Raw genomic sequence first — 72,089 nt, 5'->3', positions numbered from 1 at the left:
TTTGCTCCTGGGAGTCGCCAGGGTCGCACGCTCTCCCTGCCCACCTGGGGGACCGGCAGCTTCCCTTGTGCCCCTTCCTGGGGAGCGCAGCAGTGCTTGGACTCTGGAGGGAGCCGCACGCGGCTCCAAAGCCACGGGTTGCTGATCCCTGGTCTAGTGTTTTCCCTGAAGCATTTGATAGGCCACTGTGAGATACAGGAAGCTAGACTAGATGGGCCTTTGACCCGATTCAGCAGGGCTCTTCTTATGTTCTAACAGAATGGGGAGGGGGAATGCAGCCATCAGCCACCCCTATCCAGGTAGCATCAGGGCAACCCCTGGGCTGACAACTAGGGATGAGACTGGTGTTAAAATACCATACTGAGAATTCCATTAGGCAGAGGTATCTGCACAATGGCATACCTGGGGCTGCAGACTTGGGAGCTATAGCCACCAGGCAGGATTGTCGTGAATATGAGGCCTTGAGGGAAAGTGCTCTTAAAGGAGGCGGAATTGCTTTTTTTGGAGGCTGAATGCCAGATGCTGGCAGCCCATGTGAGATGGAACCATAAGAGGCCTGCTGTAAGGTACATTGACAATGGAGGCAACGGAGAAAGATCCACAACTAAGGTTGGGGCCACTTGTTAACTGGAACATAGTGATACTGCATCACTTCAGCTGGATAAGCACATTTTTTCTCATGGGTCCACTCTGCTACAGTGCCACTTGGGCATTGTAAAGGGGTTTTCCCCACAATTTGTATTGTTGACCGCTGTTCCTGCTCACATGCAGGGACACTTCTCCCTTGTCTGCTTTGGCTGTGAGCGTCCCCCTCAAGGCTTCTAGACAAGTGCAACCCGTTCTACCTCCCTCCTCTCGGGAGAAGCTGGTGCATGTTGGATAAATATTATAGAGTGGACTCCACCTTCAAGGGAAACAATATTTAGCAGTGGCAGAATAGTAGTGCTACCTTCCTTATAGCTATGATGAATTATCTCCCAGGGGAGCTGGAGAGTCCTTCCTGATCCCCAGAGGAAATCAAGTCATAAGAACAGTTCAACTGGATCAGGCCATAGGCCCATCTAGTCCAGCTTCCTATATCTCACAGCGGCCCACCAAATGCCCCAGGGAGCACACCAGATAACAAGAGACCTGTATCCTGGTGCCCTCCCTTGCATCTGACACAGCCCATTTCTAAAATCAGGAGGTTGTACATACACATCATGGCTTGTAACCTGTAATGGATTTTTCCTCCAGAAACTTGTCCAATCCTCTTTTAAAGGCATCTAGGTCAGATGCAGTCACCGCATCCTGTGGCAAGGAGTTCCACAGACCAACCACACGCTGAATAAAGAAATATTTTATGTCTGTTCTCCCAACACTCATTTTTAGTGGATGTCCCCTGGTTCTGGTGTTATGTGAGAGTGTAAAGAGCATCTCTCTATCCACTTTATCCTTCCCAAGCATAACTTTGTATGTCTCAATCATGCCCCCCCCTCAGGCGCCTCTTTTCTAGGCTGAAGAGGCCCAAATGTCGTAGCCTTTCCTCATAAGGAAGGTGCCCCAGTCCAGTAATCATCTTAGTTGCTCTCTTTTGCACCTTTTCCATTTCCACTATGTCCTCTTTGAGATGTGGCAACCAGAACTGGATGCAATACTCCAGGTGTGGCCTTACCATTGATTTGTACAACAGCATTATAATATTAGCCGTTTTGTTCTCAATACCTTTTCTAATGATCCCAAGCATAGAATTGGCCTTCATTGCTGCCGCACATTGGGTCGACACTTTCATTGACCTGTCCACCATCACACCAAGATCTCTCTCCTGATCTGCCACAGACAGCTCAGAACCCATTTGCCTATATGTGAAGTTTTGATTTTTTGCCCCAATGTGCATGACTTTAGGCTTACTTACATTGAAGCGCATCTGCCATTTTGCTGCCCATAAGAACATAAGAACAGCCCCACTGGATCAGACCATAGGCCCATCTAGTCCAGCTTCCTGTATCTCACAGCGGCCCACCAAATGCCCCAGGGAGCACACCAGATAACAAGAGACCTCATCCTGGTGCCCTCCCTTGCATCTGGCATTCTGACATAACCCATTCTGCCAGTTTGGAGAGTTCCTTCTGGATTTCCTCACAATCACTTCTGGTCTTCACCACTCATGCATCTGCTTGGTGTCATCTGCAAAATTGGAAAACATTGGTGTCATCTGCAAACTTAGCCACCTCACTGCTCAACCCTGTCACCAGGTCATTTATGAAGAGGTTTAAAAGCACCCATTCCAGGACAGATCCTTGGGGCAACAGATCCAAGTCAGGTGTGCTCTGCATCCCTACCTCTCTTGCCCTGTACTTTCTAGTTTGATAGTATGGCCAAACTGTCCAAGGCCTGGTTTTTTCCCCATTTAAACACACAAATAACTGGTAAGATTAAAATAGGCTTTATTAACCATGGTTTTAAGGCCAGCAAAATGCCCAAGAAGTGAGTACAGGGTAAAAAAATTTCCCTGTACTTATTTTCCAAACTTATCTCTTGCATTCTAACATCGGAATTTAAGTCCCATATCTGGAGAAAGATGGAGTCAAGTATGCAACCCCTTATTTCCCTGCAATCCCAATTTTTCAAAGGACAAAATAACTTGGTGGTTCACAGAAAAAACAGTTGAGGGACCATAACCTTGTTTTCCAACTAGATATAATAAAATCTTCTCCAACAGTATACTGTATGCTAGAAACAAAACTAAATCAGAAAGTACAAATAAGTCTACATTAGAAAAGTATATCCCCATGACAAGCATCTCGGAGTATTTCTGGACCTCGTCCTTCAACAGGAATACAATACAATCCAGAACAGGCTGACACTGAAACAGGTCTTCTGATCAGGAGAACCTTGTTTAGATTTAATGTTGTTTGCCTGCAACTAATGTAGCTCTTAAGAGAGATTCCTGGCATTCATGGTCTGGTAATAGTACAGTATACAGAACATAAATACATCTGCATATTGTTCTGCCAGATTCCCAGTCCAAGCTCCTCCTGGAGAATTATGCCCACTTTTAGCTAATTAGCTCCCCTTCTTTCCTCAAAAGTGACCCTGGTTCTGCCTTGCAGTACTGCTGGACCCCACCACCAGGGTAGCTCACCTGTCTGTAACCTACAGAGGTCTTGCTTCCTGCCAGCAGCCTCCTGCCACTACAGCAGCCCCTTGGTCCTCAGCAGGTCTTGGACACAGCAGCCAAACATCAATCTTAGTGTCTCCAGTAGTTTCTGCTCCAGCAGCTTCCAAAGTTCATTCACACATCAGTTCATTAGCCATCAATTCTCCAGTCTGTCCTTCCTCAAGTTTTCCTCCTTCTGCTACCCACACCAAACTCTCCCTTCAGCAGGCGCTTTTATGCCTGAGGGCCCTATTGCCTTCAAGTGGCTGCAACTGTACAGCACACTCTGCTGGATGCCCAGGCCTTACCCTTAAAGGGGCCACTGCTGATACCACATCTACCTCCTCACCAGATCTTCTGCGATTCCAATTCACGTGTTGATTGTAGTCAGCCCCAAAGCTCTAGGTAACCTCTTCATAATTTCATAAAGATATCTAAGAGCACAGGAGAAGATGGAACCCTGCAGGATGCCATAGATAAACAGCCAAAGCATTAAGCAGGAGTCCCCCTGGATTACCTTCTTGAATCTATCATCCAGAATGAACTAGTACTCCTAGTCACATTCCAGTTTGGATTATCACTGGAGGATACCATGGTTGATGGTGTTTAAGACCACAGAGAGATCCAGCAGAACCGCCACCCAGTCTAGTTCCCAGCATAGATAATCTCCTAAGGCTGGATTTCTCAACATTTATCCCCTGCCATACCACTTCACATTGTCCACTAGTTGGAAGTACCATCAGAAGTCATTGGTAATGATGTCATTGCCAGTTACTTCCAGATTGGGAAGCCAGATGCAACATGACAAACACCAGTAAGAGGCTCAGGGCAAATGGGAGGGCTCTCTAGAGCAAGTATAAAGTGCCCAGTGGAGCTGAGCCTCCTATCTACTACAATGTGCTACTTGTCACATAGCATTGTTGGTCTTGCTGCCAGATGATGGGGGTCCTGTGAGTACCACCAGACACCACCATGAATGAGAAGCGCTGCCTAAAGACATCTAAGTTGCTCCAGTTTTCTCCTCGAACCAGAAGAGATTGCATTGGGAAATTCTACCAGTAATTTCTCCTTTTGAATCAATTATATCTAATGAAGAAAAGGAGAAGACAGGAATGCTGTGGGGGGAAAAAAAATCTTAGGATAAATATGCTTAAATTGTACAATTTTTGCATACAGCATTCTTCAAAAATATAACTGTAATAGTAAAAGATATCAGTTGGGGAAATGTATTACATTTGTCCTGCTCTTCCTCTGAGGAGCTCATGGTAGTGTGTGGGTCATCCCATTTTATCTTCCCAATAGCCCTGAGAGATCAGACTGAGACTGATCTGAGGCCACCCAGTGAACTTCATCATAGGAACCTGCCTTATAATGAGTCAAGACCATTGACAATATTGACCTAGATGACCAACACAGGCTGATGTTTTTGGACAGGAATTTTTTCTGAGCCTACTTGGAGATGTCAAAACCTGAGGCCGTTTGTATGCAAAGCATGCCCTCTACCACTGAGCCCAGCTGTTTTTCCCAGTTGTGACTCAGTGGGGAATTGAACCTGAGCCTTCTTACTCCAAACTGAGCATTTCAACACTTCAGCATTCTTAACTTCCACATTGAACAGGAAGACCCAAGTCTAAACAATTGTTCTGATGTTCTTTCAAAAATAAATTTTAAAATGTCAACTAGTTTACTGTGTAGTGTAGCTCATTCTATCAAATATGTACTACTCCAGTGTTGCAAAGGACGTTTCATGCTGACTTAATTGGCCATTAGAGAATTCACTTATAGTAGAACTAGCAGCTTGGTGTAAACTAATTGGAAGCCACATAGACCTGGTATACTACTTGCCTTGGTTACAATGTACTTTCTGTCAGCCTCCATAAAAGGCTGTTGGAGAACATTTTTAGCCCCAGTTTTTTGCTTTCAAATATCATGCTTCATGATGGTACTGAACACAAAATATACTGTTTAAGATTTTATGAATAATGAAAGTCTCAAAAATCAAAAGTAGCTGGGTCTTCGTATTTTGCACAGGTTTAGTAAAAGGTGTTCTTATGTTTGGGCTGAGCTTGCTAAGGATAATATTGCAGCATAATAGATGCTAAAACTATAGTCACATCCCTATCACAACCATATCAACCAAAAATTGAAGACAAAAGGAATCTTCCCACCCAAATCAAAGTGTTTGAAATAATGAATACATGCTATATGCTAATGTTATATTTGAATGAATTTTTTTATATGAAGGCAGAATGGGGACAATGGCTTAGGAAGGGTGGAACAGGGGTGGGGAGACAGCAGGAGGGAGTAGATCTGGCTGCAATGGCATGCACAGGATTCTGTCCTCTCTTTTTCAAAGCTTTCTGCCCCTTTCTTCTTGTTGCACTTGCCCCAGTTAAAGAGCTGGCTCAAGTCCGAGGAGATCCATTGCAGAGTGGAAGGGGTAAGTGAAAATCCCCTTCCAAAGACTTTTATCTTCCTGGTGATTGCAATTAATTACCATTTTACAGCCCAATCCTGTTTTCCAGTGGCTCCGCCAGGTGCAAAGATGCCAAAATGGCTACTGCTGCATCCAGAGCACCACTGAGGCTGCCAGAGGTCTTCTCAGGAGCTAAAGGAGGAGGCCCAGAAATTTCCTGGGATCTTATATTTTCCTATCTCACCTGTCCACTTGGGATGTTGGGAAGCATGCTTGGGATGCTGGGCTGCTGCTGCTTCTGAAAGCCATATGTACTGGGCTGAGGAATGCATACATGACTCTCCTTAAGATTTCTGCCCAATGTTGCATATATGCAACAGGTACCAAATGTGGCCTGGGCAAAAATGGGTTAACACAGTGTCAGTTCTGGGAGGAAACAGGTTTGCTACAGTAGCTCTTTGGTGTGTGGAACTGCTTGCCATGAAGGAATGCTTTGGAGCTCAGGGACATAGCTGCGAACTACAGCTGCTGCAGAAGTATATTTTGGTGCAAACAGGACACTTTCCTTTCTAATATGAGCCTAAATACGATGATGCTAATTTTCTGCAATGTTTTTCTATATTTAAAAGATTTTAGAGATACTTAGGAGTGCGTTTGGTTTTTCATATTACTGTATCTAGTTGTTGACCCTGCATGGACAGGTAGACTTGTGCTCTGCTTTGGGAAGCCCAGCAGACCTGGGTTCCAAAGACTCTTCTGGCTGTCACCAACACCCCCAGCCTTGATTTGCCCCCACTACACCCCTGTTCTACCCACCCATGTCACCACTCTCCCCCACTCTGTTTCACCCCCTCCCTTTGGGAAGGGGCCCCAAAGAAACTTTGTACCCCCTGATAAAATTCTTCTTGGACACCCTTGTTTCTGCATGGGGCAGATTTGTCCTTTGTTTTTATGTGGAAGATAACACTATTGGTTGTTGAGAGAGTAAAGGTGAGGCAAGGCCATGAAAGCCACTTATGCTAACAAACCAAATGTTTACTTATGCTAATAGTGCTTAGCATGTTCACAAACAAATTATTAGCTTAAGGCAGTTAAACAGATTATTAATTTGTGTTTTTCTGAAGAAATCTGAAGCTTCAGGCAGACAGCTTTTGCTGAAGTTGCAGGAGTCAAGTTTTGCTAAAATTGACAAATTGCCTGGCAAAGAGAGAACTCAGAACAATGCTTGTATTTAGGGGGGAAATTCCATTTTTAGCTCACTGCCTGTTTGCTTCTATGTGAAAACTAAACTGAACAGATGAATACCCTTGGAAAAAAGGGATTTTTGGATTTTCAAAACATTTAAGCTTCCTTAAACCAGAAAAAACAGTTTTAAAACATTGTATTTTCAGAAGGACAGTGTTATGAATACTGAGAGAGTTATTTACACCAGAGCATCACAGAAGTGCCAGATATCCTTTAATGCTTAATAGTTATTGCTTAAAATGTAATTAACACATATATAAGGGCATAGTGGCTTCAGAAGTGAATTTTAGCTGTTAGAATGGTTTGATTAGAGCATAAATACACAGAATAGTAGAAGCCATTAAATTAAAAAGCCACAAATGTGATTCAGAATGCAGCCTTAGCAGAAAAGCTATTCCCGGTCAAAAATCAAAAGGGTCTGACAGGGAGACTCTGGAATGTGGTATAAAGTTACTCCTCAAAGATAAGACTCTTGTCTTGGGCAAAAGCATTCCTAACCCTTTATTTCTGTGGACTCAAAGTCCTGCTGGATACTTTTAATGTGAACAAGGGAGTAAGCATCCCAGAGAAACAGCAAGAAAAAGTAACTTCTCAGACAGTTTGGTTACAATATGCGAGCAGAGGCAGGGATTTGCAACATTAAAGCAAGGGAAAAGTTATCTGCTGGCACCAAGAAGTAGGAAAATTGAAAAGTTGTACACAGGTTTGAAACATTTAATGGGGAAGTCTTAGTATGTGCAACTTTTTATCTTGTTTGGCAGATGGAAATAGAATTTTCTAATACAAACACCTGCAGAGACAGCTAGACAGGAACAAGATAATAAAGTTTTCTATGGGGAAGTTCCCTGATTGAGCCAAAACATCATGAACAGCCTCTGTCTGAGCTAAAGCTGACAGAAGGGGCTGGATTTAGTTAAAATGAATGAAAAAGGTCTCTTAAAATCCTTTTTACAATAAGAGGTTGGGTTTCCTGTATTAAATAAATATAATTACACCACTATACATCACTAAACATCACTTAAGGTACACATATGGGATCACAACTAGAGAGGACTTGGTTTAGACAATGCTGGCACAGAGCCCCATGGTGTCTGGAAGAAGGAATGTTAGAGATAACACTGGTGGCTCTTGCCAAGGTCAAAGATAAGCACAAGACATACCAAAAAGCCAGTTCTGTCATAAATGAGTAAACAGTGCCACCTAGTGGTTGTTGGAATCTTTAAAATATATATGTCTCAATGTACATTTTTGCCTTTTTTGGAACCTGTAACTTGAAACCAACCAATCAAATGCTTGTAAAGTTATCTCTAGCTAATCCTGAGAAAGCCCCATCTCTAATGTCAGACCCCAGCCAATGAGAAGTGTAAGACTCCTCAAAGGAGCCAGAATAGAATATAAGTGAGAGGCTCAGACTGGAGAATTGCTCTCTTCGCTTTGGACAAGGAGTCCCCGAGAAGCCTGTTGCTGGCAACGAAATAAAGCTTGCAGACGATCACCACTCTTGCCTACTGAGTTTGCTTTTGAACTTTGCTTTTGACCTTGCAACAAAGGCTGTTTGGCCCATACAGCATGCACAGTGTTAACCTAGAATAAGATATTACACTGGCTTATTGCCTTGCAATGAAGTATCTACTATTTCTCATACTACAGCATGTTGCAAGGGGACGGGAAGAGGGATAGGAGATATATGGAGCAGTCTCACTTTGAGGCATGATGGTACTCCCTCAGATACTTACTGTGTGGAATGTTTTGTCCTTGCATCCTGTGTTGGAGTTCCTGTGAGATGTTTTTGAATGCCAGGGCAAAGTTCCTGTAAGGGTTGTTGTTAGACAAATATTGTCGGACAAATATTAGCAATCTAATACTGGCTGTTCCTACTTCAACTATTTTGTCTAAATTCTCTATTTGCTGTTGCCTTGTGCTACACCTGTTGCCAGTTTACCTTGTCTGCATGACATACGACCAGAATGATAGTCCCATACAATGTCTCTATAACCATCTGTATAATAGTTTCCCTTTCAGAGGTTTACATGCTTTGTCTGGGTTTAGTGTTGTGCAGGCATTATATTTTGACTCTCCACTGAAATAAAAAACTTTTTAAATATATACCACGCTGTGTATCTCTAACTCAGGGGTCGGCAACCTTAAACATTCAAAGAGCCATTTGAACCCGTTTTCCGGAGAAAAGAAAACCTCGGGAGCCACAAAACCCTTTTGCCATCTAAAATGAAGATAACACTGCATATATAGTTTTTTTTACCTTTATGCTATGTATAAAAAAACTATAGTGTGTTGCATTTTTGAAATGAATGAACTGCTACAGAGAAAACAATATGTAACATTTTAATGTTACAAGATCACCATAATCTTAAATTTAGAATTACATATAAAAAACAAAAGAGCTAAAATAAAATACATTTAAATTAAATACTAATTTATTTTCCCAGGGCCTGCCCTAGCCAATTTGGTGCTATAGGCAAGACTTGGGCTGGTGCCCTCCCTAGCAGAAAATCCTGACCAACAGTAAATAGTCATCTTTGTGTCTTTTCCACAGTAATGTAAAAGAGGTACAATGAAATACAAAATCTAATGACTAGTATTTTTCAATACAATAAAGAGATTTATAGTTATTACTCCCCCTTCTATGTCCCAATTTATAATGCACTCCCCTCTTGTATATGCAACTTTTATAATGCGCTCCCCTCTTACAGGTCCCATTTTTATAATGTAGCCCCTTCTTGTAGCTCCCTTGTAGGTGCTGGGGCACCTTCCTTATGAAGAAAGGCTACGTTTGGACTTCTTCAGCCTAGAAAAGAGGCGCCTGAGGGGGGACATGATTGAGACATACAAAATTATGCAGGGGATGGACAGAGTGGATAGAGAGATGCTCTTTACACTCTCACATAACACCAGAACCAGGGGACATCCTCTGCCTGTCTCCTCAGAAGTCAGTCCCAGTAGAGTCAACGGGGCTTCCTCGCAGGGAAGTGTGGACAGGAGTGCAGCTTGAGAGCGGCTCCTCTCCCTGTCTACTCAGAAGTCAGCCCCAGTAGAGTCAACGGAGCTTCCTCCCAGGGAAGTGTGGACAGGAGTGCAGCTCACCTCGCTCCTTCCTGCCCATTGCCTCAGCAGCGCTGCCTCTCCCACGCTTCTCCGACCAGCCTTGCCTCTTCCGTTCAGCCCCCTGCCCGCTGCAGGGCGAAGGAAGGAAGAGCACAGGGAAGAGGTGCCCGGCTGCCCCCCACACCTGCTCGCAGTGGGGCGCCTGCAGGCGCCTGCTTGCAGTGGGGCGCGGAGAGCAGGTCCAGGAGAGCACCGCTGCCACTCCCTGCCTGCTGAGGAAGGAGCTGTTGTGCGCGCGGGGGGCGCTTTGCAGGGAAGGAGCTTGCAGGGAATGAGCTGCATCTTTGCAGGGAGGAGCAGTGCCCTGGCCCGCACTCACTAGCAGCCAGCGTCCGCAGCACATCGCGCCGGAGTGAGGCGCCCTCGGGGCTGGGCTGGCTGGGCGGCGGCCAAGGGGAAGGTGCCCCACTTCCAGCCCCCACTGGGGAGCCGCATCAGAGGACTGAAAGAGCCGCATGCGGCTCCAAAAACACAGGTTGCTGACCCCAGCTCTAACTGAATATTATATTTAAAAAAGAAACACAGTAATTTGCTTTATTTGCTACTTCAGATGTATTCAGGATTCTGAAATATAAGGGGAAATAAATGACCATGTTATTGTTACTGAAGAATTTTGAGTGCAACGCTGAAACCATATTGCCATGCTGCTTGAAGATTGCAATTTAAGTTAGTATCTTTGTCATGCCCCCTATTGGGATTTTTATTCTTTCAATATTATTTGATACAAATGAACAAGAAATTGTCACCTTTAGACCATATCAATACAAATACATAAAAACCAATGTCCTGACTGATTCATCAACACCCAGCCCAAACCCCTGGACATAGAAACATGAAACTCAGGGAGTATATTTCTTCCATGACATAAGGACTCACAAAGAAGGGATTTTTAGAAATTCGACCCCTAAGGGAGTGAAAAGGGGTAAAATATGTTTTCAGGGGTTCCTCAATATCTCTTAGGCCCAACGAGATATTGACTTGATTTTTGCTTACAAGGGTTACGCATACAAATGCTTAAAAACTTAATTCAGGATTTCACTCTAATCAACCCCTAAAGGGGTAAATCTAAATTCAGGGGTGAATTATAGAACCCTTACTTTTAGGTAAAAGCTTATTATTGACTTTTTCTCTGTGCTACTGCCTGAGAGAGGCCTGTGTCCTACATGACATTTGAGGCCAGGCTGGCCCTTTTAATTTAAGCGTTTCTGCCCAATGTTGCATATACGCAACAGGGGCCAAATGTGTAAACCTGTGGACTGGGCAAAAATGGGTTAACTATTTTTAAGTTGGTATGGCAAGGGATAGTAACAGAAAGTCATCTTAGTGTTTACTCTGAACAGTAAAATGAAGTGCATTTCTGGCTCAATGTGAAGTTCTGCTATCCCAAGATTTTGACAAGCCTTTTTCCTGAGAACTCATGTTATTGCCAACCCTTGCTCTACTTATCCCTGTGTTCCAGTGAGAGGAGAGTTAGGAAGGGACACTGGCTCAAGAGTTGTGTGATGCAGTCTTGCTTCCCTCACAGGAGGCATTGCTCTGCTTATCCCTGTGTTTCAGTAAAAGAAGAGTTGGGAAAGGGCACTGGCTCAAGAGTTGTGTGGCATAGTCTAGCTTTCCTTACAGGGGACATTTTCTCTTGACTGTAGTTGTTGTAAGTAACAGCTGAGGATCCCTCAATTTAAGTCGGTGTGGCAGTTGGGTATTTAAACCAATAGGGAGATGGTGCATCACACAATTGTGCCCATTACAGGAGATGTAGCCTGCCTGATCCAGTCCTTTTCCTATCTCATGTATGACACTCAGCTAATGGCTAGGAAAGTTCTTGAGCTCATTGTTAGGCAGGTAGTGGACAACTAGGAAGAGTTCTTCATCTTGTCCCATGACAGCCAGGGGGACAACTACACCAGCTCTGATGAGTACCTTGCTTACATGTCCCAACCCTTTACTTATGGTGGTTTATGCAGGCTAGTTGCAGCTGGGCAACAGTTTGAGTTCATCTTTGAGGTTTACTGCAATGGTGAGCTCTGTGAGGGTCTTGGTGCTGAAGGTCAGCCTGTGAGAAGGCTATGCTTTACACAGGGCCTTTCTAGGGGCCATTAGATGCATCTCTGCCATGTGAACCTGAAGAAGTGTCCATCACACCACCCCTCCCTCAGCCCAGCTGCGCCTCACACCTCTCACAGCTATCACCTCTTCCTGTCCCCAAGATGGCTCTTGGCAAACATTGTGCCAACATTGCACCAGATATACCGATGCTAAAAGGAGGAAGCAACTTTAGGATGTGGCAAGAAAATATGCACAGAGTAATTCTGTGTTGCACCATGCTGCAGTGGCCAAGTATCAACAAAATTGCTCAGGTCCACAGAGCGGCAGAGTCAATTTGAGCTCAGCAATTCTGACATGAGGTAGTTGTGCTAAATTTCAATTGTTCATTGCAATCAAAGGGAAGTTTATTAGAGTAAAAATTGATTTAAAGTAGTTAAATATCATAGCGAAGCACAGGTGTCATGCTAGTATTCGCATAGAAGCTAATCTCCTTTTTAGACACTGGTTTATTTTATTATTTGTTCAAAACATTTTTGCCTTTTCTCCTTCAATGGGAGTTTATCAAAGTGGTGAACAACCAACTTTAAAAATACAAAAGCTAGTAAAATACAAAATTGATACAGCAGTCCCACAACAAAAATTAACAAATACAGCAGCCTAAAAACATAAGCCAGAGCACAATCCAGAGCTAAAGCAAGGCCCAAATGCTAAAGTAAATAAGCTTTCAACTGCCTTGATAATAATGGCAGAGATGGAGGTAGTCTGATTTCTACCTGCAAGGAGTTCCACATTGGGAGTGTCACCACAGAAAGTCCTCTCTCATGATGCTGCCAGGTGACCTTCTGGTGATGTCAGCACTCAAGGAGAGCACATCTGCTAACCTTGAGAGGTGGGCTGTTGCATATGGGAGGGCGTGGTTCTTAGCTGTTTGCTCTGTAAACAGTAAACAGGAGCTCAGATTCTATTGTAGGCTTTGTATAACTTTATAAACCTTAGCTATTATGTTTTTATATGCCCCTTAAGTTAATCTTAATACTTGCTTCTTTAATATTTTGCATACGGCAGAGTGTAATACAGTAAAGTGTATAGTAGCCTCCTTCCCTTTTATGCACACCATATTTTTCTGGACCCATATGCACATATTTCCTCCCAAGGTTGGCAAAGCAGCTTGGGGAGAACAATTTTAATTTAAAAAACAAAAGAAAAAAAATCTCTTGGAGAAAGCTTGAGTTTCTTGCCACTTTTCTGATCAATTCTGCAACTTCTGTGGTAGTTTTGTTTTTAAAAAATGAGAAAAGGTTGCATGCAGCTGTGATGTATTACCTAGTTTGGTCCTGAATAACATCTTTAGCAGTATTCATACTGAGTACTGGGTTGTTGGGAGCTGATTGTGTATTGGATGCTACCATTGCCACAAATACCAGGTGGGCCCTTTGTTGGCATGGATCCTCAGTCATTGCCTGACCAGAACAATCTGTGATATCATCCCTGTTCACACCCAGTCACTAGGTTTTAAAAAAACAAAAAACAGCATTTTAAGTAAACAAATATTGGATTTATCTGAATGAGGGATATATGACTTTTCTGCAGACATGAACCCCTGTGTTTGGGGAAAATATAAATGATTAGTTGACATGCTTAATGAGACATGTTCTGCTTCAGAGTCCTGCAATTCTATTTAGCTCTTGTAATTATTAACAATTAGTTTTTACAGTCTGTCTTTAAATGTTGTCTTTGTACTATTTCATCACACTTGAAGTCTGGGTTAGTTACTAATTAAATTAGGTGATGCCCTTTTTTTTGAAAGCCCCGAAGCAAGAACTTTACCAATCAGATTAGTGAATTTTGTAGGGAATTGTAACTAGAACCTCAAAAAGATACCTCTTCTATATTTGTGTTCTGTGTATACATGATCTGGAGACAATCATATGTCAAAAGCAACTGGCGTTTATGCATCCCTCCTCAAATAGTTGCGCCATTAAATAAATCTACACTTGGCAAAGTTGTTCTCTTGTGACTTTTGGCCTAAGGATGTGATATTGAATGAATAACACAAATTCTTAAATAATAAATTTAAATAATTTCATTCATGTAAAGCCTGCATGACTTGGGACAAGGGTATTTGAGATACTGTCTGTTTCCAAAGTAATCCAACTGCAGATTGCATTCAGTATCTGAGATCCTGCTCTGTATCCTACTCCCATTTGAGGTACAGTTAATGGGGATGCTGGGCAAGGGCTTTCCAGTGGTAGCCCCTATTTGTAAAATTCCCTCTCCCAGGAGGCTCAACTAGCCTGAATACTGCCCACTCTTAAAGTGAAGACTTTTTTGTTTTGTCTTGCTTTCTCCTGAGTTTTTCAAGTTTTGTTGCTGATTGATATTGTTTGTCTGCTCTCTGCTGTATTATTTTATTGGTTTTTAAATGAGTTGCTGCTACTTTTGAATGCCAGGTCGGTGATTAACAAAACCTGCATCATCCAGGATTTAATCCTGGATGAGAAAGCTGACCTGGTATGTATTACGGAGACCTGGTTGGACATGGCAGGAGGAGTTAGTCTCTCTGAACTTTGTCCTCCAGGTTTCCAGGTGTTGCAGCAGCCAAGATTGCAGGGACGGGGAGGGGGAGTTGCAATGGTCTATCGTGAGTCCATCTCCCTTACCAGGTGCCCTGTCCAGCAGTTTGCTGGGTTTGAGTGCCTGCATGTTGTGTTGAGAGGACCGGACAGGATTGGGATTCTGCTGGTGTACCGCCTGCCCTGCTGCCCAACAGTCTCCCTGCCTGAGCTGACTGGGGTGATCTCGGGAGTGGCATTGGAGGCCCCCCGCCTATTAGTGCTGGGGGACTTCAATGTGCATGCCGAGGCCCCTGCATCAGGTGCAGCTCAGGATTTCATGGCCGCCATGACAACCATGGGCCTGTCCCAGAAGATCTTGGCCCCAACACATACTGCAGGACACGTGCTGGACCTGGTGTTTACAGCTGGGCACGGGGGCAGTGATCTGGACGTAGAGGAGATCGAGATCACTCCGTTGTCATGGACAGATCACTTCCTGGTAAGGTTTAGGCTTGTTGCGACTTCCTACCTCCGCAGAGGCGGGGGACCGTTTTCTATGGTCCGCCCCCGGAGGCTAATGGATCCTGAAGGTTTCCTGAGGGCTCTGGGGGATTTCCCCACTGCCAAGACTAGCATCTCATCTGAGGCCCTGGTTGACCTCTGGAATGGGGAAATGACCAGGGCAGTGGATGAGATTGCTCCGGAGCGACCTCTGCCACGCCGCAGACTCGGAGCGGCTCCTTGGTTCACTGAGGAGCTGCGAATGATGAAGCGGCAGGGCAGGCATCTAGAGCGACGGTGGCAGAAAACTCGGGATGAATCCGATCGGACACGGAGTAGAGCTCATTACAGAGCCTATTCCGTGGCGGTGGTAGCAGCGAAGAGATCATTCTTCTCTGCTACCATTGCGTCTGCTGACAACTGTCTGGCAGAGCTGTTCCGTGTGGTGCGGGGCCTTCTCCATCAGGCCCCCCCAGTAGACCAGGAGGAATACACGGTCAGCCACTGTGACGTGTTTGCGCAACATTTTGCAGATAAAATCAATCGTATTCGTCACAACTTGGATGCCACATTGACAGTGTCTGACGATGTCCCCTTGGCAACTGCTTGTCCTGTGTTGTGGGATTCTTTTCAACTTGTACAGCCTGAGGATGTGGACAGACTCCTTTGGAGTGTGAGGCCATCTGCCTGCCTGCTTGACCCTTGCCCAGCTTGGCTGATAAGAGCTGCCTGGGGTGGACTGGCTGAGTGGACAGGGAGGGTGGTCAACTCTTCCTTGATGGAGGGGACATTACCACTCGCTTTGAAATGGGCAGTGGTTCGCCCCCTCCTGAAGAAGCCCTCCCTGGATTCCACTGTGTTAGATAACTATCGGCCAGTCTCCAACATCCCGTTTCTTGGCAAGGTAATTGAGCGGGTGGTGGCGTCCCAACTCCAGAGGGTCTTGGATGAAGCAGATTATCTGGATCCTTTTCAATCTGGCTTCAGGCCGGGCTTTGGGACGGAAACCGCCTTGGTCGCCTTGGTGGATGACCTACGCCAGGGACTGGACAGGGGGAGTGCGTCCCTGTTGGTCCTGCTGGACCTCTCAGCGGCTTTCGATACCATCGACCATGGTATCCTTCTGGGCCGATTGGCCGAGTTGGGAGCTGGAGGCACTGTTTTGCGGTGGTTCCACTCCTACTTGGAGGGTCGGTTCCAGATGGTGGTGTTGGGGGATGCCTGTTCGACACCCTGGCCCTTGAGATGCGGGGTGCCACAGGGCTCAATTCTGTCCCCCATGCTATTTAACATCTACATGAAACCGCTGGGAGAGGTCATCCAGGGCTTTGGAGTGGGGTGCCATCAATATGCCGATGAGACCCAGCTATATCTCTCCTTTTCTCCAGGCTCCAGGGTGGCGGTTGAGGGCCTGGAGCGCTGTCTGGAGGCAGTGAGGATCTGGTTGGGGGCTAACAAGCTGAAATTAAATCCGGATAAGACAGAGGCTCTCCTGGTTCGGAAATCCTCAATGCAGGTGCTGGACTATCGGCTTGCGCTGAATGGGGCTGCACTCCCTCTGAAGGAGCAGGTCCGCAGCTTGGGGGTCCACCTGGACTAGCAGCTGCTCCTGGATTCCCAGGTGGCGGCTGTGGCTAGGGGGGCCTTCGCTCAGCTTTGGCTGGTGCGCCAGCTGCGGCCGTACTTGGATCGTGCAGACCTGGCCACGGTGATCCATGCCTCGGTGACATCGAGATTAGATTACTGTAACGCGCTCTATGTGGGGCTGCCCTTGAAGACGCTTCGGAAACTGCAACTAGTGCAGAATGCGGCGGCCCGTGTGGTTACTGGAGGTAGGCGGTTCGACTCTGTCAGTCCGCTTCTCCAGTGGCTGCATTGGCTGGCCATTCGTTTCCGGGCCCAATTCAAGGTGCTGGTATTGACCTTTAAAGTCCTATACTGCTCTGGGCCAGGGTATCTTAGAGATCGCCTACTCCCGTACAATCCGGCTCGTCCTCTTAGGTCATCAGAGAAGGCCTTTGTACAAGTGCCGCCGCCTAGGGAGGTACGTGGGGCAGCGGCAAGAAATAGGGCCTTGTCAGTAGTGGCACCAACACTATGGAACTCCCTTCCCCTTGACTTAAGAATGGCTCCCTCTCTTGAGACCTTTCGGCGAGGCCTGAAGACCCTTCTGTTTAAACTAGCCTTCTGAGTTCTCGGCCTTTTTAACATCTTTTAATATTTTTTACAGGCCTGATTCTTTTATGACTTGCTGCTACTCTATGCTCTTTTTACCTATTTTTTACTCTGACTGCTGTTTTTTATGATGTGTTAATATGTTTTTATTTGTTTTTAAATTATGTTTTTAATCTGTTGTAAGCCGCCTTGAGTCACTTCGGGGAGAAAGGCAGGGTAAAAATAAAGTTGTTATTATTATTATTATTTTAATATGGTTTATTGTTGTAAACTGCTGATGGTCCCTTTTAACAGGATTGGAAGGTGGTCTAGAAATTATTTTGAATAATTTTTTATAGGCAGCTGGCAATGTATTTTAAACAATAACCATGCAGTATTTTTGCATGACTTTTACCTTTATGCATTTTAGCACTATTATACTTTCAGTATTCATTGAGAAAGTCACACAGTTCAAGTCTCCAGAAGCAGGAACATTTCCTATATTAAGCATAGAAGTAGCAAAAGACTAGGATTTCCATCTGGATGAATACGAATTACTTCATATTTTAAAATAGCAAGATAGTTTGAATGTTACCTATTTTCAACTTACTTATTCTTACTGAATTTGCAGGAAAAATTTGAAGATGCCTTTGAAAACATCCCAGTGTAAGTACAATTTTATTATACTAATGAAGATAAGGGAAGATGGAAGAAAGAAGCATAAAATAAAGTTTAATGAATACTGTCCATGTTAATCAAACATTGCTTATTGTTTAACATCTTCTCAGATCCACATTCCACTTGCTTTGTGTCTGCAAGGGCGATTGTTCCTTTTCCTTCTATATGTAATGATTGTAACAACACCTAATTTGAGCACCCTCAGATTAGAACTGCCAGTATTTTCCTCTTTTCAGTTTTGCCAAGAGGAGTGGAGTAGGCAGTAAAAGCAAATTTTAATGAATCTATGTGCAAATGGCAGGTTAATTATGTTGAACTATGTTGAAGTGCATGTTGTTTACAAGTCATACCCTTCACATATCCTCAACGACAGGTTTATCTGATAATAGTTGGATAGTGGGGAGAGACAAATAATGGGATAGGGGGCCGTGATTAGGTCAAGGAAGTCCTGTACTTCTTGTGCAACCTGTTGTCTGAACTACTGTCAGGTGAGAAAGATGTTGAGAGGATATGATGGCTATGGTGTGATGGTAGGCTCTTTAGGTTTTCCAGTCTGCATGCATGTTGAACTCTTTTCCATGTTGGGAACTCTTGTGGGACAGGCATCATTCTGTCCTCTTTCTTGTCAGGTTGCCTTTGTTTTGCTTGGCATCCTTGCCAGTGTGCGCCACCCTGCTCACCATGACAAGAACAGCAATCAAAATTATAGAAGCATGTCTATAGATTAAGAGTCAAGAAGCCCCTGAATCAAATCTTTCCTAGTGTCTCACTCTTAGCATTTCATATGCAAAACTGGGATAATTCTGTAGCTGGGCAACAGTTTCTTAAGAAGGCTTTCTTTATGTACTTGACCCAAGTGGTTCTAGGTTGGTAACCATTACAGCAACACCATGGGCTGAATCTAAGAAAAGCAGTTCCACTATTATAATATCAGCAGACCTGTTGTAATGATTACTGAGATTGTATGAGGCACTGCACACTTGAAATGTACAATATAAATGTTAAATATTTATTAATACTATGTGATTTCAAATCCATGTTATAGCATCATACATTAAGTAGAAGGATAGGTATATGATGATGTAACAACTTACAATAGTTTGGTTTCCTGGTAGTTGCATACTATAGCTGTTGTTATGAAAAAAACTTTAGAAGCAGCTTTCCATCTCCTGTATTTCATACTAGCTAAGCAGGATGTTCTCAATCCATGATCCTACCAAAGCTGCTCTTGTGGTATTACTACAGAGATAGACGCCAGAGGTGCTAAGACAGGTTAACTTCTAAGTCTCAAAACTGTAGTTAAGGATTCCACTGTTATCCCATGACAAAGGAATCCATATTCAGGTGTACAGCAAGGAAATATCATCAAAAAAAATTGAAAATAACTGCATATTCAGGATGTTTCTTGGAAGGTAATAGCAAATCCCACAACCAAGTTAAATTCAAGCTGCTTGCTCTAAGCCTAGCTTTCCTTGAAGTTTACATATCTTCACTAAACACATGTTTTGGGGAATATATCCCATTGAACTCTGGGAGATTTTATAACTCTTATTTTGACAGAACTGGTCTGTGAAGCTGAAAGCATGTACATTTGTTGACAAAGAATTCTCAGAAGGTTTTGGGGGCATGCTGCAGAAGTAAAGCACTAACAAATTTATTAAAATGGATTGTATACCAAATCAGTTGTTAAAATAATTATCAAAGTATATTGGATAGACAGGTGCTTCTTAGGCTGCAGTCCTATGCATTTACTGGGAGAAACTCTAATTGAAGTCAGTGGGGCCTACTTATGAGTAGACATACCTAGGGTTGTGATATCTTTAACTTGTTGCCCTATTCAATCAGATTTGATGATATTAATCATCATATTAATCATTAATTATGTAATATTAATCATGCTATCTGGCCCTGTGTGAGAGTCTTTTTTTAAAATGTAAATAGGAACCAGGGCAGTGGCTGGTTGGAACTGTAATGGAAGGGCTTTAACCCTTTCCCCCTCCAAAAACACATCCACTCCACCCCCCTGGGCTGCTATTTAATTTAAACAACATAGTGCACCAAGTGGCATGGTTAGCATCTTATGTAGTTTGGTTCTTATCTAGGTACTTGCTGTGCATAAAATAATAAATATTCCTCTGGTCATGAATTTCTTTTTTAGAAATGGCTTCCCATTACATCATTATCTGTTCATGCTTATGTTTTGATAGTATGTATCTATAATTCTATGAGAGTGCTCAGACAATGTAGCAAACTCAACAACCCAATCCTGTTGAGAAAGTGGGAGCTGACCAGAATGCATCATGACAGCAGAAGGCACTATTGCTGTCGCAAAATGGCTACCTAAAGCGCATGGACCATTCCATTGGCGGCCATTTTGCATGCGTTACTGTAGCAGCAGCACCTGCCACTGGTTCCTGCTGCAGGTAAGGTAATAGTTGGGACGGGGAGGGGGGAAACTGGGTGGGGAGCGGTGGAGAGGTGGTGGGAGGAGGTGGATTCAGTGGCAATGGCATGCACCGGATCCTACCCCCTCTTTTCCAAGCCTCCTTGCCCCTTCTCCTTGGACTTGCACCAGCTACATAGCTGGTGCAAGTCCAAGGAGACCCATTGTGGAGAAGGAGGCTTAAAGTGGGGTAAAGAGAAATGATTCCCGTTTCCCCTCCAAAGCCTCCTGTTCCTGCTGGTTATAGCACAAGCCTTTTGGCATGGCTAAACTGATGGTGGGGAGGATAGTATTGAGCTCTTATTCAGTTATAAAGACCATACACCTGACTTTGTGGGACTTAGTATCAGTTGCTACTTTTACAGTGCTTCTACCACAAATTCCACAACTTTTAGCTTCTTATGTAAAGTAGGTTATCTTATGCAGTGTAAGCTTGCTTTACTGGTAAACTCAGCCTGAGCTGGTGGATGGAGGTACCAGTTAACCAAGTTTGCTCATTAACACATAGCTTTGCCAACTGGCAATCTGCCAGCCCTCTCCTCATTTTTTGGTCACTTCTGCAATGTTGCTCCTGTCTTGTTCTTTTCTCACAAGAGCCTGCTAGGAATGGAGACTTTCCACTTCCTTCCTCACAACCTTCCTGCTAGGAAGTAAAAAAATCCTCATTCCTAGAGGTTCCTTATGAGGAAGAAGAGTGGAGTGGCACCACAGAACCAATCCCTGTCTCATAATTTGGGGTGGGCTACCTGGCAGGTGGGCAGGGGAGCTCTGTTAACTCATTTTTGCCTGGCCCACAGGTATACACATTTGGTTCCTGTTGCGTATATGCAACGTTGGGCAGAAATGGCTTGAGCAAAAGCTTTGCTAACTGGTATATCTGTTAACTTCTGTTCCCTATGGATGTTGGTCAAGGAAAAGTTTACATATATCATTCACAGTCTTTGTCAATCATTTGCAAGGCTGGTCACTGTGAAGCAGGATGAGGAGTTGCCTCAGGTGATGGATTGATGGGAGGCAGTGTACTGATGGGGTGCCATATTTAACCTGCTGCTGCTTCTTCCTGGTAGTTCTCCAGCCTTTGGAGAGTGATTGGGATGAGGATCTGCCAAAGCAACAGCTGCTCCTACTGGTGAAAAACCAGCCAACATGCAGATCAGCGGGACCTATTGCTCCTGCTGCGTTCTCTTCCTGTTCATTCCTCCGAAACAACTTGAAAGACTGTGTCTGTGCATAACTGCTATGGACACACTGACCTCCAAAGTAGGTGGCAGGCAGATGTACCGCTTCAGTCATGCTGGGGTTTGGGTTAGGCCCACTCAACTATTTTAGATGCAATTATGTCAGTTTAGAACCCTGTTGATTTTGGTTGCAATGTTGGTGCTGTTTTTTGAGGAGCCCTTACGCAAAGCTTTGTGTTGCCTCCCGCTCATGCTTGTAGATGTCCATTTGCATGCTTACACAAACTATTCCCTTGGAGTAGCTGGGGCACAGTAGTCTTGGTATCCCCTGGACACTGAGAGAGCAGTGGCCCCCAAAAGACCACTCTTCAGCTTACAGTGCAAGTTGTGATGAGGATGAAGGTGTTTCCAGTAACCTTTTTGCCCACCTTTCTTCAGGGGTACCTTAGGAGGGGGTCTGTGCCAGGGGTTTCTTTGGAAATCCAGGTATAGATAGGAAGGGCAGGAGAAAGTAGTGATGGCATGAACCACTTGGTTGAATGAATCCGACTACTGCCACCTAGTACATTAGGTAGCTTAATGGGTCAGTGGCCATTGTGCAACCTGGTCACTGGTCACTATTGCCTTATATGAAATGAAAGGGCTTCAGTGCCTTGTAGATGGCAGCACAAGTCTGTTCGTTAGTAACATGCTTATACTTATTAAAACAATACATTAAGAATAGTGGTTACCACCTTTTTTTGACTGGCAGCTCCCTTGACCTACTGGGCCATTGGCCAAGGCTTCCCATTAGGGCTACAATCTTTCCATGGAAAGAATGCACCTGTGGAATGAGAAGGGCCCTTTAAATCAGATTAAAAAGACGTTTAACAATAGCCTCATTAATGGGGGAGAGGGCAGCCGGTAGACAATCCATCAATCATTCTCTCTCCAGGCACTTAGAACAGCTTCATTCCCTGGCGAGCAACCCCCTCCCTTCCCCTTGAGCATGTGAAAGAAAGATAATCACTTTTCATTCTTTCTCAATGCTGAGCTTTGAGTTGTTGGGAGGGATTGTTGGCTCAGAGTGAAGCCTTTTTAAGCGCCTGGAGAGAGACTGATTGATGGATTGTTTGTCTAATGACTGTCTTACATCACAAAGGTAAGCAAGGCTGTTTTAAAATTGCCTAGCAAAGAAACATTGTTTTTTAAATAGATTTGCTTTAATGTGATTTTTGCCATCTATGTGAGTTCTGGGATCTGAACCCTTGCAAATAATGAGCCAGCTGCCCTCTTTCTTTCTCATTAAGGAGGCTATTGTTAAATGACTGTTCAGTTTTTAAAACTGATTTTAAAGGGATGCATTTTCCCCTTCTCCAGGGATCAGCGCATTCCTTCTCATTTGCAGGGGCCAGTTCTGTTGAGTCAAATCCGCGTATAAAAATCTGTGTATAAATAGGCTGGACCTATACATTCCTTTCTTGCTAACTGTACACAATCTTTTGTGACATTGTCCCCATCCATCTTTCTCCTTTACCTTCCTTTTTTGAGACTGTCTCACGGACAATTGGGGAATCCATAGCAGAGATTTCAAAGATCACTGAAGGAAGTAAGCCAAACATCAAATACATCTCAAGCTAAATATGCATTAGGACATGTAAATAGTGTGAAAAGGGGAACAGAATACATCTTCCAATCTTTAAACTGTGCTCATTCTTAGATTGAACTTTTGTGAGCTCCTGAAATACTGTGATGCTGATGGACATGGAGCATTATGGTAGCTGAACCAAAGACTAAGGAGTTTTGTATTAGAAAGCTCACATACTTTCTTCATAGTATGGACCACCACTAGCAGAATATTTTAGAGCTCTACTGCTCTGAGTACCGTGTCTTCCCAAATATTGGTGGACTCATATGTAGTGCATTTACCTGGCTCACAATAAGAAATCTCCTAACTATTTCTGTTATTTTAAGAAGAAATTAGCTGTTAACAGGCATAACAGACTTTATATTTCTAGTTAGTATCTAGTGTTGTTTAGTTATTGTAAGATAGAGGACAATGAACTATTAAGGGCACAATCTTAACCAGGTCTACTCAGAAGTAAGTTCTATTTTGTTCAATGGGGCTTACTCTCAGGAAAGTCTGGTTAGGATTGCAGCCTAAATTTGTTTCTTGCTTTTAAAATGAAAATGGTCTGTTTTACCTTTTCATTGGTTTTTCAAGCATTTGATGATAACTGAAGTGCAAAACTTGCAATTAATTTATCTTATGGTTTCAAATATATAAATCATTGAGTTGCCTTTTGGCCTCCATTTGTTTTTCCTTTGCCGTTAGTGATGGATTAGAATTAGGCTGCAGCATAGATTGGGGAAAATCTCCCAGCATCCTCTTCCTGCAGAGGCATCATCTACCAGCATTGCTGTAGCTGCAGCTTTTTCAACTGACATTTCTTTTAAATTCCGGTATGGCAGTCTTCTGTGATGACAGCTGCTGCTGTGTGAACTTTTATATATTATTTTCTGCTTAATAACTAATTCATGAGAACCCCATGGATATTGAGGAATAAGACAATGAAAATGAAACGTTCTTTCAGTGTTTTTTGCTGGCTTTTCTGTGTGTGACAGAAAGAAAACGTGTTTGAAAGAGGCTTTTCTTCTTATAGCGACTGCCTTTATTCATCTAAAGTTATCAAATCATTAATTCCTGTGAGTATTTTTTTGTCTTTGTGAAGTAGTTACTGAAATTGATAGCAGAAATGTGTCCTTTTGTCATAGTTGTAGGGAAAAATGGTTTTATAAATGACTGTTCATATCTTGTAATGAAAATACAGCAAATTCAGCATGTCTTTCACCATTTATGGGGGAAAATTAATATACATAGTTATTTCAGTTGTGACTGATTTGATTGTTTCCAATTTGTTTCTGCCAATGTAAATGATTTGATCAGCTAGGATGCTATAGGTTGCAGAATACTGCAGGGTGTATGCTTTGAGTTCTTAACACTGTCATTACTTGGAATGTGTCTGAGCTGGCTGTGGATTATTGTATTTCATGAAATTATGAAGTGATAAGTGAAATACCTTAACGATTTTGTTTTGGATTCATCAGCTCAGTTTGCTTGTAAATGACCAGTAGTCTCTAAACATTAATGAACCTGATGTGATCTCACAACATATTGTTAGATTTAGAGGCTGTTCTACAACAATACCCTGATATAGTAAACTTTATATATAAAAAACTGGGAAGTTGCAGGAAGTCATAGAAAATGGACCAATCTGTCCTAATCATGTATCTGGATGTGGGCCAGCATTTGCATGACGCAGTCCCCGTGCTATAAACATCTGGCCTGATTTTGTTGCCCTATATGCTGGGTAACTGGATTTTTTTCTCTAGAGAAATTCTTAAAATAAGCAGAGCTGATTGTGTGGATGTACATTATTGTGATTGCTAAAGACATTGCTAGTACTCACTGTTTTTAGGTAAAGAGGAATGGGGTACCAACAAAGAACTATTAGTATGTATTAAAGGAAGTGCTGATGTAATACTAGTCGATATGAACTAGAAGTGCAATATTATGAGTGTGGGTGCAGTAGCAAAATAGCTGTACGGTGATGTGGATGCTGTGTTTCATTTTTTTTGCCTATAAAAAAATGAATGTGAACACCATTGGTGGGAAAAAGTATCAATCTTGAACCAAGTGAATCGAGGAAAAATAAAAAAAAACAACTTGTTGCTATATAAGCCCTTATTCGGGTACCTCCCAAAAACATGTGACACAGATTTTGAAAGGAAACTGGGCCATGATTTATTGATAATTACAATGCCAAGTCACAATTCTGACAAGAGTAGTAGGTCCTGAATAAATCGCAACCTCCTCCCCAGTAGGGGAACCAAACTAGCAGGGACCAATCTAAGCCCTCCGTCTGACAAACTGTCTTGGCTCAGAATCTAGGGCCATCTTACCCAGCTTGTTCACCACCAACTCTTGTAAAGTTGGGCCAAAGAAGCTGAATTTTTCTGCCCACCTGACCTGGGTAACCACTATGATAGGCATCCCAATTCAGGCCCGGGGTCAAACTAGTCTGTGTCCATGATCTGGGTAGGCTGTGCAACTGGTTCTGGTTCCAACTCTTGCTTGCCTAAGGGGAACTTGATCCTCCTCCCTCCTTGGCTGCACTGTCTTGCCAGCCCTGGCCAACCTGGCTAAATTCCAGCCCAAAGGTCAGTCTGGGGTAAGCAAAAAAAGTCCTCCCTGGCCAATCAGCAGAGAAGCAAAAAATTCCTACCTGGTCCTGCAAAGCAACCAACTAACCTTGCTTGCCTAAGCAAAATTGTTGCCTTATAGGTGGGCAGGTGGGTTGCATCACAACCAAATAAAAGTTGGTAGGGAGGGCCTTTGCGCTGCTGAGCAACCTGACGAGGCCTTCTCACTTCCAGCCTGCTCAATGGAGACCTGGCACATTGTGTGCCTTGACTCACAGTTAGGAAACCACTGACCTAATGCATTGTAATGCACATTGTATAATATAACTGCAAAGCGTGGTTAAACTACTGATGCTATGACAAAAATAGTGGCATTTTTAAAAATCCTTGCACTAAAATTAATGTACAGGTGGGCCTCGGTATCTGTGGGGGATTCTTTCTCAGACCCTCCCCACGGATACAAAAAAACGCAGATAATCAAATTCACAGTTTTTGCCCCTTTAAGCCCTCCAGAGGGCTGTGAGGACATGCACAACCTCTGTGGGAGGCAACTGGAGTACAGCTTTGATCACCTCTGGAGGTTCAGGTTGGGTCAAGTCTGGCCCTTTGCGGATTCAGGAGTCCTGTGTTAAGCCAGAGCTGCAGATATGGAGGCCCCACCTGTAAATCAAAATATTGAGGTAAACATGAAATTGTTGAAATTTTGTTACACAGTGTTATTTTCTAATTCTGCAGATTTCTTGTGGCATATTGATTTGTCCTTTGTAGTGGTGTGGTCAAGGGAAGAGCGCTGCTTCAGAATTTCTCGTATAGCAGGAGCAGTCATCAGTGAGAGCACTCTGGTGGTGATGCCTTTGAAACTTCTTTTCAAAGGACCTTAGCAAAGAAGAGGCATTGGGTTTAGCAGGAGGAAAACTGGGACATTTGCCAGTGGGCCTAAGTTACTATCTAGGCCAGGGTGGTCTAACTTCTGACGGCCAGGAAACTGCATGACCCTGGTATCACCCTCCCAACTGTGCAGACATGGAAGTAATTAAGTGATGATGACACCATCACTGACTACTTCTGGGTTCTGAGCCACCAAAGTCACTTAGCAGGCTCAGGAGGTGGAGGTGGGTGACATGGGGTTTTTCTATCTCCCTGCCATGCTGTTCCGGCTTCCCTTCTCCAAACGAGAAGCAGGAATGGTGCGATAGTTAGATAGAAAAACCTCTGAAGTGAGAGGAGGTGGTGGGAGTTGGCTGTGGCAGGGCTTTTGTGGGCCCATGCACATGCAGCCCACAGGCTGTGTATTGGATTGCCCTGATCTAGGCCATGATGTTGGTGTCCAGAGCTCTCTCTGGCTGGCAAGGAGGACTGAGGCCTGGTAGCCCTGTCCTGAGCTCTTCAGCACATTCATCAACACAGATGTACCTACTAACAATGGGTGCTGCATGGGAACAAACCAAGCAATTTGCCAATTAGCAATTGAGAAATGCTGTAGTAACAGAGCCACTGAATCCAGGATCTGGGAAGAAGGGAAGCTCAGGGGACAAGTGTACTAGGCTGCAGGCAGCTTTCCTGACTGACTTTGACCAGATGGAGTGAGCCTCAGGAGCCCAATCAGAATGCATGTCCTCTGGTCACCGCTCTTTAAACAAAGCAGGGAATATGGAGTAAGGAATGCAGAATGGAACTCCTGTGTAAGTTGGGGACCTTCTGTACTTAAAACTATTGCAATGCACTTCAAGTGTTTAGGATGAAATGAGGTATATCTTTAAATTAAGTATAATCATTTTCTTAGTAGAAATAAGTGATAGGAGAAGGAATCTTCTAATGAAGAAATGTAGATATAGTGTTATGCAGTATTAGTGAGGTATGGCCATGAAGGAGGTGTTATGATGAGCTCCTACATTTAAATGTTTACCACTATATCACTAGCCCTTTTGTAGGGGTAGTTCACACATGTGGCCGCTTAAGTTGCTATATTCATGCAGTTTGTCCTGTGTCCCTGTTTGTTTTTTCTCTGTGCAATTTTTCACATGGTCATAGTGCCATACAAATACCCACATACACAAACAGCAGCAGTGGAACAAGAGGTATAGTCAGTGATAAATGCATTGGTTTAAAGCAACCTGCTTGGGTACCATGTTGCAAGTAAATTTATTTGCTGGCACATGCTATAGCCTGCTGTTTCAAGCTGTAATCTTGAAGAGAACAATGCAATCTGTACAGCATCTGTACAGAATGCAACAAACATTGCAGAAAATTTGGTTCACTTTGAGGTAAACCTTTTCCTGGACATATTCCAGGGCATAACCTTGGGAAAAGTGGCTTGTTCAAACATGCCCTGTAGCACACTGCTCTTTGTGTACCTGATTTCTACATGTGCTTTAAAAATGCTGACTAGTGCAGTGCACACCTTGGATATGACACTTTGAGAGACTGAAGAAGGCGTCTATGGGTGAACACTATTTCTTTGAACCTTTTTCTTTTGTAGCCTTGGTTTTTATGAAAGGGCAACATTAATTAATGGCAACACGAACTTTTCAGTGTTGGAAACCACATTGTGATGAATCCCGTTTTCCCTGCTATTTTTGCTTGTTTTCCTGTGCCTTTGAACACTTTTAGCTGCACAGAAGGTCATGTGCAAGGTGAACAACATAAAAAGCTGCTGGGCCATAATTTGAAAGGAGCCTTTGTCTGAAACTCCATTATCTAGCCCCATGTGCATTTTGTAGATGAGTACTGAGATTGACATGTGCTTAGTGATTGGAGAGCTAAACCTGTCCATCAAAATGGTGGAATGGAGTGACCAGGTGGGTTTCATTCTTCCAATCAGATGACATGATCTGTACAAAGAGGCACCTTTTGAAGCGGTGTCCTCTTGGATTTAGCTGGAGAAGAGCAACTGCCTTTTCACCAACATGGTGTCTTTTCCAGTCGCTTGTGTCTCTTCTTTATCATTTTTAGTTTATGAGCCTTTTAGAGACAAGAAACCATTTATTTATTTATTTGCTTAGCTATGTTCACTGCTTTGCAAACTACTTTTGTTGAAAAGCAGTATATAAATATGAATAATCAAAGCAAAGTTATAAATTTTCCAGCACTCCTCCAAATTGGAGGTTTGTCTCTGCTAGTCACCTGACTGACCCATTTGTTGGGGAGCTCAGAAAATAGCACATACTTGCTCTCCTGCAAGTGCATTGACTGTGGATTCCTTGAGCAATGTAGTTTAAGCTATAGACTGTTTAACTAGATCATAATTGGGGATTGTTTGTTCCTTTGTCTGCTAAGTGATTCCAGCCTATGTGCCAACTTCCCTGGGTTTAAAGCAGTGATAAGTTTTGGGCAGGTTGTGGACTGAGAATTTGAGTTATATTCCAGTTTTAACTGCTGGGCTTTACTCGTTGCTCCATCCATTTGCTGATCACTTCTCTTATTGTTTCCAGCCAAGCTCAGACATTTTCCATCAGCCTGCTTGTACTTTTACTATGCACAATTACCCATGTTGTTAATTCCCTTTTTCATTTTTAATAAACTAGTTACATTTTGACCCTTTGCTTGTCTGGTTCATGTTCAGAGGTAATTCAGTGAATTGTTATGTATTTACCCTGCAGACTCTACTGTGAGTTTGATTTTGAAAAAGAACACCTTGACTTCAGTGCTCTACAGGGAGAATTCTCCATTGATCTGGGGTTCAGTACCCTTCTGCTTGGTCTTTGTAGCCTGGGATAGTGGCAGCCAAACTACCAAGATTGTTTCACGGTTGGGCTGCTGATGCAGTAAATGGAAAGCAGAGTGCAGGAAGGTGTGTGCATATGCTAACTGCTAGATATTACTCCTGTTGGTCAGCCTGCCTTCTCCTGGGAACCCTTTTCCCTGACACATATACTCACTGTGTGTTCCCTAATGTAGTGGTTCTTGAACTTTCTGGGAGCTTTACTCCCAGGGTACATCTTTGCATGGGAAGGGATGAGGGCAACAACACAATTCCCAGAATCGTGTCATTAATGGAGTGAAAGGGAGGTGCTATTACTTACACTGGTTGAGGATGTTGCAGGAGGAGCCGGGAGCCCCACACAGCCCTCCCCAATGCTTAGAATGTTGAAAAAACGCAAGCGCAAAGCACTTCCTCATTGTGTTTGCCCCTCCCCTGCCCCTTAAAGGGACTGGGGGAGCTTTACATGAGCTGGTGGGTCACAACCCACCAGTCTGAGAACCACTGCACTAATGAATAGGGGAGCTGTCTCGTGGAGTGATACAAGAATCGGTTATGCCAAAGAAAATAAATCAGGATATTTGCCACATTACTTGGTTCTTATATAGAGACACTAATCCCAATGCCAGGAAACACAACTAGTTCAGTCCTTGATTGATAGTGATTTAGAAGAATACCAGAAAGGCATATCTGCACCATAAATGTTTTGATAAATAGGATAGTTCAGTCTGTAATTCAGACTCCTTCCTCCTTTCACTTTTCTGTCATAATGTTGTTTGGGTTTGGTTTTTTTCCTCACAAGAGAGATTGTACTGTATATAAATGAACATTACTGTTATATGTTTGTATCCGCCTTCACCAAACAATGAAAAGTTCCAGGGATGCAGCACAATCTAGTTTCCTTCAGAGGAGAGAGCACTGTGGATATTATAGTATTTGCTTTATTTACAAATACACAGGTTTGAGCCTCTGGTTAGAGTTAGGTAGCACACTCCTGTAAACGTTGGCTATGTGTATGTCCACTAGCTAGCTGACAGCTTTTCTTAGTTTCCATTGCAGTCGCTGCCAGATCAAATCCTAACTCCACCTCTTCCAGAATCTGCCAGCATATGCAGCCTTTGTCTTCCTCCTTTGAGGAAGCATCAGGGATTGGCTAGTAGCTGTGGGCCCAGAGCAGTGGGATAGGTTCAGGGTCTGCAGCAACCTGAGCCAGCGCTTTTCTAACTCTGAGAGGGAGGACTGTTGCTTTATGCTGTAGTCCCCCCTCTCATATGTTCTTGAGGGTTTTGAAGGCCCCTGAAAGAGGTTCCTATTCAAGGAGTTTCTTGGACCATTAACATTTGTTAATTCTCTTTTATCCATTCTAGGCAAACCAGCTAAGTACTGCTTCAGGGCCTGGCTTTAGTGTCATGCACATTCACAGTGTCAAATCCTGACCCTGCAACAACATGTTATCTTATGAAAAAGTTAACAGTTTATACACAGTCTAATTAAATAATTAATGCTTTTTTGTGGCTAATCTGTTCAATGTCTTTCATTTGTTGTTATTTTTAAAAAATGGCAACATGAGTATTTTGTCATTCAGACTTGGTTCATTTTGACGTTTTGATTGTTTCTTGAGATTTGAAGTAGATATTGTGAATGATAGAACAGACTCTGATTTTTACACAAACAAGAAGCTATGTAGTCATACTACAGGTTGGGTGTTCCTTATCTGGAATTTTGAAATCCAGAGTATTCAGAAAACCGCAACTTTTTTGAGCACTGGCATGATGCCACAAGTGGAAAATTCTACACCTGACCTCATGTGATGAGTTGCACAAAATGCACAAAATTATTTTAAAAATAATAGAAACTTCAGGCTGACTGTATAAGGCAGGCCAGAGTTTGTCCACCTCTGCTCTAGAATTTCCAAATAGGCCTCAATCCAGATACTTCTCACTCTGGAAACTAAACACTGATAAAAGGTTCTAGATCCATTATATTAGACCCTAATATAAGTAATGTGTCTTTGAGGAAGGGCAGTTGCTCACTGATAAAGCACATGTAGACCTGTTTAAGTCCCTGGCATTTCTAGGTAAGGTTGGGAAAAGCCCCTATCTGAAACCCTGCAGTCCATCACTGTGGACCCAATGTTGAGTTTGATAGCTTCAGCTTATCCTGGTTAAGACTATGTGCTGATGATATTTTTGAGTAACTTATTATTGTTTAGACTGCTAAATACTCGATACTTTATATTGTCATGAATCTGGCTTACAAGGGTCTGATGCAGATGTGATGAGAATTAGCTGCAAAATTATGTGCATGTGTGTGTGAGTACACACACACGCATAGCCCTTCCTCTTTCTAGAAGTAATACCCCCATTAACCACTATCAACAGAGTTCTCAAATCCTGTTTCCAAAGCAGATTCAGTCATAATCCTGGTTAGTTTTCTGTGTCATTAATATTGTCTCCAGTCCAATGTTTGAGTTAAGGCAAGAACTGGGGGATGATTCACTCCAGGGAAAAGGAAAGAAGTGAGTCTGTAAGCCTACAACCTTTTCCTCATCACAATAGTTTGGTAAGGACAGTATTCAGAGATTATGGGTCGGGGTATATTCATAGATTTACTTATCCACAGATTGAGTCTGCGCCCCCTCTGCGTGCCCCCTCCAGAGGTAAGGCCGTGGATGTCTGTTTGCAGCCTGTGCCAGGCTCAAACTGAGCCAAACAGTAAAAAAAAAAAAAAAAAAAAAAAAAAAAAAGCCACTTCTGGTTGCTCAGGGCTCCAGGGCTTCCTCGAGCCTCCCAGTGCCTTATAAGGCATTTAAAACATCACTTCAGGTTTCATGAAGAAACCGGCTTTTTTAAACTGTAGGGCTCAGTCTGACCCCGGCAGAGCTCAGAGTACCTGCCAGAAGTAAGGGGAGCAAAGATCCCTTTGCTTCCAGAAGGTGGTGGGGCATTCCCTGGTATTTGCAGTTTCAGTTAACTGGGGGGGGGGGTTCTGGAACTGAACCTCTGCGGGTACCGGGGCACACCTGTATAGCAAGTAGCTCATCCCATAGAGAGCAGAGTAGAATTTTTCCACTCTAACAACTTTGCTGAGATCCACTGCAGACACCTGCCAAAGTTGATCCCACAGATAAGCTGAGGGCAGGTTTTGAGCAAATAAAATCATGGAATGTTCTGTGACCATCAGATCAGTCAGGGGCTAAACTTAGGGGGGTTTCTGACTATAGTTTCAGTGATTGAAAACCAGCACAGTAAAAAAGCTGAAAGATAATATGGCAAATGTTCAATCACCAAGAATTTCTCAGGACACTTCTGGTGCAAAACATTGCAAAGGCAGTCTTCTGTTCTTCAAACAGATAAAAAGAGAAAATACTGTGGTGAATACATGCAGTATGGGTTTTCATATAGAAGAGATGAGGGCTTATATTAGTTACAAACATTTAGCTAATATGAGGGGTACAATTTATGGAAATGGGCTGCGAAGGGGTATGCAAGAGAAAAAAGGTTGGGAACCACTGCAGGAGAACCATGAATCAAATCCACCTTTAAGGTACCTGGTGTGTTAAGCAGAGGCTCAACATGTGGCATGCAACATAAAACAATTCAGTTCACAGAGGAGAGACAAACAACAAGGACTGAGCATGAACAAGCACAGCTACACATAGTTGTAACCCTATTTTCTCATAAGTAGACCCATTGCTTTCCATGGGTGTTTTTCTTAAGTAACGGTGCACTGAATCGCAGCCTGGGACTTTGTTTCAGATGGAAATGAGGATGGCATCCTGGTGTTTAAAAACCAGACGCCTCAACTGAGGGGGGTGCGAAATTATTTGAAAATGACTTGCCAGGAACCGTTCTGAGACAGCAGCAAAAAGGAGGCATTTTACCTTCATTGCCAAGCTGGAAGGGTGATGAAGGGGCTTATGGGAGTTGTGAGGAGCACAGAACTGCGCTTGCATAGCAGCAGCCCTCGTACAGACTACAATTCCCATTAGTGCCTTTACTTCTCTTCCTGTTTGGAGATGAAGCTAAAATGGTTGCCTCAATACTGTAATTACTGGTAAAAATTCTCCCTTTTCCTCCACCCCTGTGTCCTGCTTCTCAGCCCAGTTCACCCGCCCACTTCACCAGAGAGCTGCTAAGCTTCCCAGAAGCTCCCAGAGTCCCCTGTTTCATTTACTGTATTCACTCGTGTATAAGGTGACCCAGGTTTTCAGGCTCAATTTTTAGGCATAAATTTTTTGTCTTATAGGTGAGTGTATACGGTATTTGGTTTGACTTTTTAGTTAGCCTGCAGAGGCAGTGAAGGTGTTTGGGCAGCAGTAACTGAGTAGTATGTAAAGAAAAACAGTCTTTTGGCTCCCAGTTTATGCATAGTTCTCATAATGTATGAATCCTAAAAGGCTAGATGCCTCACGTGTAGCTAATTTTAGTTGAATATATCATCCTCGGTGGGACAGTACTGTAACCATTGTACATAAAACTTATTTTTAAGGAAGGTATATAAGATACAATTGAAAAATTGCAGCTTTCCAGTCACTGAAAATTTGTTTTTAAAACTTTGCTAGAAATTGTTTTTAATTAACTGAATTGGTGCCTTTGATGTATTTCTCTTCTACATTAAAAAACAAACAAACAAACAAACAAAACACTAACACAGAGACACAGCAGTCTGATTGAAATAGTACCATAAGATGTGGGGGACGGCACCAGGATGCAGGTTGTATCTTGCTTTCTTGTGTGCTCCCTGAAGCATTTGGTGGGCAACTGTGAGATACAGGAAGCTGGACTAGATGGACCTTTGGCCTGATCCAGCAGGGCTCTTCTTATGTTCTTAAGACAGTGTATCAAACTACTAAACTTTACTATGGAGCTTGTAAGTTGGTTTCGGTAAAGACAGAGATTGTGGATTAAACATAATACTGTACAAAATGTTTACTGTGCTTTTTATTGTGTATTTATTAGGGCTACCAAGATGGACCTCAAGTGTGCTCTGGAGGAGTGTTCAATGGCACTCAACTTATTTCTAAACAACAAATTCTCAGAAGCTCTGGAATTGCTTCGCCCATGGTAAGATTGTTTGCTGGAAGCAGTGTAGAGTGATGTTATAAGACCTGCCATCTGGTTGCAGGAGATTACGTAATTTAAGGCTTCTGAACACAGGTTTATTGCTTCTATTTCCTCTCATGATACACAGCAAGTCTTCTGTAACTGTTTCTTTAACCTTTTGATCTATATTTTTGAACATTTAGAATTTGTGATTGTTTACTTCAAATTCTGATGTGTAGTTGGAGACATTGTATGTATGCCTTAAGACAGACAATATGTGTAAACTCTTTCCATTACATCATTTAGTAAAAATTTTTATTAAAGCAAAACTGGACTCTAAAAATAATACTTAGAGCAGGGGTGCTCACACTTTTTTGGCTCGAGAGCTACTTTGAAACCCAGCAAGGCCCGGAGATCTACCAGAGTTTTTTTTACAATGTTCGCGCCATCATAACATATAACATTTATGTGTACAATGTATGTTGGTGTACCTTGAGCCCCACTGAGTATAACAGGACTTACTCCTGAGTAGACACATGCCTAGGATTAGGCTGTGAGGCTGCAATCCTAGCCACACTTACCTGGGAGTAAGCCCCATTGAGTACAATGGGCCTTACTCCCGGCGTTTCCTCCCAGAGGCACCTGAAAAGGGGGGGGGTCAGCACTCCGCGATCTACTCATTTTGCCTCGCGATCTATTGAGCACCCCTGACTTAGAGCATCCCATGGATGCAACTATCCTACATACTGAAAGCAGCATAGTACTTGAGAAGGAAATGTTACTGTTAGGAAATCTGCCATTTTTTCTTTAATAAATACAGCACCTTTTTTAAATTTGGTCATTTTGAATTGAAATGTCTGTTCCCTTTTTTTCTATGAAACAGGTCTAAAGACAGTATGTATCATGCCCTGGGGTATGGCTCTATTTTAGTAATGCAGGCTGTAATGACCTTTGAGCAACAGGATATCCAAATGGGCATTGCTACAATGAAAGAAGCTTTGCAAACTTGCCAAAAGTAAGCACGACTAATATTTTGTATTTTTTATCTGTTGCGTTCTCTCTCTCTGTGTTTTATAGTCATTATTATATTGTTTTTTAATTGTATAAACCATCTTGAACATTCCATTCCAGAACTAGAAAAACAGAATAAAAATCTCTAACTGTTGGAAGGTTCTTTAGGATCTCATGACTGTTTCTACTCAGTGTGGAATGAGAGTTTTCTACTAATGAAAACCTATGCAGAGGAAAAATTACTTTGTACTTTTTAGTCTGGACAACACCTAAGTTATCCTTGCTTATTCAATGGGGAAGAGGTTCCTTACCTTAAACTTGATTGACTGTCCTTTAGAATTACCGGGGGGGGGGGGGGGAGGGTTACATCAGGTTAGAACAGAGGCATCCAAACTTTTTGGCAGGAGGGCCACATCATCTCTCTGACACAGTGTCAGGAGCCGGGGGGGGGGCGGGGGAAATAATTTACATTTCAAATTCGAATAAATTTACATAAACGAATATATTAGAGATAGAGATCAAATATATTATAAGAATGAATGAAGGTCTTGCAATAGCTCAGGGCCTATAAAAGGCCTTGCACAAAGCAAGGCCAGCCTTTCCTTCACTGCCACTGCTGTATCATAGACATGAAACAGCAAGTACTGGAGAGAGCCCTTGTCCCACAGCTCAGGTAAGAGGTTGAACAGTCATCCTCACGTTTAGAGTAGTTGCATCGGGCCAGCATGGGCTCCAGCAAGTCTCCGGAGGGCCAGAGGCTCATTAGAGACTGGGGGCTCCCCGTGAGCCGGATTGGGAGCCCCTGAGGGCTGCAAGTGGCCCCCGGGCCGGGGTTTGGGCACCCCTGGGTTAGAACTTGTTCCTTGTGTGGGGGATCTAGCGGTCATGGTCCCTGAATTCTGTACTTGCCAGTATCTCTGTTTTTATGTATAATGACAGCACCGATAACATACTTATGCTCCCTTTCACTACTTAACAAGCTTGCAGTGGCCAGGTCTTTGGCACATTATACACTTGTTTCATCCCCTTCACCTTCATTGCTCCACAGAAGTGTTTTTTGCCTAAGTCACCTTCTACTGATGTCTGAAATCAAACACCAAAGGCGACTGACAGCTATGAAACTTCCTTCCTCATTCTGTAGTAAATATCTAATCTAACCTGTTAATATTTTCAACCTGGCACTAAACAAGATAAGTGTAAATAAGGGGTATTTTATGTATGTAAGGTACTGGTGACAGGTATCACCCATAACATTATCTACTAAATGGCCAAGATTTTACATGTCTCCCCTTGTACCTTCTCCTTGAAAATGCTACATTTTAAAGGATTTTCTTAAGTATGGCTGTAATTGGATGTCTGTTCATGCAAGTACAGTACAACGTGGTTTGGGATCATAGTGGTATTAGATACCATAATGTATTAAATAAGCCTAAGTGAGTCATCTATGGCAACAGAAGGTCTTTTGCAGCGTCTGGCTGCTGTTGTGATTTCACACAGCCAACAATATCCTCCAGAGCATTGTTCCATTTACAGCTCAGTCCTGTGCATGTCTACCTATACTTCATGCTGATGTGTTCTAGAGATGCGATATACTCCTAGTTAGGTAGAACTGCAGATCAGCATTCAATACGTATGCCTTCCTACAGAGCCCGATTGGAAACATTTTTTGCAAGGCCCCAGTTTCACAACCAAGGTCTGAGGAATCTTAGAGAGATATCATTAAAACTTATTATAGACTTTTTATCTCCATGGTAGAATGGAAAGCAATCACAATGTGTACTTGAAAATGCATGTGAGTTAATGTACCAAATTTATCTAAGCACATTTTAATACAAAATTGCATACCAGACTAGAGTAGGTTACCCTAGTGCGCCCTCCCCTTAGGCATGGAGCTGTTGGTCCAGTTGGCTTAAAGCTTGCCCTGCCTTTCTATATTTTTGTTTCAAGAGATGTAGGGCCTGAATCTTACATCTGAATCCTACATAATTTTTTTACTGTATGTAAAATAAATATATTTGAATATCATCATTTTTTACAGAAGAGTGAGGTCTAAGTGTACATCTCCTACAGATTTTTGGCAACTGGTCAAAACAGAGAGGCAATTCCTTTTTAACTATGTTTGTTGACTAGGTATATAGTATTTGTTGAAAAATGAATTTAGAGCTATTGCTCACAATAACATATATATCTGCAAGTATTTTTTTCTGCTGTGTTCTTACACTTGCAGACAGGGGAGCTATATGACCCCTTGAGTATTTTTAATACTTATGATTCTTTAGTCCAGTAACCATGATGACTTTAGGGCCCAATCCTATCCAACTTTCTAGCAATGGTGCAACCATAATGCAGCCCTGAGGTAAGGGAACAAATGTTCCCATATCTTGAGGAGGTCTCTGTGACTACGTCCCCACAACAGGAAGCAGTACACACCCCATTCATAGCTACTCTGGCAATGGAAAATTGGATAGGATTGGGCCCTTAGTTACTATTCTTTTAAATCACTGGCTAGAAGCATTTTTTTATCAGCTTGTCTTACTCTTTCTCTCAAGTTCCTCTCAATGGGCTGAGTAGATAAAGAATACATATGACCCTGCCCTTTTAATGAAAAACTGTTGGAAACTGTTTGCTCAATAATGTTGCAGGCTATTTTGCTCAGACTCTGTATTTTGCTTGCTTTTCTCCTTCCAATCTCTGCAATGAGGATTAAGGTCTCTAGGCTATTTAATATTAATTATTCAGTGTTTGTGAGATAAAATTTTAACAATGTGTGTCTCTTTTTTTTAATTCATTTTATTATAGGTTTAGGAAAAGAAACACAGTAGTAGAATCATTGTCCAGTTTAGTTTCGAAACAAACTGTAGATCAACTGAGTGAAGGTAAGAAAAATATGGTATAAAACATTTTCTTCTGTAAAGTTGGTGCTTATAGCTAGTGCCTCAGAATGTAAAAGACTATGAAATTTAAAATGCTACAGAACTCAGCTTGTTAATTTGGGTGAACATATAAATAAGCTATGTAGTAGTATTTTCCACAGTGCTGGGGATGTTTGTGAAAAGGCAGTGTAGCTTAATTCATGCAAAGCACTTTGAACTGGAAGAACAAACTTGTCTGTTTTCTCCATTTTTTACACTGGAAGTTTGCATGACAGTTTAGAGAAAAATTCACTTTGGGATAAGATCAAATAGTCTGCTTCAACATTTTTTCTTTAGAGCAGCCATTTTGAACAGAAGCCCTATGGCCCCTTGGGGTGCCCTAGCATATTTGAATGGGGCCACAGACTGAGAACCGAAAATAATTTTATGTTTATCTGTCCATGTTGTATTCTTATTTGACCGGGGGGGGGGGGGGAAGAACACCTGAGAAGAGCTGCTATGGGGAGCCAAAAAAAAAAAAATGTTCAGCATTGCTGCTTTAGAGCATACTGTCTCTTGCAGCACTTTTTGAGTGCTCTTCCCATAGAAGCTTTGTCTCTGGGAAGTGGTGCTTTATCATATTATACAGCAGTCCAGGATGTATTGGTTTCATTATTGTCCTTTAATAGAATGTTTCTAGCCATGCTAGAACTATCTATGCCAGAGGTTCTGAAACTTTGAGGGAGCTTTACTCCCTCAGTAAGTTCTTGCGGGGGAGGGGCTAGGGCAGCGATGCGATCCCCAGGATCACGTTGCTAAGGGGGGGGTGCTTTGCACTCATGTTACATAGGCAGGGCTGCAGCAGGCTGCAGGAAGTGCAGGGAGCCTTGCGCAACCCTGCACAGCACTCCCCGAGGCTTGGAACATTCCCTAAAAGCGGGCGCAAAGCACCCCCTACAAAACGGAAGTGCTTTGTGCCTGCTTTTAGTGAACGTTCCAAGACTCAGGGAGCGCTGTGCAGGTCTGCGCAGGGCTCCCCGCACCTCCTGCAGCCTGCTGCAGCCCAGCCTTCTTGAAGTAAGTGCAAAGCACCCCCCCTCGCCCCTTAGCAACGCGATCCTGGGGATTGCGTTGCTGCCTCCCTCCCCTTTCTCCGCCCCTTAAAGGGACAGGGAAAGCGTTATACGAATTGGTGGGTCGCGATCCACCAGTTTCAGAACCACTGATCTATGCCATGTTTAACTCATAGAACCAAGACGGACACGGTATCAATCTGGCTTACCCTAGTAGATAACAAGAACTCTGTAACTAAATCATCCAGCAGTATTTTTAGGGGTCAGTGTTACTCCTGGGACCTTATGGTGTATGATATTTTTGTTTTCTTTATCCTTCAGATGAGGGTAGAATTGATCTCCCAAGTAAGCATCGTTTTTTCCCCCCTGTAGATGTAAAAGGGAAAGTAGTAAAATACCAGGTGACCATTCAAAGTTCATTATACTTGAGGAATACATGAATACCTGAGTTGTGGAAGACTTATGTAGAATTGTATCCTAAAGTTGTCTCCTGCAAGTAGGGGAAAAAGCCATTTGTGCAAGGGAGCAAGGCAGTTTTTGCCTATCTCCCCTTCCCTCTACAGCTCTTAGCATTCCCTGGATAGACCCTTGAGAGTTCCCCAACACTTCAGAAACAGATGTGGGGAGATGGGCCAAGAGACTACAGAGGGATGGGGCAACCGGTGTAAATTGCCCCTCCCCTTTGTGCATATGGAACTTCTTCCACGAACAGAAAAAATTTAGGTTACAATCCCAAAAATCTAGCACTTTACTCTTTTTTTGTATCTTGCACTAATTGAAATACGCAGCCTATTGTTGACATGGAGCAGCAGCAGTAAAAGAGAAAAACATGGTAGTTTTTTATATTTAGTAAAATCGAAGACAGTCAAGAGAATTTGCATTTGTTGATACTCTTACTACTTGTTAAGTAAAAATACAAGAAGTGGTAGCTGGGAGTCACCGTTCATGTTTTAGTTCAAACACCTTAGCACTGACCTAATTCACCAGTTATTGTAAAGTTGCTGAGATAACGTATGTGAAATGTTTTTGCATGAATTTGAGGTAACAAGTAACCATAAGATAAATAATGCAAAACAATAGAAACTATGAGAATCTTTGCATACTTGTAATTGGGGAGAATTGGTACTGTTCATTATTGTTCTAAAATACTACCTACCATATTTGTATTAAAAGCAAATTTTTATTTTTTTAATAGAGGAAATGCATGCAGAACTATGTTATGCTGAATGTTTACTACAGAAAGCAGCACTGACGTTTGTACAGGTAATCTATGCAGTCTGTGTGGCTTTCATTTTTGTGGGAACACTCTTTGCCCTCCAAGTTCTGTTTAGTAAAACCAAAGTGATTATAAATAGTGGTAGAACTCTTGTCATGCTGAAAAGATGTAAGGGAGTGGCAACAGGATGCAGGCATCTTGCAGTTATCTTGAATGCTCCCAGAGGCATCTGGTGGGCCAGGAAGCTGGTCTAGATGGACCCTTGGCCTGATCCAGCAGTGTTCTTATGTTGTTTATATTCTTAAATTTTATATTATATAATAGAAACTTGAAGTATTTGAGTTAGGAGGCAATGGCAGCATCTGTTGCTTAGAAAATATCTTATTCCAAGGCAGCAACAAAGAGAGCTCTCTTACTTATAAATTTTGAGAGCATTTTCCTTTTGTTGGTTTTAAACGCATTCAAAAATAGCACTGCCAATTTAAATAAATGCATATGAATTATCCCCACAAAGCTAGTGGGGTTGTTTCATTGTATTCTTATAAAGCTGTTCTTTAGGTCTTGTATGCAAGATAAAGATAACACAGGCCTACAAAATTGAGGGTGAGAAATGTTTTTCTCAAACTTTATGGTGGTTTGATATGAATTTGGGGTGCTGATTCAAAAAATGGCATCCATTTTGCCCTAGCACGTCTGGTTTTGGAGACACGGCATAGCCTCATTAGTGAATGGTTCAAGCAGCTTCCTCAGGAGGAAGCCATGGTGCAGGCTTCCTCCTGAGGAAGCTGCTTGAACCATTCACTAAAGAGGCTATGCTGTGTCTCCAAAACTACACCATGGCTTCCTCATGAGGAAGCTGCTTGAACCATTCACTAATGAGGCTATGCCGTGTCTCCAAAACTAGATGTGATAGGGCAAAACAGATGCCATTTTTGGAATCGGCACCCCAAATATACCCAGGAATTGGTGTAAGGAAGTAAAATGTGTGTTGGCCTGTGTAATTATACCTATTTAATATGATTGTTTTTAATCCTTAATGCATGGTAAATTCAACTTGCTATTGGTTATTGTGTACAGTACATGTAATACTCCAATATGCAATTGGAACAATACAAGCATTGGTCCCTGCATAAGGATGACCAATAACAAATTAGCTTATTTTTTAGCTATTGGTTACTGTAGATGTAATGTTGCATATATCTATTATTGTATAGGACGATTGTTTTTAGGTACTTGTAGCACCATCTAGTGGTTCTCCCTTGAATTTCAACATGGTTTGAAATAGAATTTTTTTCTTTGAAAATTTACACAATATTTCATGCAATACCCTACTTTGAATTGTGTACTGAAAGCATATATACATAATTGGTCTTTAGGCATAGTTTAATACTCATTTCACTTCATTTATGAGTATGCAAGCCTACATTTCAAGCTATTTTCAGTGTTTCCCTCTTGTATGTTCAGTTGTTTGTCCATGCATAGATATTATCTAACTACACAGGTTTAATGACTAAAATTACTTTTCCCTCCTCAGGATGAGAATATGATCAACTTCATCAGGGGTGGCCTCAAAATCAGAACAAGTTACCAAATATACAAGTATGTCCCTATAACATTTGCCTTGCAATGTTTATATTTATTTCAGCACATTCATTCTTTGCTATTGCTATGATAGTCAAAAACTGCTTCCAGGTTTTTTTGTCATCTTGGCAATGGCACTTCAGTGCTTAGGGAGGTGCAGCTGAAGAGGAGGATGCTGTGTTACTGATGCTCATCTCTTCAGAACAGGCAGAGTCCTGAAGTGATATTGGAAAGATGCCAGAAAAGATGCTAGACCCAGTTTTACCATAAAGCAGATGTTATATTGCATGAAGGACAAAGGTTTTTTTTGTCAAAGAACAGATCATTGAGTGAATGAAAGCAGAAACCAGAATATGTAAGCTTTGCACAAGCAAAATCCTCCAGATACATAGAATGATGTGTAGGGTTCCTATGTCTCCAAAAATGGAAGTGGCACCTCCTCCTGTAAACGTGTTTCTCTCATGGGTAAGGTGTGTAGTTTGACTGCAGCCACTTTTGCTGATGCCAGATCCTCCCGAACCCCTTTTATACAGAAAGAATCCTTAAAAGTATATGATGCAGCTCCATGAAATGTGGCCTCATCTAGGTGCTTGACCTTGGACTGGTGCCCAGAGTATCTCAAGGGTATCTCAAGTACTGCAAAATAAGCATTGTCTTAATGAGCAGTGACCACTAACAGGTGCCAAAAAACTAATTAAGCATGACTCAGTAATTTTACTTTAACCAAGATTTAAGAGAGCAAACTGACCATCAGGAGGAGCATGTGCAGACCACCAACTCCTTGAAATAAGAACATAAGAAGAACCCTGCTGGATCAGGCCCAGCACTCATCTAGTCCAGCTTCCTGTATCTCACAGTGGCCCACCAGATGCCTCAAATACAAATGTCTGCCACTATAGATGTGTGTACACAGAAGATTTCAGGTTCAGTCCCTAGTACCTCCAGGAAGAACCTGGAAAGAACCCTGTCTGAAACACAGGCAAGTTCCTATCAATCATTGTAGACTATACTGAATTAGGTGGACCAGTGAACAGATAAGGCAGCTTTATCTGTTCATATAGCAGGAATACATTCACCTATTAATCTAAGAAAAAGATATGAGTAATATTTGGGACAGCAATGTTTTTGCATGAGCTTAGGCCTCTATATGAGACAACTGTACAACTATGTGTAGGAGGTAGGAAATGATTTACATAAACACACGCGCAAACACATCTAATCCTTGCTATAGCACAGTGTTTACGGAGATGGAGAAAGCATGTATGCTTCTTCTGTGCATGAGTGAGTATTCAAAGCAGTGTGAAAAGATAAGCGGATTTCTAATTATCAAGAAATATTTTGAAATGAGTGTAATAAAGAGAAGTAATGGCCTGTGTCATTCACTGCATGAAACCTCATGCTCCCTCCTTTGTTTCTCAGGAGTGCAGCACTATTTGCTAGGTAAGCGTGTTTTAGGTGATGGTGTAAAGGAAATCTTCAATGGGTAATTGTGTTTCTGAGAGCAATGGTGGTGGTATTCTTTGCATCACACTTCTAAAATCAAACCTTTAGGGCTCTCATTTCTCCTTAAGAGAAGTAACAAGTTGTTTTTCCATCATGCAGTATCCCATATTTGGATAGACAATCTTTTATATAAGAGGAAAAACCCCTTATTTCTTTTTGGGTAATATAAATCTTGCAGCAGTCAGTGTATTATATATGACCTGTTGCTTGAAGATTGAAATCCTATAGTGAAATACTCCTGAAATAAATATTTCTGAAATGTTTAACAAATTATGTTCAGTCATTAGATTCATAACTTTCAAAGTCTCTTGCCAGTAATCGTTCAATTTTGGATAATCCGGTTACATTATGTATGTCTGTGCCTCTTGTATTTTCCAGGAAAGCCTGGCTCCTACCCCAATTGTTCTCTTTATTCTCCCTGGACCAAGATATAACCTAGGCATGCATTTATAAAATGCTTCTTTAAGATCACTGCACATGGAGAAACTTGGTACTTGACAACAGCTATTTCCTCTAATCTGTTTATCTATTAAAGTACCCAACTTTGTCCCACTAGGCTGCATACATACCAATTTAGGGTCTAGTAAGATTTTGTTTTCACACTTTTTTGTCAGTAAAATTTGGCATTCAAGTGTGGTAAGAGTTCTAAGTGGATTCCAATTTTAAAATTGTTGAAAAATATCTAATGTGAAAAAATGGAAACGAACTCATTGATCTCAGGTATCCGTTGGCAGATTCTGGCAATTGAGGAATTGCTCCTCCAAGCAAAACTCATTAATTAGCACTATTCTTATGGTGCACCTGGGTATGCTCTAGCCATTATTTAAGCTGCTCCAATGTCATGGATTGGGAAAATTATAAGAATAGGTAGCTGAGTGCTAATGGCCTCCCCTGTGTCAACTTCCTGATGGTAAGCCTCTTGGGGCAGGTACTTGACTTTATTGTTTCACTTTCTAAAGAACAGCAACAGTATCCACAGGTGTAGTCAACAAACACTGAAGAGATTAAATGCAGTCCCAAGGCATCTTGAGATAAAAACTTTGTCAGGGAGCTTAGAAAATAGGGAGCTTGCACGAAAAGTAGCAAGTTCCTTTTAATGAACATCTAACATCTATTAATTTCCATTGTGCTTTACAAATTATTCATTTATATTTTATGGTGGCTATCACTTTGGTTTCATGAATCACTTTGTTGTATATGAAAGTTTTTTGTTGAGTGTCCAATGTTTGTTGAGTGTCCAATGTACGTTCTCATATCCCTGTTATGCGATTAGGTCATTAAGTGAACATTCAGCCCAATTTAGTACCTTTGTTGCATAAACAGACACTTCCTACCACACTAGCTGGCTGCACAAGCTACTAGAGATGACCTCTTCATTAAGAGCATCTTTGCTGCTGCAGGCTATGGGAGACTTGACTGTTTCATTAAGAGCCTCTTTGTTGTACTTTGACCACTGTTGCATATGCGGTCCGTCATTAAGCAGATGGTTGTTAAGCAGTGCACACCTGTATTTGTTAACTCCCGTCCATCTCAACTACTTTCTCAAATCCTGAGATTCATTGGGACAAGAACGTCTTCAATAGATTTGTATTCCACATCAATGGATTCTGTTGCTGTTCCCTGTGTTTTGCATGCCTTTGCAAAGTGCCACACATGCTGACAGAGCTTTATTGTTTATTCTGCAGAGTTTTGTCCCAACTTTTGACCTCAGAAGAGGCCCCCAAAATGACTCACATTTAAAGTATACAAATAACAGTGATAAAAACCTAATAATCATCAACTTACAATCAGTACTACAGAACAAGATTGGGGAAGGGGGGATATGCCTTGCTTGCTTCTTCTCACTGACTTCCTTCTTACAGGGCAATTGCTGTTTCTAAGGTAACTGGGGGAGAGGGTTTGGAGCCAAGTTTGGAGAGGTGATGGTCGCTTTTCTTGACTTTTCTTCTTCTTTAGAAATAAATAAAACATGTGGCCAAAAAAAATTTAAGAGGGTCACTTCCAGAATAACACTTGTGTAAACTGAAGTGGGCTTCCTGAACACAAGCTTCTTCTGAGAACAGAAGGAGCCTTCCGCTAGTGCACAGAATCCTTGTGCAAGCAGAAGGGCTCTCTTCATGAGCATATCACTCTGTTCTTGGAAGGAGTTTGCATTCATGGAGTGTGCTTCTGTTCACAGAAGTGTTGCTCTGGATGCACTCCAAGCATCTATCTTTAGACTACAACAGATGATATTGTGTGGAAAAAGTTGCTGGAATCATTGGAGCTATTTATAAACTTCTGTCCAATTTATATTATTGTATTAATTGCAGTTTGTCATCACATTTAATATGAAAAGTTATTTCTTTTCTCAATCAAAAGAGAATGTCACCAAGTTCTACAGATGACCCAAGGCAATGCAAACAAGAATGAAACCTTCTACCAGTTTGAAGGGGGTGTGCAACTAGGAATAGGAGCATTCAATTTGGTATGTGTCTGACTTTCAAACAGTAATCCAATTTCCGGCACACAATTCCCATGTAAAATACGGTGTAATGCTGTAATATTAAATTAAACGCTGTTACCATTTTGCAGAATTGCATTATAATAATGCAAACTGTTTGGAATTTCCATACATGTCCGTGCTGCACTTTACCACTTTATTGCATCAAGAACATAAGAGCCTTACTGGATTAGGTTCAAGGGACCATCTAGTCCAGCTTCTTTTATTTTACAGTGGCCCACCAGATGCCTCTGGTAGCACTCAAGACAACCTGAATACATTCAAGATACCTATATTCTGATGCCACTCCCTTGCATCTGGCATTCAGACTCCTGGAGGTTGCATATAATCATCATGGCTTGTAACCTGGGATGGGCTTTTCCTCCATAAAGCTGGAGGATCCCAATTTTAAAGGCATTTAGGCCAGATGCTATCAGCACATCCTGCAACAAGGAGTTCCACATATTAATTATGCACTGGGTAAAGAAATTTTGTCCCTTTTGTCTGTTCTAACTCTTCCTCCAGTCAGTGTTAGTGGGAGACCCCTGGTTCTGGGGGCATGCAAGAAAAAAACTTCCCTCTGTCCATCCTATACATAATTATATATGTCTCAATCATGTCCCCCCTTCAGGCACCTTCTTTCTAGACTGAAGAGCCCTGAAACATTGTAGCCTTTCCTTATAAGGGAGGTACCTCGGCTCACTAATCATTTTGTCACTCTGTTCTGCCCCTTTTCCTTTCCCACTATATCTTTTTTGAAATATGGCAACCAGAACTGGACACAATACTCCAGATGTTAGATCAGCACAGAACCACTAGTTACCTGAATTATATGTTAACAGTATAGTTGAGATTTTAAAATTGGATCCTGCCTTTTCTTTCAAATGTTTTAGTGCTGCATTAGGTTAAAAAAAACAAAAAACTAATGGAATTCTTATTCCTCCATTGTTGCAGATGCTGTCCCTTTTACCGGGAAGAATTGTCCGGCTTCTAGAATTTATTGGATTTTCAGGCAATAGGGTATTCAAATGTTGTTTGCATCATTAATTCTTCAGTTGATTACTGTAAACTTGAAAGGAATCTTATTTAAAAGATTTTTTACCTCGCCTTTTCTCTGCTGGAGGGGATGCCCAAGGCAGCTTACAATTTCCAGCTAAAATATAGACAAAATCACAAAATATAGACAAAGTCACAAAATAAAAAAGTCTTCAGTTTTAAAAGTAATCCAGTAGATTATAAATCTTCAAAGAAATCGTTCTTATTAAATAAAAACTGATAGCTTCTAATGTTATACTATTCTTGAATAATGCAACAGTTCCATCTATAGTGCAGAAACATTGCATGTGCCTCTGTAATATTACAGATTGACCAAAAAAGGTTTGGGGGTTTGATCACAATCTGTTTAGTGCACATGTCCTTTTATGGGACTTGGCTTCTAGACCTTTAGTACACCAAACCCATTTGTACATGCCCAAACAATTATTTGGAATGCATCCAGTAAATTTCAGGAACTAGAATTGTTGGGGTTGGGAATAGGGAAATACAAATCCAATTATTACTATAATAACTGTCATTTATGTATGCTTGGTGCTTTACACAGAGTGAAAAACAGAGAGATTAGTATATATCCTGGAGGCTCACAGTTTAAGCCATTTCTGCCCAACATTGCATATACGCAACAGGGACCAAATGTGTATACCTGTGGGCCAGGCAAAAATGGATTAGAAGAGACCCAAGGGAGACAATAGAGAAAAGAGAAGGTAGTAAATGCAGGGAAAGATTAAGGGAGACTGTGCAACTATTTATTAGGTACACATAGTTGCTGCCCGATCCTGTGCTGGGTTTATGGTGGTGGATTTCATGGTCCGCCAACATAAATCCCAGGCTGGTGGCACAGCAGCTATTTGCTATTTGATGGGCCATGGCTGCCAGCGCAAACACTGGAGGCCGCAGACAGGTAACATTAACCTGCAGAACTTCCTTCATCCCCTATCATCACTAGTAAATAAGTGATGGAGGAGGATCAGAGGAAGATTGTCATCATATCGGGCGGACAGCAGTCTGAGCTGGGGCAGGAGGGGATCTCAGTGGAAGCTGACTAAAATCATACCCCTCCAGCCTACTCATGGCCCCCAGAATCTCCTCAAGCCAGCAAAAGAACTGGTATAGGTCTAAGAAGGCCCATTGGAGGCCAGGCAGCCTGTGGAGAAGTAAATAAAAACTATGTGCAGTTATTCCACGGGAAATGCTAATTTCCTCAAGGGTTTTTGCATTTTTGCCTGGGCCTTAGTTATAGTGTAGTATAGAGACTATGAGGTTTGTCCAAAGGTTTCATGAAAAGGTAGTTTTTAAAAGAGAAATTTTGTGGAACTGAGGGATGTGTGGTATAACTCATTGGGGTAAATTTGGGAGAATCTCGCCCAAATATATCACAGCATAAAATATATCACAGGATTGTTGTGAAGCTAAAATATGATCTCTTCCTAAAAAAGAATAGAAAAAGAAAATAAAAAGTTTTGGATCCACCTTTAATTGTGTTCAGTGCCTTTTAAAAAATGAGAAGAGTAGATATGACGAATCTTACTACAGTGGTTTTCAAACTCTCATGGAAAATTTGCACCGCTGTAAGTTCTTGCAGGGATAGGGGGAGGCAGCAGGGGTGGGGGAAAGGTAGCAACGTGATCCCCAGGATAGCGTTGCTCAGGGGGGCTGCAGGGACTGGGATGCACTCACCAGTCCCTGCAGCAGCCATCCTGGGGTGTGGGGAGCCTTGCACGAGCATCTGCAGGGCTCCCCAGCCTGCAAGAAAGTGGAAGTGGAACAGTCGCGTTCCACTTCTTCAAAACTGGAAGTGGAGCACGATCGCTCTGCTTTCACTTCTGACTAGCTGGGGAGCCCTCCAGATGCTTGCACAGGGCTCCCCGCACCCCAGGATGGCTGCTGCAGGGACAGGTGAGTGCATCCCAGTCCCTGCAGCCCCCTGCATGATAAGATTCTGGGGTTTGCATTGCTGCCTCCTCCCTGTCTCCTCGTTGCCCCTGCTCCTTAAGGGGAAAGAGGCCAGGGTCTTCAGGCTGGGACATCACGATGCCCCAATTTGAAAACACTGCCCTACTGTGAGGAAGGGAATGGAGATCTACCCATCTCAAGCAATCTGGTCTGTACAGCTAGTTGTCTCCCTTATATAGAGATGGTTGCTTCACACATCAGTTTTCTTTTTTGGGAAAGAAAATAGGGTGGCCGTTACCTCCACCTATCAGTTCAATGTGAGGATGCATGTTCAATTCACAAGGATTGTAGTGAATTAAGTAAAGTCTGTGTGAAATAAATACTTGTTATTGAATACATCTTTTCTTATGCAGCATTACAGCCACAGTGTTCTCTGAACAAGTGGCTGCCACAATTACTAGTCTACCATTCTGAATGTCGGGTTGAATCGTCTTCCTTTCCCTTTGCCTGTTAATAGTAGTAGAAATGAAAAAATGCTGTGTTTAATGTTCTGTAATTTTCTTGCTTGCTGACAGGAGCTGGGCATCCAACAGTTACAGGAAGGGGCTTCTGGTGCCAGTTTGCGGGCCATACTGTGTACTTTCACCCTGTTGGTGTACTACACTTATGTGACATTAATCCTGGGTAAGAACTGAAAAGCAATTCTTAGGATTGTCGGCATGCTGTGTGTCTTAGTGCTGTGCTTCCCAAACTATGAGCTGGGGCCCACTGGTGGGTCATGACCTGATTTTTAGTGGGTTGCCAAAGGGTGATGGAAAGATCAGATAATTAATTGCCTCAAGCCTCTAGGCCAGCGGTTTCCAACTACTGTGCCGCGGCACACTAGTGTGCCGTGAGGCTGCCTCAGGTGTGCCGTGGGGCCAAGGAGTCAGGCAGCAGCAGCAGCAGCTCGTGCGGGAGAAGTGACTGCTCGGAGCCTTATGCGGCAGCAGGAGAAAAAGGGCAGCCGCAAAGGGGCTTGGACGCTCCTGCTGTTGCTGGTGCCTGCCCCGTGCGCTGAATGGACAACCAGTCAGGCAGCTAGAGAAGCCTGGAAAAGCTCCCGGCGGGTGGGAATGTGGAGGGAGTGAGGGCGAGCGATGAGAGCGAGGAGGGAGGGAGAGCGAGCCTGACGGTGGAAGCAGGTAGGAGCCAGAAGCAGCTGGCTGGCAAGGATCCTGAAGAGACCCTTTTCCTTGCCTGCAATGCCCCAAAGTGACCCTCCCTGTGTTGCCTCCTCTGGCAAGGCTTTGGCAGGAAGGGCGCTGGGGCACAATCCTATCTACACTTACTTAGGAGTAAGCCCCATTGACTGTAATGGGGCTTACTTCTGAGTAGACATACAGAGGCTTGGTTGGTCGCACTTTCTTGAATAAATGAGCAGGCAAGTGATGCTTTTCTTCCCCCCACCTCCTCCTCTCCTGCACACACATCCCCCCATCATAATTGCAGTTAACCCCTCTGAGTGCCCCTCCCCACCCTTCCCTCTTCGCCACCTTCCAAAGTTCAAAACCAGTTGCTTCCCATTCATTCTCTCTCTCCCCCTCTCCCTCCCACCCCCACCCCAGTGAATCCTGCACTTGTTTCAGCCACGTCTCCTCACTGTCCCTCCAGTATGCTCAGTCTCATCTCTCTTTGCCAACACCTCCTGGCATATCAGAGCATATCAACTGATAACAGTTTGAACAGACCTGCTTCAAAACCTTTCTAGAAACCACATACACCTCTTTCTCCAAGCTTCTTGGGAATTTCTTTCATTGTCATGTAATGATCTAAGGCTGCAATACTAACCACACTTTCCTGAGAGTAAGCACCATTGAACAAAATAGGACTTACTTCTGAGTAGACCTGGTTAGGATTGTGCCCTTAGTTATATTAATTAAATTGTAACATAATAATGTACTTAAAAACTAGTAGTGTGCCTTGTAAACTTTAGTGCCTTGTCAGTGTGCCGTGAGCTGAAAAGGGTTGAAAATGGCTGCTCTAGGCTATTCAAAAATCAGATACTGTAGCTGCTAATCACCCTGCAAAGAGCTCAGCTCCTGCAGTTTGCAAGCATGTGTAAATATAGGGAAATAAATGTTTTTGAGGATCTTTTTTCTGTTTATTATTACTTTCTAGATCTCTTTATTTTAAAGTCTGGTAAACCTAGTTGGGTCCTGATAGTGGGTCCCAGTGCTGAAAAGTTTGGGAACCACTGTCTTAGTGTAATATTTTAACAGGATGTTTACCTGTTTTATTACACTGTACTTTCAGCAGTGTTTCTGATAATGTACACCGTTTGAAGCGGGCTTCAGGTCCTAGCCTTAATAGTGGTGCTGTTAAAAGGAAAGGGGAAATGCATGTGTCGCTCTTGACATGTTCATTCTGGTTTGCTAGCTGCATTTTGGGAGCAGTGTATCTGTTCCAGACCTTTGAGAATAAATAAGTGAAAAGTTATAAGGCATGTTTTATACTGAAAAGTGTGAACATGGAGGAGTTAAAATTGTTGAGAATTTCACTGCAGGAATAATCTTGTATATTCTACTCCGGTGGTTCCCAAACAGGACCCACTAGTGGGTCGTGACCTGATTTTTGGTGGGTCGCAAAACAGATAAGCTAATGGCGAGCAAGGAAAATGTATTGAGCCCTATAAAAATGAAGCAGCATGTGTGCATTTACTCGAGAGTCAGTGGCTATGCCTTGGTTCACTTCAGAGGGCAGACCAGGGGGAATGTAACGCAACCAGAATGGTCCCAATCTAATGGTTGCGAGTACCAGTAAACTCTTGAAAAGAAAGTCCCCCCCAGCTGACAAATAAAATGTGTTGAGCCCCATGTGCATGTTTACTCATGAGTAGGTGATTGTGCCTTGGCTCTTATCAAAGACGAGGTGAAGGGGAACGCAAGGCCACCAGAATTGTACTGATCTGATGAACATTGAGCCCAACAGACACTCCAGAAGGTGGTGTGTCTGTAGTAAAAATGATAAAAACAGAGACTTGACTGACTGGTAAAGTAAAACATTTTTTTTAGTGTCCTAAAGCTAGGTAGATCCTGAGAATATCCTTTTAAAAAGTAGGTCTTGGTACTAAAAAGTTTGGGAAATACTGTTCTATCTTATTTCTCACATGTTCACACAGTTAACCTACTGAGCAATAATTTTAAAGTTCCATAAAAATAATTTTTCACTTGTATATGAAATAGGTTGATTTTGTAGTAAACTCACAAAATAATTAGTCTGTACAGATTCATCTGTGCATAGCAATTGTAATATACTTTCAGAACTGAAAGAAATTCCATTTTCTTACAGGAACAGGGGAAGCCAATCTCTTAGAAGCAGAGACCCTGCTTCAGCCTTACCGCCAAAAGTTTCCTAAGGTATTTTCACTGTACAAATAAAGTATGGCACTTGCGCTTAGTCCCCCAGATGCTGGTAACAGAATTTGTCCTGTCAAGTATGAGGTCCTTCCAAAGGACCTGGGATATTCATAGACATTTCTGTAAAATGTGTGCTGTTCCAAGACTGCTTTCTGTAGTTGGTGCAGTTGTGGTGGTGATTGGTTATTAGTAATATCATATATTTTATGTAGCACCATCACTGCACATGTCACTTTTCTAAAAGTCCCTGCTGCAAGGGGTTCACAATCTAAAACGGACAAAAAAAGAGACAACAGATAGAAGGAAGGGGAGCAGTGCTAGGTGAAGAATATACAATTGTTTCATGTACCTGTACATTGGCTTAGTTGCAGTAGGATAAAGGGACTGGTGACAGTGTCAAAACCAGCATGCAAAGGTTTGCATGGAGAGGTTATATTTTGAGGAGGTATTTGAAGGATCTAAACAGGGCCGTGGAGTCGGTGTACAAAACCTCCAACCTCACCCAAAATTGCTTCCAACTCCACAGCCCTGAGAATTAAGAGAGGAGAGGTGGTCTGGCTAGGAGTTCCAGGCACAAGGGGCAGCAAGGGAGAAAGGAGACTGCTGCTGGATGGAGGTGTAGGAGCTGAGGTGAGGTAATAGAAGTCCAAAGAGGAGAAAGTTGCAGTAGTCAAGGTAAGAGATGACCAGAACAGGAAACAGTGTGAGGAGACAGAAAGAAAGGGACATAGTTTCGTGACGTTGTAGAGCAGCAGTTTCCAAATTGCAACCTGTAATATTCATTCCTGGCATAGCATGTCAGTGGCAAATCCTGTTCCACCCCGCAGCCATCATTCGTTGTGCCTGATCTCTGCAGAGTCTCACACCAGTCAACCGCTTCTGCTGCATGTCGCCCCAGAAGGCTCTGCATCCTGATTTCCCAGGAAAAGTGGCTGCCCAGCACAACACTCTATGAAGATCAGGCATGATGAACAGTTGCTGCAGGGCAGAATGGTAAGGTTTCTCCCCAGCCATGCTGTGCCCAGAATGAATAGCCTGGCATGCCAGATCTAGCCCATCAGCCTGAGTTTGGAGGCCCCTGTTGAAGAGGAAGAAGCTACATGATTTGGCAACAGTCTGGATACGGGGAATGTAAGAGGGAGAAGAGTCAGAGATAAAAAGCTTCAAGCCTGCTTTAACATGTTAGTTGATGACATTGTCAGTGGACTGGGGTAAAGTACAAGGCGATTAAGGGCCCAATCCTATCCAACTTTCACAAGCTAATGCAGCTGTGCCAATGGAGTGTGCCGCATCCAGCAGTGATGGGGCAGTCACGGAGGCCTTCTTAAGGTAAGGGCACATTTGTTCCCTTACCCCAGGGCTGCATTGCATCAGCACCGGAAAGTTGGATAGGATTGGGCCGTAAGGCTTATGGGAAAATAGTAGTGTTACTGTTATGGTTGTAATTGTTACCTTTTTTCTCTCTCAAGGGTGCCATCATTTTATTTTACGATGCCAGAATTCACATATTGAAAGGGAATTTTGAAAAGGTAAATAGATTTTTCTGCTTTTACAGTAAAATCTAATACCAATGCACTTTTGATAGTTTTAGTTTTCCCGGAGTTGCAATACTCAGACTAGTTCCAAAACCTGTGTGATTTGAATCATGGCTTCACTAAAAACCAAAACCTGTGTGATTAGAATCATGACTTCACTAAAAGCAGTAGAAATTGTTGCCCCTAATATGACTATGAAGAGAATTGCTAATGGGACTTCTAGAAGTCTGGTTATAACATAATGTCAGTATTGGAATGAATTTCTAACCAGTATTGGTGATTTTCCTTTGAATATGAATGCATATATATGCACACAGGTATACACACAAATTTGTAATGTAGTTCTGTTTTAGCATTTAGTAATTTGTACCAAATTTCAGAAAATTAGGACTATTCACATATATACAGTTTTATAGATAAGATTTGCCCTGTAAATGATTTCTACAGAAACATAAAGTATCCTCTGTTTAACGCAATGTGTTCTTAAGTCACAACCTTGTGTGTGTCCATTCAGAAGTAAGTCCCATTGTGTTCAATGGAACTTAGTCTGAGGAAAGTGTTTATAGGATTACAGTTTTAGTGACTTAAGTGTAATGGAAAACACTTTCCCAATGTTAAATAAAGGATAAGTACATACTAATAAGTCAACTGTTGAGGCTTACAGGGAAGGGAGAGTCAATGACAGGGAAGGAAGGAACTACTTCAGACAGGGAAATATACAAGGCGTCTTGCATATGAGACAGCAAATCGCTTATGAAGAAAAATGGGTTCTTATTTCCTCCCATTCAGTGGCCTCAACTATAATGTCAAGTAGAGCGGGGCATAGTTTCTACTGTTTGAATGAGAGTTGTCTTATGCAAATGGAACTTGCTCTTGTGTTACATTGCAGAAATGTCAACCATGTTTGTAACTTTGAATTTTAGGCTCAGGTAGCTTTCCAGGAATGCATCAAAGCTCAGCAAGAGTGGAGACAGATACATCATATATGCTACTGGGAGTTGATGTGGAGCTACATCTTCCAACAGAAGTGGCTTGAAGCATATCGGTATGCTGATCTGCTTTGCAAAGAAAGCAAGTGGTCAAAGGTAAATGGGCAGTCCAGTATTGTTAGGATGTAATGAGAGCTACGTCAGAGTTACAGCTTATGCTAACTTCCAGATAGGCCCTCTGTGAGCCTCAAATTAATGTGCAACCAATGTTCCCTGCAATTTTTCAGAGTGCCCAGATCCATGATGGTGCTGCACAGGGGGCAGCTCTGAAGCTTCCTGCTTTGTATTAATGTTTGTATAGTCTTCTCTAGCATTCAGACTGCTGGCCTGCTTGTCTTCATATTAACTTCCTAGCTTATAGTGTTTGGTGGACCCTTGACCTCCCCAGGTATACTACTGCTGTGACACTGGGAAGGAAGACAAGTACAGTACTTGCTTGGTGCCAGAGTAAGGAAACTAATGAAGGTAATGCATGTAGAGATCACACAGAAATAGTCTTCCTTATCTGTGGTTTGTGTTATCCGTGGGGGGAGGAACGTATCCTCCACAGATATTGGAGGGGCACGTGTATTTGGTTTTTAACAGATGGTGAAGCCAAACATTCAAGCTGTACTGTAGCTCATGTCTTCCTTTGCAAAAGTTCATAAGATCACTGTTGACATTCAGTCATAATCATCGCTGTAAACTCCCAGTTTCTACCCTTTTAGTGAATAGTTTCTTTGGGCAGCCATATGCCATTTGATTTACCAAAAACAGTCAAACACACTATCAACAGAGTTTAGAAGGGATTGTTACTGGGCAGAAGGGGCATTCCATACAATATGGGAGAACCCTCTCATGCCAGTTGGAGGTAGGTTTTGTTGCGACAGTTGACTGTTGCAACTCCTCAGTGTGAGGGCTGTCGGATGCCCCAGTTCAATCCTACCTTACTGAAGACTATCAACAGAGTTTAGAAGGGATTGTTTTAATCTCTTTAGTGCGTGATACCTTACTACTTGCCTCAGAGCACAATCCAAACTGCTTGATCAGCCAGCACAGTAAGGCATATTTGCACCTCCTTGTGAGCCAGGGAGGCAGGCGCCAGGACACATGCTGGCCACCCTGCTCTAGATCCTAGCTGGCAACAGGTGAATTCGCGCCAGCCTGGGGAGGGTGGTGGGAGGGCAGAACAGGGGCATTTGGGGGCAGGGAGGGGGTGAACCAGTGGGTGAACCAAGCCTGAGAGAGGGGTGGGATCAGCTTGGGCCACCTAGGCCATATCCTAAGCACCCTCCCGAGCAGTCCAGGCTTACACTGGGCTGCTTGAATCTGCTCCAGCTGTTTTGCTAGCACAGATCTGAGTAGCCTCATTGAGGCAGCTGCTGTGCTACATGGGATAAGAGGAAATAAATCCCCTTGAAGTTGCACAGCAGCCACCTCCTACCCTGCGCTGAATACAATGCAGGCCAGTAGACCTGCTTATTTCAGCGCAGGATAGGTTTTGGTTGTCAATTTAATTATTTTTAAAAGGAAGCTCATAAAAGGAACTTACAGTGGTATTTAAAAATAGATTATGGAAGTGAAGATTCACCAAAATAGAAATCATATGATGAAGAAAACAAAGTTAAAACTTTTTTTTAAATGTTAATGTGAGATTTATGTGATTTACACAGGAAAAACTAATCACAACTATGACACACTTCCTCAAAAAAGTATTGTATATTTATGAATATAACTGTTTCTTATACATCCAACTAATTTGTGATATTTAAATGGTTAAAAAGCCAAATCCAACTCCTGAGATCCACTAAAGTGAAAGAATTATCCACAAGGAAACACAAGTTTGTATAATTCTAGTTAAGATGCAAGATCTAAATTATTTTTAAAAATTATATTTTCATGTTGCATACAGAACTAAATTTGCACAGCTGTGTCAGATGTTTTAAAAGAAGGTTTGTTTTACTGTCAATGTCTCAACAATTGTAACAATCTATAAAAGTATTTTCTTTTCTATAGGCCATGTATGTTTTTCAGAAAGCTGCCATTTTGTGTATGCTTCCAGATGAAGATGTAAAAACAACAGGAGAAGACATTGTAGCTTTGTTCAGGTATTTTATATTCCTATTGAAATGGAACCACTAAAACTATATTGTTTTTTAAAAACAATATATATGGCTTGAAGATTTAATTTTCAATTGTTTTTCCTTGTATAATTATTATGAACTTGCTGCAAGAAATTGCTCTCAAAACACAAGGCCTTGCATGTTCTAATAAAAATAAAAAAGTAAATATTCCTTTTCTCCATGGCCACTCTAATCCTGTGGTTGATCTGTATTCCAAAGGGAATTTTTGAAGAGACGGTGCTTATGAGAGAACTCTTGGACACCTTTACTGTTTTCTGAAATGTGTATAATAGTATGTTTTCATGGCAATCTTGGAGTCAGTTGTTAATTTCTTGATAGTTGGGATATAAAGAAGTGACAAAGTATGCCCTTTTTTTGTTACACTTGCTTAAATTCTTCGACAGCCTTTGCTATTTCAAAGGTTACTGGCTCAGAAGTTCTTGTACAGTTCTGTCTGCTCAAACATACTGGCATAAAAATCTTGTGAGACCCACATATCCAACTACAGTATATCATTTTAAGGAAAAATGCTTGTGTTGCCTGGAAACAAGGCTCACTTACCATAAGCACAAGACTATTTGCAAGCCTGCAAGATATGTCTGTCTTCACAGCCCAGCACCATGTCATATTCTGCGACATCAAAAAGGCCAATGTGCTGCAGTGACGTTACTAGGGTTCGTGTCACCCGGTGCAGGATGCCAGCGCATCACTCCCCATGCAGTGGGCAGGGCAACACCCCAGGTGGTGGTGTGGTGATGTACCATCACTCCGCCCTCACTGGTTTTTTGGCTGTACCTTTTGGTATAACAAAGGTAGAACACATTCAAACTGTGCTTTTAGTGATTTTGGTCACTAGTGGTGTCACACCTTGCTCCTGGGTGTCAACTTACTAACACCTTATTGCAGCAAAACTTTTAGCACTGGGACCCACTTTTTAGAATGATAATCTGTCCAAGACCTACCAGAAGTGATGTCATGGTGGAAGTGACATCATCAGGCAAATTAAAATAAGTAAGTATAAATAATTAAAGTAAAACAAATAATTAAATAAGCAGAAGCCAGCCCTGGTCCACCAAGTGAATTTCCTCTGTCGCCTGCCTGCAATAACACCCCCCTCCAAAATCAGTAAGGTTTTCAGCCCTACCCAGTGCCCAGTTCAATTTAAGAACTTCTGTCAGGATCCACCTGGCTTTGCAAGTCTCAAAAAAGTTCACCTTATTAGCTGAAGCTTCTGTTTTGATCCTTTTTAGTGGGGGGGGGGGGCTGCCTTCTGGAGCATTTGTTGAGCTCCAGTTCCATCAGATCAGGACCATTCTAGTGGCTTCACATTCCCCTTTGCCTGGCCTGACCACCAACCAAGGCACGTTTGCTTACTTGCGAGTAAACGCGACCGTGAGGCTTAGGTTCGCTTTCCATAGGGCTCAATACATTCGTCTTCTTGGAGGAAGGGACTTCCTTCTCAGGTGCTTTTGGTGGTTGCATTCATTGGATCAGGACCATTCTGGTGTTGTTGGATTCCTCTCAGCCTGCCCTTTCTGACGGACTAAAGCAAGTTCGCTTACTCATGAGTAAACGCGCGATACGGCTCAGTTTCTCTTTCCGTAGGGCTCCATGCAAAAAACTCTTCAAAAATAGTTGCAATCCTGTTTCCTTACTACTTAACTTTGGAGGGGAAGGTAGTCCTTATTCAATTAACCATTAGTTTGTTGAGATTCAAAGGCTCCTTTTGTTACTTTTTCTGTGTGTCCTTAATTTAAATGTAGAGAAATGTTGTCAGATTCCTGTTCTTTTGTAATTTAGAATAGACTATCACCTCACCACATGTTTGGCAAATTTCCCAGAACTGGAACAGCTCAATCAATGTATGAGAAGCAAGCCTGATTTTTTTTCCCAAGTTGCAAACATGGACAGTTTTTTCCTACCTGTGAACACGTACAGAAGGGCCCCCTATCCGCTGTTTTGCTGTTCTGCAGATGCGGCCCTCCACGCCCCCCTGTGCACCCTTCAGAGGTGAGGGGGCCCCTTAGAGGACATGCGGGTCCGCCCACAGTCTCAGTGGGGCTCAGAATGAGAAGCAAAAAAAAAAGACTTCAAGTTTTGCTGAAAAACTGGAAGTGACTTTTTATGCCTTTAAAAGTCATTATGAGCACCAGGGAAGCCACTGAGCGCTTCCCCTAGCCCTCATAATGCCTTTAAAAGGCATACAAAAATCACTTCTGGTTTTCAGCAGAATTTGAAATCACTTTCTTTGCTTTTAATAGTCATCCTGAGCCACACAGTGGATGTGCACGACCTCTGCAGGATCTGGAAGAGCCTCCAGAGATGCATACCCATGGTTTCTGGTATCTGTGTGTGGGTTCTGGAACAGAACCCCTGTGGATACCGGGCACTACTGAATCAGGAAAAAATAACATGAGAAGCAGATTCATCATCTTCCAAGACTTCTCTTCCTTTAAAATTAGTACAATAAAATGGAGAGGAGAGCATGTATGTTACCCTCATTTTCTTGGAAGTAAAGATAGATTTATTTACAAACTGTCTGCTTTTAAAGTCATCCTTTCTCTGAAGCAATTTGTATATTTTTATTAATAGTGTTGAGCACTATACTAATGTATAAACAGATCAGTTTTGGAAATTTGCTGACCTTGATCAAGTTAATTCAGAGGTTCTCAAACTCTGAGGGAGCTTTACTTCCTCAGTAAGTTATTGCGGGGAAGGGGCTAGGGCAGCAACGCGATCCCCAGGATCCCACCCCTAAGGGGGCGAGAAGGGGGTGCTTTGCACTTACTTCAAGAAGGCAGGGCTGCAGCAAGCTGCAGGAAGTGTGGGGAGCCCTGCACAGCACTCCCTAAGGCTTGGAACGTTAGCTAAAAGCGGGTGCAAATCACCTCCTGCAAAATGGAAGTGCTTTGTGCCTGCTTTTAGCTAATGTTCCAAGCCTCCGGGAGCGCTGTGCAGGGCTTCGCAAGGCTCCCCACACCTCCTGCAGCCTACTGCAGCCCTGTCTTCTTGAAGTAAGTGCAAAGCACCCCCCTCACTCCCCTTAGCGACACAATCCTGTGGATTGTGTCGCTGCCTCCCTCCCCTTCCCCTGCCCCTTAAAGGGACGGAGGAAGCGTTACACGAACTGGTGGGTCACGACCCACCTGTTTGAGAACCACTGATTTAACAAAAGATCTTGGAGTACGCAGTTTGATATCTCAGTTTAAGGTTTTATTTTTATAGTTCAAGCAGAATCACTGTTGTTCCTCTTACAGGCAAGTGGAAGGGCTAAAGCAAAGAATTGCAGGAAAATCTATCCCTACTGAAAAGTTTGCTGTAAGGAAATCTCGACGCTATGGAGCTGCTCAGCCTGTGAAATTAATAGTGCCTGTTCTGGTATTTATTTCAGTCATCTTTTGAGTGACTGTGTGTGTTTGTGTGTGTGTGTGTGTGTGTGTGTGTGTGTGTGTGTTTCTGTGAATAACATCATAGGAAGAGCCCTGCTGGATCAGGCCCCAGGGCCCTTCTAGTCCAGCTTTGTGTAACTCACAGCGACCCACCAGATGCCTCAGGGAGCACACACAAGACCATAAGATACTTGCATCTTGTTGCCACCTCCTTGAATAGCATTCTATTTTCACTCGCACCCCCCAGCAAAGACACCAGATTGCAACTGGGTTGAACTTGTGCTACTTTATTAAACACAGTGACGAATTTTTAATGCATGAAACTTACTGAATACCTTCCCTCCCTTGCCAGTCTGGGGTAGTGAAAGAACTGCCATCTGTAGCCAATTTGGATGACAGAAAAAAATTCCTACCTGGCCCTCATAATGAGCAGCCAGCTAATATCAGACTGTACATACTCATCATGGCTTGTAATCCATGATGGAGTTTTCTTCCAGAAATCTGTCCAGTGCCCTTTAAATGCATCTAGGTTGGATGCTATCATCGCATCCTGTGGCATGGAGTTCTACAGACTTCTTGGAAGTAAAGAAATATGGGTAAAGAATATTTCTTACACGCTGGGTAAAGAAATACAGGTGGAGCCTCGTTATTTTCGTTCCTGGAACCTACACAAATACCAATTTTGCATGGAACCAAGTCACACAAAATTTGAGCTCCACCCAGCTCCAAACACAACCGGAGCCTTTCTCCAGTTGCGTCCAGAGCTGTTCTGAGGCCCATGGAGGCCACGTGCAGCCTTCACGGGCCTTGAGAAGGCCTCCGGAGGTCCTAGAGAGGCACTTCCATTTTTTGCCCCCAAACCGGAAGTGCCTCTCTAGAACCTCCAGAGGCCTTTCCAAAGCCTGTGCAGGCTGTGCACAGCCTCCACAGGCCTCAGAAAGGCCCCTGAAAGCCTCTGAGGCCATTTTTCCAGAGGCAACTGGAGCTGTGCTCTTTTTGCCCAAAAACCGGAAGTGCCCCTCTAGGACCTCTGGAGGCCTTTCCAAAACCTGTGCAGGCTGTGCGCAGCCTCCACGGGCCTCAGAAAGGCCCCTGCCTCTGAGGCCATTTCTCCAGAGGCGACCGGGGCTGTGCTTTTTGCCCAAAAACTGAAAGTGCCTCTCTAGGACCTCCAGAGGCCTTTCCAAAGCCTGTGCAGGCCACACGCAGCCTCCACAGGCCTCAGTATGGCCTCTGGAGGTCCTAGAGCAGGGGTCTCCAAACTTTTTGGCCAGAGGGCCGCATCAAATATTTGGCACAGTGTTGGGGGCCAGAAAAAAAATTAAATATAAAATTTATATATATAAATTAGAGATGGAACTTAGATGAGTGAATAAACGAATGTTCAGCCAAGTGGGCCAGAGGCTTCAGGGGACAAGAGGCTGGTCTCGGGCCAGATAGAAGCTTGCCGTGGGCCGCATCTGGCCCCCAGGCTGGAGTTTTGAGACCCCTGTCCTGGAGAGTCAGTTCAGTTTTTGCCCAAAAACCAGAAGTGCCTCTCTAGGACCTCCAGAGGTCATTGTGAGGCTTGTGAAGGCTGCTTGCAGCCTCCACGGGCCGCATAAATGACTCCGGAGGCAACTGGAGCACAGCACAGCTCCAGTCATCTCCGGAAGGCTCAGGTGGGGCCAAGTCTGGCTCCACGCAGGTCCTGGGGACCTGCATTGAGTCAGATTCGTGGTTAAAAATATTGCGAATTTTGAGCCTCCACTTGTATTTCCTATTGTCTGTCTTAACTGTCCCAACACTCAATTTTAGTGGATGTCCCCTGGTTCTGGTGTTGTGTGAGATGGAAAAGAGCATCCCTCTAACCAGTCCATCCCCTGCATAATTTTGTATGTCTCAATCATGTTGTGTGTCCCCCTCAGGCGCCTGTTTTTCAGACTGAAGAGCCTCAAGCGTTGCAGCCTTTCCTCATAAGGGAGGTGTCCCAGCCCAGTAATCATTTTGGTATCTCTCTTCTGCACCTTTTCTAGTTCCACTATATACTTTTTAAGATGTGGGGACCAGAACTGAACACAATTTTTGGTAATCTTTTAAGTGTCAGAGTGTATGTGTGTATTTCTGTGAATAGCATCATATTTCAATAACATCACAGTTCCACATGGCTTTGTCAAAGAAGTCTTAACTATTTTAGTTTTTGTTCTGTCATTTAAACTTTTTATTGAATGGTGGCTATAGAGACTTCACTTAATGCACATCACTTAGTGCATTGCATGATGCATTCCTAGGTACATGTATCCGTGTTGGATCATACCCCACAGACCCTTACTTCCTGTTCTTGTTAGAAACAATTCATGCACTAATATTTTAGCAAGTTGAAGATTACACAGTCTAGTGAAACAATGCTTAACATAAGAACAGCCCCACTGGATCAGGCCATAGGCCCATCTAGTCCGGCTTCCTGTATCTCACAGCGGCCCACCAAATGCCCCAAGGAGCACACCAGATAACAAGAGACCTGCATCCTGGTGCCCTCCCTTGCATCTGGCATTCTGACATAAATGCTTTTATTCTTAAAAACCTACTTTCATCTTAGAACTGGCTTCTAGTTGCCCAGATAATGTGTCTCAGAAATTAGCAGTAGCAAATACTGAGGGAAGTACCTTTACTTAATACATAACCCTAATTATGCACAGTGATTCTGTCTTTAAACTTCTCTGTTCAACCAAAAGAAACCTGCATTACATATAAAATGAAAGGTCCTAGTTATGTGACTACTGCTTGTTTTCCCTCTCACTTACCAGTCATGGGAAGGCTGAATGTCATGACAGAAGTGTGGAAGTTGGTGATAGCCTGTTAAAAGTACAGATCTCCCCAAATGTAGTCACATACCATATTGGCATCAAGTCTAATATACTATAGATAAAATATTGAAATGAATGGGGACCCACCTCAAATTGGCTTGCAATCCACCTAGTGAGTACCAACCCACAGTTTGAGAGTGCTCTAGAGTAATTACTATTATTGAAAAAGTATCAAAATACACAGAGTGGTTTTTTAAGCTAATGTCAGAAAAATACTGTGCTGCGTTTAGTGTGAGTAATATTTACTCAGAAGTTTAAGTAAATTTAGGGCCCAATCCTTTTCTTTCCCCTGCTATATCACTCAGCCTTGCCAAAGCAGGCTGTGCTGAATGTTATGGGGGAGCAACTGGGCATGGAAAAGAAAAAATATTTTCCTTTACCCCTTGGCAATCCCTGTTACTGCCAGGGTCCTGTGTCAGCTCTTTAGCTGGTGCAAGTCCAAGGAGACCAAGGGGTATGTTGGCTTGCTCAAAAGGGGATAGCGTCCAGCACAAGTAGCTCACACCAAGTGCCACCCCCTCCTGCCTCCAACACACCTCTGGCTCTCCCCCTGTTCTCCCCACCCCACTGACTTACCGAAGTCAGTCAGTCTTCTCCTACCCGCTTCCATGCACAGGGTCCTCTGTGGTGGCAGTCCAGAATAATCTGCAATGCTGATTAGGATTGGAATGTATCTTACTACTGATATTTATCTTGTTTGTTTGTTTTTGGTTTTCCTCAGGAAATGATGTATGTTTGGAATGGTTTTTTAATAGTTGGCAAGAGAACTGACCTCATTGAGAATCTCCTAGTAACAGTTGAAAAAGAAGAAACTAATTTAAAAAATGAAACTAGTAAGTAGAATTTTTAAATTGACATCAAGACTACAAAAGAGCATTGTCAATCAGTTTTGTTGAAACAACTAAATATATCCTGTGAAGAAAGAATTGACTTGTGTGAATAGACATCTAAATCCATTCATTTTTCTTGTGACTTTATCAAAATTCTGTTTGCTGCAGATAGGTAGAAATATATTCTTTCTGTGCAGTCCTCAACCTACACAGCAACTCACAATGACAAAGGCCCAAACCAAAAATGCAGAAACCCATGTGGCAGTGGGCATTATCCACAGATTAAGCACACATTAGGAAGCAATATTTATATGGGTTTCCCTATCCTGTGGGTTTCATACCGCAGAATATCCAGGTATTTCTTTGCCCTCTTCATCAGTGAGTTCATATTTTTTCATATGTGTTTTTGAGTGCAAGGATGCAAATCTGAATGTTTCTCAATGTATAGGTGAGGTGAGGTAGCATCCATATTGTCCTCCTGAGCAACTCTTCTTTGCCCCAACTCCTCCTCATTTTAAGGGCAACCATCTCTCCCCCTTGTTTGTGGAGAGACAGAAGTGGAAGCAGCTTTTGCTTGATCTTCTGCTCTATCTGCTTGGGATGGTGGGGTGGAGGAGAAGGATGGGAAAGCCACCACTTTAGTCTTCTTCCCACTGGAGGACAGGTGCTGTCTGTTTATATTACCTTATGTGTGCCTACTTAGAAGTAAATCCTATTGTGTTCAGTGGGGCTTGCTTCCAGGAAAGTGTGTAGGATGGCAACCCAAGTCATGTCACAGTGTGATAAAAATAAGAGTGGGTCAGGGAAGAATGAAATTTAAATAGCTTTGTATGTTTTTTCTGACTGGGTGAGGGGGGTTGGGAGGGTGCCTGCTTTGGGGCATGATCCTATGCCCACTTGCTCACTCAAGGAGTGGTCAGCCGCTTGCTCCTGCAGAAATTGGTCAGCCTTGAGCACACTAGCACAGAAAACAGCTTGCACAGAAAACAAATAGCACATTAATCCTGCTATCACTGGCAAGAGCGGGACGTTTACTGCCCTCAGAAGGGCAAACCCTCAGGGCGGAAGCTCCCATCCTTTTTGACTGGGAAATGCTGCTGGGATACATGGAGGCACAAGAAATCTACTGAAGGATGACCAGCAGCACCAGAGAAGGACTTTTGCCTCAAAGAAACCCCTGAAGTGCCATGGACATGTAGTCGTAAATGCCTCCTGAGTAGGGGTAGTTGAAGATGGTTTTATTTTTTCTCAGCTTTCATAATTTCAAAGGCAGAAAGTGGTATTATTTTATTCCAAGTTCTCATTTTTATTAATTTTAAACATTTTAAAAGTGTATTAGGTAGATGATAAAGGTGATACAGTGTCAGCAGATGCAGCTACAGTATTATTTCTAAATGGAAAGGTAATCTGCTTCTGGAAAATCTTTAACACCAAAATGCTGTGTTTTGTGTTTTTATTCAGATATTTTAACACCAAAACGCAGTGTGCTTTTAACAATACACACACCTCTACTCGTGAGCTGAAATCCATTAATGTAACTCAGAGGTGTTTTTTCCCATGGAATATTCCATGTTTGGTTTGCACCTAATTCACACTAGTACTGCTAAACAGTCAAGCATGCATGTTGTTCAGTTTGGAGTTTAGTTCACCAACTACTGCCCGAAGTGGCAGTTTAGTGTTAAAATATCTGAATAAAAACACAAAGCACAGCACTTTGATGTTGAATATATTTTCCAGAAATTAAAATAGACTACTGTAGATACTTGCTTATAGTACGTATAATTTTTGCCAAGTAATTAAGCTCCAATTCTCACTTCGCCTTATCTCTGGGTCAGGGGTCTCCAAACTGCGGCCTGGGGGCCAGATGTGGCCCACAGCGAGCCTCTATCCAGCCCACAGCCAGCCTCTTATCCCCTGAAAGCCTCTGTCCCACTCGACTGAACATGACCAGAGCTGTGCTCTGATTGCATCTGGAGGGTGTTCTGAGGGCCAGAAAGGCTGAGTGAATGAGTCCACTCATCATTTATTCATTCATTTAAGTTCCATCTCTAATTTATTTATTTAAATTTTATATTTAAATTTTTTTCTGGCCCTCAGCACTGCGCCAGATATTTCATGCGGCCCTCTGGCCAAAAAGTTTGGAGACCCCTGCTCTGGGTCAATCAGAGGGCAGAGCTTTTCAACTCTGAAAAGTTTCATTTCTTGCTCAAGCCTGTCATTGGAAGCAATGCAGAGATTAATTTCTATAGTAACTTCCCTGGGAAATTCCAGCCAAAGTTAACCTTTTATTCTCCTCTGTTCCATTTTGCAAATGCTGTTGCAGCCTGGTTCTGTTTTGCATTTAGCAGAGATCTGTTTTTTTCAACACCAGGATGGGATCCTCCTTTCCATTTGAAGCAAAGTCCCAGGCTACAGTTCAATGCACCATTACTTAAGATTAACACCCATGGAGAGTGGTGGGTCTGCTTTTGAGTAAAAAGGGTTGCAAATATATGCAGCTGCATCTCTCTGCTGTGAATTGAATTGCACACTCTCACTTATGTGATATGGGTTGTATGTTGTATGTAGAGCTTCTGGCTTAACACACCAGACACCTTAAAGGTGGATTTGATTCATGGTTCTCCTGCAGTGGTCCCCAACCTTTTTCACTTGCATATCCCTTGGCAGCCCATTTCCATAAATTGTACCCTTCCTATTAGCAAAATGTTTGTAATTAATAATACAAGCCCTCATCTCCTCTCTATGAAAGCCCAGACTTCATGTATTTATCACAGTGTTTTTTCTTTTTATGTGTTTGAAGAAAAGAAGACTCTGTCTTTGCACTGTTCTGCACCAAAAGTGTTCTGAGAAATTCTGAATGATCGATCACTTTCCATATTATGTTTCAGCTTTTTTTACTGTGCTGGTTTTCAATCACTGTTTCATAGATGAATTGATGACCAAAAAGTAGCTATTGGTGGGGCTTTCGCAGCTAACTAGCCACCTCCCTTCCTGCCTTGCTGGCCATGCAAAGCATTCTGGAGCAGGACCTGCCTTTTTCTGCCATTATGTGATTCTTTTTCAAGTACCCCTAAAGGTCCTGTTGAGTGCCCCTGGAAGTACATGAATCCCAGGTTGGGAACCACTGTTCTACTGGTTTGTTGTTTACAGTGCACGGATCATGTTTACAAAAAGGTGGTGAAGACCAGAATTTAAAAAGAATAAAAATGTACATTATGATGTTTTACTATGTTTTTAATAAATTAGAGACTGTACAGTTCTTAGGTAACAATTAGTGGTAAGTTATTTTTCAGGATCTGATCTTGGGTAAAATCAGTCAAAACTATAGTCAGACACCTTCCTAAGTTTAACCCCCAACTTATCCGTGGGTCATATAAAATTCCATGATTTTTTTGCTCAAAACCTGCCCTTGACCTATCTGTGAGATCGGCTAATAGGTGAGTGCCTGCAGGACTTTGTCATCTAGAAGTAATACTGTGGCTGCATCTGCTGACACTGTATCACCTTTATCATCTACATAATATACTTTTAAAATGTTTAAAATTCATGCTGGAAAACAAGTGAAATTTGTAATGGTCTGTTAAATGTCAAGACATGAAGAATCATAGCCTTATTAATTAATACGCAGTCTCTTTGTAAGACAGGTACTTAGCCTTCTGAATTGTCAGTGAATAATATACTTGTCCTTTTTCTATGCTGCTTTCACTTTTTTCCTTGCAACTGACAAATGATATCAAATGGAATAAGAAAAAAACTGGGAGAGAGCGGATCTAGCTTTAAACATTTAAGTTTATATAGATCAATATTGAACAGTGCTGTGAATGATTTAATGTACATAAATTTTTAGCATAACAATCAGCTGTCCCATATCATAGCTTTCATTACAGGCGGTCATATACAATATAAGTCATGGTCCAATGGGCCCTGAGACATGACCCTGTTTGGACCCTTTATCTGTCCATGTGTATAGCACACATGCACTCTGCCTCCCCTTCCGTTCACCTTGCTTCTGGTTGCTTCCTCCCCTTCCCAGGTCACCTTGCAGCTTACCTGGAGCTGGGGCAATTTCTTCCCCTCCTATATTCTAACTCTGGAATGTTCCCAAATGTTGATCCTGCCACCTGGGAATATGTCAACCCTATTAGAGTCCTGGGAAGAAACGGAAAAGAAAATAGATAGTTCCTCTCCCCCACAGCTGCCAAAGGGGGTTGCTTCCAGAGGATTCAAACATAGAGTCGTTAAAATCTTGAGTTGCAATTGCAAAATCTTAGGCTACTATGAGTTCTACAGCAACCATAGTGCAGACAGGAGAAGTCCTTCTGTCCTTGGAGCCTTCTGTCACCACCACAGTCATGGGTGTCTTTTTAATGTTGTAACTGATTATGGCCATTATTGACACTTTATGTCTCTTACAATGGTTATTTTCATATTATGTTTCTCATTTAAAACTTGGTGCTGCTTTCTTTTAAGATCACAATGAATACTACATGGATGATGTCTGCTTGTTGCAGCTATTGAAAGGTCTGTGTTTGAAACACCTAGGAAGATTCTTGCAAGCGGAACTCTGCTTCAATCAAGTTATTCAAAGGTAAAAGCAGGGAATAGACATTTAGGATACATTTATATTCTCAATTTTCTTTGAAAGATTTATATCCCACTTTTCAAGTTTAAAAAGCTCCAAGTCTGCAAGACAAGAGTAAAACAAAATAAATTCAAATAGGTTAATAAAAGCAATGTGGCAGTTTAAAAATTGAACTAAGAATTGATCATCAGAAGTGTAACATATTAAAACAAAACATTAAGGAGCATCAGAAAACGTTGAGGAACATCCCCCCCCAAACCTAGAATAAAAGAGACAGTATGGAATTTGTATGTAGGGCAGTGTTTGCAAATCCTACTTCACTATTAGAGGGTTTACAATGAACGTGAAAATTTCAGTAAACAGAAAATCAAGAGTTCTCTGCCACAATATCAGCTTGGCTTTAAGTTAAAAGAGCACATGTAAACAGAAGCCTAGGTAGCTAATGTTTTATTGGTACACTTTAATATATATAGAATATCTATTTGGGTTCTGCTGAATAATGCCATAATGTCCCCTTGACTTCGTAGTGAGAAGCAGCTGAAGTATGATCATTATCTAGTACCATATACGATGTATGAGTTGGGCCTTCTGTATAAAGACCAGGATGAAAGAGAAAAAGCAATAAGATATATAGAAGCTGCAAAGTAAGTGGTGATTGTCTTTATATAATTGCTTTTGTGTTTTGTTTTAAAAACAAGCTTCAGCATACTTAGCAGTATGGCATAATTGGTGTATGTACAGTATTCGTATAACTTGTGTCCTCCTTATAAGTTTGCGCTGTGTAGGAAATCACTTTGCAGGAAGCAGTTTGCATGCCTTACGACTCCTGAGTTCAGAAAAGATTGCTTGATTGGGGTGGCTGTTTTAGCAAAGCGATTTGAAATCCTGTCTCTTCTTGCTGCTATCACAGTTTTATATATTTTACAGTTTGATGGCAGAGGATAAGAAAGAGTTGACTTATTGTGTATATGCTGATATAATAATTCTATAAGGAAGCTTAAACTTCCCTGGCTGATAGGAATATCAAAATAATTAGAAAACTTTGATCCAGGACTGTGATGCATGCATAACTCAATTCATCTCAGTTAATAGAACAATCTGATAATGGGACATTTGTAATTTTCTCATTCCAAAATACGAGTATACCTCAAAATTGCCCACAATATCCCTTTTGAGGTTATTCTAGTCATAAGGATATTTACTTTATCAATAATTTCACTTTTCTGAAAATGTAAGGGGGCTGAAAATATACCCCCAAATAGTTAAAACTATAGATAAGAAACTGGAATTTCTCTCTTTCTCTCTTTCTCACTCACACTCACTTTTTCTCTCACTGATGACTGTATAAATCTGAAAAAGAGACATATAAGTATCTCCCTAAGAAAAGGGAGCTTGAAGTATAACCTTGGAAATAACAAGGGGGCTTGAAGTATAACCTTGGAAATGCCCAAGGTTCCCCTAGTGCAGTGTTTCTCAAACTGTGGGTCAGGACCTACTAGGTGGGTCAGGAGCCAAGTTGAGGTGGATCCCCATTCATTTCAATATTTTACTTTTAATATATTAGACTTGATGCTACCATGGTATGTGACCACATACGGGGAAATGTTACAGACCTGTACTTTTAACAAGCTGTATATTATTTTACCAATGTTAGTAAATGGGACTTACTCCTGGGTAAGTGTGGGTAGGATTGCAGCCTAGGATGGTTAAAAATTTTCTTGCTTGATGACTTCCATTACTTCCAGTCATGACATAACATCTGGTGGGTCCTGACAGATTCCCATTCTAAAAAGTGGGTCCCAGTGCTCAATGTGTGAGAACCACTGCCCTAGTGTATTAGCTATAATTCGGCACATGCCTAGTCCAGTTTTGTAGTGCTGAATACAAGAAAAATCTGAAAATGAAGCATAAGCATATTGCATGGCCATCCGTCCATGCCAGCAGATGTGCATTGTTTCAGTGGCAGACTTCGAGGGGTCTAGGAGGCAATGGATTTGAGGTGCTTTCCCCAAGTCTGCTGCAGTGCATATGCAAACTGCAGTGATTGGCTTCCTGCTAAGTTAAGAAGCAAATCATTCCCCTCCTTACCATGCTCCTCAGTTGCTGTTGTCAGACTCGGAAGTGCAGGTCTTCTGGTTTTACTTTCAGGGATCTGTGCTAGTAAAGGTAATAAAACTGGAAGTTCCGCACTTCTGAGTTTGACAACACTGTTCAAGGTTTGAGCAAGGCATAGTAAGGGCTCGGGGGGGGGAGGGTTGGGGGGGAGGGGTTTGTAGCACTGAGGCAGCAGAACTGACACAGCTTCAGGTGGCATTCCAGGTTGCACCCATCCCTGCATGTTTGCATCCAAACTGTCAAAATCAAGGGTGTTATGCTTTCATCATAATTCCAGTACATAGCACTCTATACTGCATACCAGACAGAATGTTGGGCTATGGAAGTTTTTTTTCTTCTTCAGATTTTGATTAGGGAGAACAGTGCACTCCCAGTAGAAACCAGAAACAATAAGCTATGATTGCATAATGCAAGCTTCATTTTTTCATATAGTATATATTTATTGCAGATGATCCAAAATATTGTGGTAGCCTCTCTCAGGCACATTCCATCATTTAAATTCAGTTATATTGCTATATGAAAAAACCCCTAGGGAAAAAAGAGCAGCGATTAAAGGAAGAAAAACCAATGGCAGGAGAGACTTGTCTAACTCACTGTCTTTTGCAGAAACAATTATAAGGACTATTCCCTGGAATCCCGGTTACACTTCAGAATCCATGCAGCTCTTAACAGTCTGAAAGTGACTCCTGCTCCAACACCTTGACATCAAGGAATGCTACATAACACAAGTGTCTACAAATTATTATTGGAAAGAGTACAAAATCATGTATATGATGTAACAAAAGAGATGTAGTTTATATTTTCTATCGTTTGTGATATTTGAATGTTTGTCATCCTTTTGGCACTTCTTTTTTCTATGGTGCACTTCCATATCTCTCTGCTTGACATTTTAGAGGAAGACCTTATATTTTGTTTATAAAAGGATTAATTTAATGTTTGACATGAAAGGGGAGTATTTTAAAATACAATTGCTGGTGCAATAAAGAGTAATTAAAACACTTTATTTTTTTATGAAAAGATGAATATTGTTTATGCAGTGAAACAGTGTGATGATTCTAGTTCATAAGTTCAGCATTCTATGGAAGCTTGAATTTCTGCAATACCTTTATTAGAGCTTGTTAGGCTTCATTAAAAACAAATTTGGCTGCTGGTAGCCATAGTCATGTACTTTGCATTTGTAGCTTAGATTTACATACCAAAGATCTTATTGATCATATCATAGCCAAAAAGA

The 72,089-nt window shown here is 42.3% G+C and overlaps 1 protein-coding gene across 2 annotated transcripts; it reads left to right on the top strand.

Annotated features, from left to right (window-relative positions):
• The first annotated feature begins 35,288 nt into the window (after nt 1-35,288).
• TTC39B (tetratricopeptide repeat domain 39B) lies at nt 35,289-71,572 on the top strand. 2 transcript variants are annotated; one of them, XM_066614501.1, is made up of 16 exons: nt 35,289-35,420; nt 38,222-38,292; nt 40,537-40,604; nt 42,092-42,156; nt 46,003-46,108; nt 47,078-47,143; nt 49,648-49,756; nt 52,403-52,470; nt 53,940-53,999; nt 54,929-55,090; nt 56,990-57,081; nt 60,354-60,474; nt 64,053-64,164; nt 68,632-68,749; nt 69,271-69,387; nt 71,465-71,572. In XM_066614501.1, exons 1-16 carry the CDS (start codon nt 35,302-35,304, stop codon nt 71,559-71,561), a joined length of 1,551 nt encoding a protein of 516 aa, XP_066470598.1. In that variant the 5' UTR covers nt 35,289-35,301; the 3' UTR covers nt 71,562-71,572. The 2 variants fall into 2 exon arrangements, with proteins under 2 accessions (XP_066470598.1, XP_066470597.1); XM_066614500.1 differs by having other exon boundaries at nt 35,302-35,420; nt 38,216-38,292.
• The last annotated feature ends 517 nt before the right edge of the window (nt 71,573-72,089 follow it).

This window comes from Tiliqua scincoides, chromosome 2, assembly GCF_035046505.1.
Source record: "Tiliqua scincoides isolate rTilSci1 chromosome 2, rTilSci1.hap2, whole genome shotgun sequence".
Taxonomy (NCBI): domain Eukaryota; kingdom Metazoa; phylum Chordata; class Lepidosauria; order Squamata; family Scincidae; genus Tiliqua; species Tiliqua scincoides.
Note: the sequence above shows the minus strand (reverse complement) of the source record. Positions and strands in the feature narration are given on the sequence as shown.

Excerpts from the sequence above, each read along its gene's own strand:
- TTC39B (XM_066614500.1), top strand. The coding sequence starts at position 35,302 with ATGTATCATGCCCTGGGGTATGGCTCTATTTTAGTAATGCAGGCTGTA. Across the intron at positions 49,757-52,402 it reads TTATGTGACATTAATCCTGG|GAACAGGGGAAGCCAATCTC; the intron begins GTAAGAACTGAA and ends ATTTTCTTACAG. Across the intron at positions 55,091-56,989 it reads AAGAAAGCAAGTGGTCAAAG|GCCATGTATGTTTTTCAGAA; the intron begins GTAAATGGGCAG and ends TCTTTTCTATAG.